This window comes from Chenopodium quinoa, unplaced genomic scaffold (assembly GCF_001683475.1).
Source record: "Chenopodium quinoa cultivar QQ74 unplaced genomic scaffold, ASM168347v1, whole genome shotgun sequence".
In the NCBI taxonomy this organism is placed as follows: Eukaryota; Viridiplantae; Streptophyta; class Magnoliopsida; order Caryophyllales; family Amaranthaceae; genus Chenopodium; species Chenopodium quinoa.
The window spans coordinates 4,794,627-4,866,715 of record NW_018744537.1 but is presented as its reverse complement, the minus strand read 5'-3'; the positions used below and the strand labels follow the sequence as shown (position 1 = coordinate 4,866,715).

At 33.5% G+C, this 72,089-nt stretch overlaps 5 protein-coding genes and 1 long non-coding RNA gene across 11 annotated transcripts; 2 read left to right on the top strand and 4 right to left on the bottom strand.

Moving 5' to 3' along the window:
• Positions 1–566: 566 nt before the first annotated feature.
• On the bottom strand, positions 567–3,343 carry LOC110698790 (BURP domain-containing protein 5-like). Its single transcript, XM_021876311.1, has 5 exons — positions 3,048–3,343; positions 2,409–2,532; positions 2,233–2,296; positions 1,157–1,582; positions 567–1,049 (listed from the first exon to the last, which is right to left on the bottom strand). Exons 1-5 carry the CDS (start codon positions 3,090–3,092, stop codon positions 749–751), a joined length of 960 nt encoding a protein of 319 aa, XP_021732003.1. The 5' UTR covers positions 3,093–3,343; the 3' UTR covers positions 567–748.
• Positions 3,344–22,144: 18,801 nt separating this feature from the next.
• On the bottom strand, positions 22,145–23,832 carry LOC110698788 (DNA-directed RNA polymerase II subunit RPB1-like). Its single transcript, XM_021876309.1, has one exon. The coding sequence runs from the start codon at positions 22,986–22,988 to the stop codon at positions 22,296–22,298; it is 693 nt and encodes a 230-aa protein (XP_021732001.1). The 5' UTR covers positions 22,989–23,832; the 3' UTR covers positions 22,145–22,295.
• A 90-nt stretch (positions 23,833–23,922) lies between these two features.
• LOC110698789 (protein CURVATURE THYLAKOID 1C, chloroplastic-like) lies at positions 23,923–29,284 on the bottom strand. The gene is made up of 7 exons (XM_021876310.1): positions 29,123–29,284; positions 28,904–29,021; positions 27,389–27,483; positions 27,044–27,130; positions 25,204–25,266; positions 24,304–24,341; positions 23,923–24,199 (listed from the first exon to the last, which is right to left on the bottom strand). Exons 2-7 carry the CDS (start codon positions 29,001–29,003, stop codon positions 24,145–24,147), a joined length of 438 nt encoding a protein of 145 aa, XP_021732002.1. The 5' UTR covers positions 29,004–29,021; positions 29,123–29,284; the 3' UTR covers positions 23,923–24,144.
• A 6,413-nt stretch (positions 29,285–35,697) lies between these two features.
• LOC110698848 lies at positions 35,698–36,319 on the top strand. Its single transcript, XM_021876367.1, has 2 exons — positions 35,698–36,210; positions 36,302–36,319. The coding sequence occupies exons 1-2, from the start codon at positions 35,698–35,700 to the stop codon at positions 36,317–36,319; spliced, it is 531 nt and encodes a 176-aa protein (XP_021732059.1).
• Positions 36,320–45,694: 9,375 nt separating this feature from the next.
• Positions 45,695–53,416, top strand: LOC110698787. Of its 6 annotated transcripts, XR_002506796.1 has the most exons (5): positions 45,708–46,061; positions 46,348–47,582; positions 50,105–50,193; positions 52,763–52,809; positions 53,044–53,416. It is a non-coding gene; the product is annotated as an uncharacterized LOC110698787 (long non-coding RNA). The 6 variants fall into 6 exon arrangements; XR_002506794.1 differs by having other exon boundaries at positions 45,697–46,061; positions 46,348–50,193; XR_002506797.1 differs by lacking the exon at positions 50,105–50,193 and having other exon boundaries at positions 45,709–46,061.
• An 8,561-nt stretch (positions 53,417–61,977) lies between these two features.
• LOC110698847 lies at positions 61,978–63,075 on the bottom strand. Its single transcript, XM_021876366.1, has one exon. It carries the CDS (start codon positions 63,073–63,075, stop codon positions 61,978–61,980), a length of 1,098 nt encoding a protein of 365 aa, XP_021732058.1.
• Positions 63,076–72,089: the final 9,014 nt, after the last annotated feature.

Here is a 72,089-nt window from a genome sequence, read left to right as displayed (position 1 = left end):
TGTTAATCAATTTTTTTAACTTCCTTCATGCTTCAGTAATCAGTAGTACCTTTGTGAGGATTACTATTTTGATACGGCTGCAACTGCAATGAATGCCATAACGAGAACCATCTGCATGGAACAACAGTTTCAGCTGATATAAAACTTTCATACTGTATTTATTGAGGGCGCCCCCATTACTCACTGTGAGAAACGTTTTTGTTTCTCACAGTGGCAGTTTCGTAAATAAAATGTACCACTTTAGTCACGGTGGTACATTTTATTTACAAAATGGATGATAAAATTGTACCTCTTTAGTCACGGTGGTACATTTTATTTACGAAACTGCCACTGTGAGAAACAAAAACGTTTCTCACAGTGAGTAACAGAGATTTACTGGTATTTAAATTGATCGAAGTGAAGTTACTCTCAGGTAGCATTCACCACAAATTCTCTAGAGACTATGCTAGAATATCGACTTAGCTGATTTTCCTGAGATACTCATAGATAGCCTACCTGTTCTTTCTAAACGAAAGTGGCTTACTGTTTTAAATCCCGTGCAAAAACTTGAAAGCTAAAACAGGTGATGCATTGCATAGTATCAAAGTCAGTTGTTCAGTATAAATCAAGGTAGAACATTACAATTTACTACAAGGTTTTTGGACTTTTTATAAGTGGTACAATCCAATTCGTGGTATATAGCCCATTGCATAACATGAAATAGTGAAATACACATTCATATCTACTACTTTAGGTAGGTATCACCGTATCAGTTGTTCTTTATGAAGATAACATTATCGGCAAGGAGGAAATGACACACAGTTTGTCCAGGTTTGAGCGCAAGAACCTCAAAGGCACCGTACAACGGACTCCAATCGGAGGTGTCATGGTGGCAACCCACAAGAGCGTCGACCTTTAGGTTATCATTGTCAAGGCTTTGGAGTTGAACATGATAAGCCGTCCCCCCTACAAGGTGGTGGCACATGAATGCACCATATGGGAAAGCTGCCTTGTGGCAACTTATTGTATCCTTTCCTTCCCCGGCAATCTTAACTTTATTTATGCGATACCTATTATAGTGACAAAATTAAGAATTCAATCATTTAACTGGTCCATACATAATAAAACACTTAATATGAGACAGAAGGAGTATAATATATGACGTATGTATATATACCTGTTGCTACCCTCCATGGGAGGGGTGACAATAACACTAAGCACTTGAAGATCCTTACTAGCAACCAAAGGATTGAACTCAGAAGATACATAGTCAACCATATCTTCCATTGAAGGTGCACAAAAGTGTTGACTAAACCTTAAAGGATCTTCACAACGAGTCAAAGTTGACTTCATCATTTGAGCTTCTTTGGAATTGGGGTCTATAGAAAAGGCAGCAAGTATTTGGGAAAAGTGTTGAGAATTGAAAGGAACTTTGGTTTGGACTTCATTTCTTGACATGAAAGATGGGCCAAGGTCCGATGGGCCTAGGTATTGCAATTGATGGATTGTGCCTGGTTTTAGTAGGTCCTCTTGACGGATGAACATAGAGGTAAATATTTTGTTCTTACGTTGTGCTCCCGTAGTTTCAAACTCGTAGTCATACCTATAAGGAAAAATTTAAAAATGAGTGCTTTATTATTACAATTACGTAACAAGATTCGATTTGAGGGTTTGAGTATCGATCCACAGCTTCCTTCAATAAAACCGAAAGTTCACTTTAAACATATTATGCCATAACTAGCTAGTATAACTTTTCATTACAAAACAAGAATAAATAAGGTCTGCTTTTGTCTACCTTATTTTTGTTGAATTGAAATTATTTTGCTAAACTTAAATTAATTTTACTGAATTAAAATTATTTTTACTGATTAAAACTTATTTTTGCTGATTCACTATTTTTGTTAAACTGAACTTATTTTTACTCGAAATTTATTATTACTAAATTGATTTTTTTTTTCTGAATATTATTATTTTATAATGAAGAAAACAAAACTAAAAATTAGTACAAAATGATAAAACAAGGGTCAAAGCAAATTCCCATATCTAGACTAATTTAAATAAAAATAAAAAATCACATGGCATAGGGTTATTTTATTACAAGTAACAACAAAGTTTAATACTCCCTAGTGATATTTGTGTAAATTAATCATTTTTTTTTAATAATACATGGTGATATTTTTAGCGTTATTATTATTATTATTGAGAATGAGGTCAAAGTATAGAGTATAATAAAATAAAGGAGTTAAATTATACCAACTGTAGAGGGCCATGGTCGCGTCCCTGTTAAAACTTGCTTTGGCCTTCGTGTAATCAAATCCTATCAATCAATTAAATAAACAAATTAAACTCAATCGAATAATCTACTTGTGTACATTAGTAAAACGTTAATTAACAAAATTATAATTAAAATTAAATACTTGGTATTATACCTGATGGTTTAGGCAACATAAATTCCAGAAGTGGTGGAATAGCAACATTAGGAAACTTCATATTCCAGTATGTTTTTGCACTTGGAGTAGTAATGGACGTGACAGCAGCAATAGCTACTTGAAGCTGAGAAGTGCGAATTATTATATTAATTATATGGTTACAAATACATAAATTATAAATATAATGAACAAGTATAACATATATAACAAGAACTTAATTAACAACAACAATCTTAATAAGAAATCTAAGCATACTTTATATAATTATTAACTAATATTACTAGCAAAGTTCAATAATAATAAAATAAAATACATTAGATTATTTATCATATTCATTTTAATTTGTCTTTTTAATTAGTCACAGTCTTATCACAATGCTAGTTCAATTTACTTTGAATTCCTTTAACAAGTTTTATGTAACAAAAGTAATACGGAGTACTCAACAAAATGTAGCCATTAATTTCAAATGAGAGAGTACATATACAATGTACATTATTGTATAATTGAATCCGTTATAATTAATTATTCCAGACACGAACTTTAAATAAAAAATAATAATAATAATAATAATAAAATAAAATTAAAAAAAAAAAAAAAAGGAAACTAATAATAAGGACCCATAAGGAAAAGAAGGATTACCGAGACAATGAACATAAGAAAGAAGATGCAGTGATTCATAGCCATTGTGCAGAGTAAATTGCAAACAAATGAGAGAAAATAAGAGTGTTAAGTTTGTGGAGTTTGTATTTCAAGATCTTTGTATTTATAACCAAATTGGTTGTGGGCTAACTTTGGATTTCTTGCGGATAAGTTTATAATACGTTGCTTCTAGGCTCCTTAGACGACCAACTTGCCAAGCAAAGACATAATATTAATAAACAAAAATATTACATATGTACCATATCAAATATAATAATGCTACTGTATTTTTTAGAAATTAAACTCTTTTTTTGTTTTCGTTCATTGAAAACTGAACTAGTATAATATATCTTGCCCTTTATCAAGAATTTAAGATGAATAAAGTTTTCAAGTTAAGAGAGAGCAAATTGAAGTATCCTTTTCTTTCTGTATTACTTTTATTTCTCTATATTAAATGTACATGTGTCAAACGTCAATTGCGACGGCTTATTTTGTCTTCCCTTGGCAAGTGGTAATGGTTAATAGTAAAACTCATGTGAGATTTTACTAGACTCACCTAATGTATAGTGTAGATTTTAATATGATTTCATTAATCAGTTTTTAAAAGGAAATTTTGGAAACAACTACCAATTTAAGGCCCCGTTTTGAAAACAACTAGCTATTAAAAAAAAAATTTAAAACAACTACCACAAAAATATTAAAAGTTAGAGTAGCACTATCACATGTGAAATTGCGGCAAGAATCTCCGGCAACTGGGTCCCACATTCTACATTTCCCTCCAATTTGACCATGTGAAATTACCTTATTACCCCTCTTTTAATTTACACCCAACCACCTTCCCTTCTCCTCAATTAATTCCCGCCTAACTCTCCCCTGTTCTCTGTTCAACCCCCATTGTCAAGGTTTTCTGAAATTCTCAGAGAATATTCGCACTTTCTCACCTCACACTTAGGTCATTGAATTCGCCCCACTATTCCCCACTTTTTTTGTCTTTGTCGCGGTGGTCCAAAGTTGCAACGAAAGTGGAGTTGTCGTTTCTACATTGGGAAAGCTGGAGCTTTAATGGAGAAGGGGACGATGGTGACAGCTGGTGAAGGACAAATTCCACTTAAAGTCAATAAATCAATTCAATTAATAAACCCTAATGTCAATAAATCAATTCAATCTACCCAAAAATTGCTAATTTAGCGAAACCCTAATTTCCCCAATTTTTCCCAATTTCCCCAATTTCGAATCCAAATTAGCATATAAGATTCTCAAATTACTTGAGGTAGCGTTTAAGAAATTATTCCTCTTGCTCAATTTGTGAAAAAAAGGGAGAAAATTTGAGAAATTTTTTGGGAATTTTTGTTCAATTAAAGCTCGAATAGCAGTTATATACAGAGGAGAGAGAAAAAAAAAATTGGAGGGAAATGTAGAATATGGGACCCAGTTGCCGGAGATTCTTGCCGGAATTTCACATGTGGTAGTGCTACTCTAACTTTTAATATTTTTGTGGTAGTTGTTTTAAAAAAAATTTAAAAGGTAGTTGTTTTTAAAACGGGGACTTAAATTGGTAGTTGTTTCCAAAATTTCCCTTTTTAAAATATGTAATTACAAAAGGTATATTTATTCAAAAATATGTATTGAGAATTGTGAAAAAAAAGTTAAGTGAGACACACGACATTAAAGAAAAAAAGGGAATAAAAATTAATTTAATCAATAATTAAAAAAAAAAGGTTTTATAAGTGAATTTAGTTATAATCAATAAAAGTGTTTTAATTCTTGTAAACATTTAAAAACAAGCAAAAAGAAAATATAATAAAAAGAGTCTAAGTAAGTTTTAATCTATTAATATTGCTTAATTCGATGAACATCATTTCTAATTAGTAAAAATAGTTCAAGTTTAATAAGGAGTAAAAATTATGTGAGTAATACGAGATCTTAGTAGCCTGAAAATTCATTATATTATCACCTACAGACCTACTTGTATTAGTTTATAAACCGAGGTATAATATTTAAATGCGTCTAGTGGACGAACCAAGTGACCTTAGAAGATCAAGTGTAAGGTGTAACTGTGTGTGTTTGTGTGACTGAAGTCGTGGTTCCTGATTGTCCCCTCAAATAAACAAAAATTAATAAATAAAAATAACAATAAGCTAAATCGTTCTTAATTATTATTGTGGCATGGTCATTCTTTAATTGGCCCTAAGCTTATAAGGATGTCAGATGGTCAAACTAACTCAGTGGGCTGGTCAATGGTGGCGTACTAGTACTGGTAATAAGGATTACATAGTAATACAATTAACGTAGTACTCCTTCCGTCTCATAATATTTGATATAATTACTATTTTCGTTCGTTTCAAAATATTTGACACGTTACTAAATATAAAATGGGACTACTAATAAGAAAATATTTTCTTTTGTTCTCTTTGTAACCACAAACCCTAAAACCCAATTAAATCCTACATTTTCTCCCTCCTCACTACTCCCACCTCCCCCACTTTTTGTTTTCTTACAATATAAAAATACAAAGAGAATCCTTTATATAATAAACAAATGTTTTACATGGGCCCATTTGTAGTTTTTTAAACTATATGGCCACTCCAATGTCCTAAGTATTATAGGACAGAGAGAGTAGTATTATAGCATGCTTAATGATGGAAAATATTTTCCTTTACAAAACAAGGGAAGTCACATTTTTCTCCCTTATCCTTGCTTCCTTTTTACTTTCATCTCATCCATCCTCTCATTCCACTCCTATTTTTTATTTTTCTTTAACTTTTCTTGTATGCAACCAAACAAAGGAAAACTAATTTGAAATTGTATTTTTCCTTAATTTCCATGAAGACTAATTTTCACTGAAAATATTTTACATCAAACCAAATGGGGCCTAAATGTTTCCAAATCGTTGTACCACATAATATAGGAAATAAAAATACATTATGAAGTACATATAGGGTCGGGTAGAAGACTTTATAGGAAATATAGTAGTATGATCTTGTTGTATTTTTTTTTTTTAAGTTTATCTATTAAAGACGTGTATTAGAAATCATGAAAAAAATAATGAATAGATTGAAAACATATAGGGTCGGGTAGAAGACTTTATAGGTTATTGATAAGTCCTAATTTATACACATTTAGGTGCATATCTACACTCAATTGCTTATAGATTTAGAGGTCTAAGGTGTATTATAACATTAATTATTTGCTTAAGTTATGCTCTACTACTCTCCATTTGTATGTTTTGATGAATTTCAGGTGATCTAGATACAAATGGATTATGGTTGGCTAATCTTGAGTATAATAATCATGGAGTTTGAAGCTATCTTGCTCAAGGATCTTAACTCAAGTCTTCGAGGCGAAATTAGGATAGAATGAAGCAAAGCGTTGATTAAAGACTTGACGAATATGAGTCCCGTCCACTATTTTGATCATAACTTTTGATGTACAAATGATAATGAAGTGATTCTAATTGAATTGGAAATTAGAATTCAAGAGCTTTCCAACGATATATTACATGCCTCAATCAAAGCTTCGGATCTCAAGTTATGACCGTTTTAAGATGAGTTACGCGCGCAGCAGCGAGGCACGTTCATGCCTTGGAGTGGCACGCCCGTGCCTAGGAATTCTTGGATGATCTAGCACGGATTAGTTTCCTAATTCTATCTAAACTCCTAGTTTTATTATAAATACTTCAAGCGCATTTGATATCATTCAAATAAACCATGAATATTGCATAATTGACAAATTCTTTGTCACTTAATTCGATTTCAAAATTTTGGGGGAAAAAAACCCTAATTTTCAAAAACACCAATTACACAAAAAGAAACAAATAATTAAACAACAGCAACGACGAAACTTGGTTCGAAATTGACGAATTGCTTGGTTGATAACTTGAAATTCCAGATTCAGATAGCTTTAGAGGAATTTACCTTAGAACTTTTTTTCCTATTTATCGAAAAAGAAGAATGAGGAGAGAGAAGCAGGGGTTTTAATAAGAGTTAATTGGAGGGAAAAGGGGTGTATTAAGCAATATAAGAGGTCACGTGCCTCGCACACTCGTGGTCAACACCGGAAAAAATAGACTCAACGCCGGAAAGTAGCATTGGGTTGTGTTTGACAAAAAAAAATTTATAATGTGGTCTGAAGTTACAAAAAAAAAATTTAAAGGTTGTTTTAAATAAAGTGGACACTTTAAAAAGTTGTTTCTGACAAATTTTCCCTATTATATTTGATTTGTATTTGATATTTGAATAATCGTAGTTATTTAATCCATCATTCTCTCTTATTTAGTTTTGTCATTGGTAAAAGTTGATTATTAAACAACTTTCTCTCTGTGGGATCAACCCTTACCCTACTACATAATTAGGAGATCTACTTAGGTATTATTTTTGTTAGGTGCGCCACGCGCCTATCAATTATACCTTTCATTGGGCATACTTGATATCTCAATTATGCACCAACAGACAAGCTTAACCGCTTTTGGGCTGAACTTGTACCTTTTCATTAGGCATGAGCGATTAAAGTTTGTTAGAGTACTATTTAGAACCTCTAGTCATGCAGACAATGCAGTTGAGTACGTAATTCATGCAATGCTACGTACTTGTATTATGCATGGTTATATGTATTCAAGGTAACATGAGGCTAGGTTTGGTTTCAAAGTAAACCTAATACTTATACCAACATTAAGGCTCTGTTCACTTCATCTTAAAAATAATATTCAGTAAAAAAAAAAAAAAAATGATCACTTCATTTCTGTAAACAACTACTTTCTGACTCAGGAGGCTTTAAATAGGCATAAAACAATTAAGCTAATGCTAAGCTAAACCTTAGGATCATGACTAGGAATTGAAAGGAAGTAGACTAGTGGAAAATTTAACTTTGTGTAATCTATTTTAATCCACAAAGTAAATAAATCCACTAGGTTGTTGATTATCCGTACATACATGTTTGCTTATAATTAGATGTTCTTAATCTTCTTACTATTTATAGTCTATGTATGGTATGACTTAAGAACATAACTAAGACGTAGAATAGTGGAGAAATTCCCTTTCTATATTTTCATTCCTCAACATTAAAATTAAAAACATGGTAATTATAAAGAAAACATACACTTGGTTGCTAATATTTCATACTAATTTGCTATATAATTAGATGACGTTCTTAAACTCTTCTTACCAGAGTCTATGAATGGTAAGACTTAGGAGCATAACTAAGAAATGTAATAGTGGAGAAATTCATCACCTTCTACATTACTTAGCATGAAAATTAAACACATGCTAATTAACAAATTAAAGTAAACAAACTCACTTTCTAAATTACTATGTAATAGCATTAGGTTGTTCTTAGTCTTCTTATCATGTACACAACGTTTTCTAAACACTTAGTTCAAAGTCTAATTTAGAGAGAGAGGGAGGAAAAAAAAAAACCTTCTCTAAATTATTCAATTCCTTCAAAAGTTATGGGGCCGTTTGGTTTGCACGGGGTAAACGGAATGGAATGAACAAAGGGAATGAAATGGAATAGAATGAAAATACCTCAAATGTAGTATGTTGTTTGGTTGTAAAAAAACAATGGGAATCACTAGATTCACCACCACCACACCCACACACCCTCACCGCGTTTTCGAAGGTTGTGGTGGCTGGACGGAACCCTAACCCCCATCCCTACCCCTCGCTGCCCATCCCTAACCCCTTGCCGCTCAGACCTTACCCCTCCAACTACACTGTGGTCGACTTAGGAAGGGTTTCTAGGGTCGGGGTGGCATTTTCGAGGAGAGGGGGTGGCGTTTTCAAGGGCTATGCGTGGCTATGGGGAAGGTTTTCCGGGGAGGGAAGGTAGTTTCAGGGGGCGGCGAAGGGTTGGGGAGGGGCGGTGATTGGTGCGACGTGGGGATGGCCGGGATTAGGGAATTTTTTCGAAGGAGTTGAGGGGATGGTTGGCGAGGGGTGGTGGAGTTGAGGGGATGGCCGGCGAGGGGTGGGGGAGGTGCGGCGAAGGGTAGGCGGTGGTGCGGTGGTGCAGTTTTCTGGTGATGTGGGTAGGTAGGAGGGTGGTGGTATGGTGGTGTGGTGGTGGCCAAGGAATGGAATGGAAATACCTTGGGGGGGTGGGGAATGAAGTTGGAGGGATTTGGGGGAATGAAGGGGGAAAGGGGAAATGGAAAAGTGGCCTAATAAACAACAACAAAGGGAATGATTCCCATCGATTCCCATTCCCTTTGTTAAATACCCCCAACCAAACGGCCCCTCACTTCTTTCAATTCTAAATCCTCCAAATTATTTTCTTGAAAAAAAAATAATAATCTCCAAATTATCAAATATGATATTTATTTCTAAACATTTTAGATCCATTTTCATATTTATCACCTTCCAATACGTATTACGCATAAATGGGCTCATGTCAACCGGCCAGCCGTTTTTCTTTGCCCAACCACTAGACCACTTCGGTACCGAGAACATGATTATGTAGAATCATGTTCAACCAAAGGTACTATTTTGACCCGACTAATTGGCTCGTCCCATATTCAAAAAACCCTCTCATAGTTTACTTTGGAGGTGACAGTCCATTAATTGGTTATATTTTACGTAAGACATTGGAGTTATAGAAGACAAAAAAAATATTTCGTATTAATTTAAACTGAATTTTAATATGGAAAAGACAATATGCGTTAAAAATATATATACACATCATATATAATATAATATGATATATAATATATAATATATTATATAATAAGAATTTATTTTTAAATTTTTAAGCTATTATGAAAGTGTAATTAAATAAATTTCTAATAATTTAAAATAATTAATCTATTTAAATTTGCTTAAGAATTACTCCGTAATTTAAATTAATTATTTGAACCCACTCTTTGAAAAACTAACTTCGCCACTTGTTACATACGTATATTAATAAATATCAAACACTAAATAAGAAAAGAAGTTCATCTATATCATATTTTTGAAATTGTAGACTTGTAGCGAGTTCATTTTTCGGCTAGTTGTGGGAAATAACACAATGTTCCAACCAGAACCTTTCAACTTAACAAAAACAATTGACTACTACAATTTCAAATACCACATTATTCCTCCACGCCTTCATTGGGTGTCCACCTACTTTGGTATATATATATATATTATACGAAGTATTTTACATTTCTATAAATTAAATTCATGATTATTCTTTTCATTATATTACTTTTCATCCTTTATCCCTTAATTACAACAGGACATGCATTCAACGAACTCTCAAACACTTTGGGAGTAATACAATAATTTCAAATGGGTTTATGGACCCATTTAGTCATTTCGGGTAATTTTATCTTAATTTTACTTGTAATTATATGTTCATTTTTTTTTTTTTTACAAGATGTTCAATTTAATTCATAAATATTGATCATAACTTGGAATTAACCTATAACTTTTTTTAATAGGGTATTAAAAGATATATCAAAATTTGTGGTGGCTATAACAACAGAAAAATGTATATTCAGCATACGTTTAATTTTAATTTGATGATATGGATTATAAGAAACAAGTGTTCTAGGCTTATCAAGTGAATGTTCCAGTAGTATTTTTTCTATATTTTTTTTTATTTAATCCGAGGGTCAAAATGCTTAGATTTAGAAGATGAACTCGATGATGATCCAAAGTGGTTGAAATACCAAAGGAATAAGGAAATGAAGATACTTTAAAATTGGATTAAAAATAGCTATTCTTAGTCTAATAGTCCCCTATTAGGCTTGTGTAATTCAGTTGTTGTGTGGTAGTAATAAAAATAAATATAATGGTACTCCATATACAAGTATTTTACTTCTATGAATTAAAAATAAAAAATAAAAAAAAACCAACGTCAATGCAAAAATTTACTATCTAATAATAGAGGAACAATAACACTTTGTAAATTGTGATATACTCCCGTATATTGTATAATCAATTCAACCAAGTTGGAGCCAAATCAGAAAGCCCAAATGTATTGCAGTGTAAAAATGGGCCTCAAGCTCATTTCCAATGTAATTGGGCCTCCAATGATGCCGTATGTTTTACTCTTTTATACAATGTAAAACATATAAATAGCTGATTAATAAGTCATGAATCTCATGATCATGAACGATGAATAATGAATGCATCAAGTTCTAAAAATATATCGTATTCCACTTTTATATGTTACAAGTCCTTACAACTAACCAGAGCAAGTCGGAGAATCATAAATAGTGGTAAAGAAAAAAAAAAAAAAAATCAAAAATCAAACTAGAAAGGTTAATCTGTGAGAAACCGAAATATCACATTTTCCTAAATATTTTGTCAAAAAGATGAAAGATCACATTATTTAATATAAAGTCTAAAGGTTAAATTTTTTGTCACTACTAACAATTTTCAAGAAATATATACTTGTACTATATACATGTCAAACTTTTACTCCATTAAAATACTCACTGTTTCAAAACTTTTTGACATAGGTACCATTTTATATACTCCCTCCGTCCTTCTATTAGAGACCCATTTTTAATATTTATTACTCACATAATAAAGAGTTGACCCATTTCTAATATTCATTACTCACATAATAAAGAGAAATGAGTCTCTAATAAAAGGATGGAGGGAGTATTTCCTCTGTTCTAACTAACAAATGAAGACGATTCTAACAACTCTTTTTTGAGCATACTATGAAAATAAAAATTATAACAAGACTCTAATAATATTGCAGTAAATAAAAATTATAAATAGTTGATATTATGAAAATACAAATGAAGATTATTCTAACAAGATTGTTGTTGTTGTTATTATAAATTTTTTGAAACAAGTAGAAGGGAATAATCCACTCTATGCTTTAATGGTTAAATTTGATTTGAATTAGTGTTTGAGTAAAAAGTCAATCTAACATTTCTATCGAGATGTAAAGAGTACACAACAAGTTGTGCTATGCCCTCCTTCCTTCGGTCGCGCCTTATTTAAAAAAGTGTATATACTAATTGTTAGTCAAAGATCTTATTCGATGAATTAACGCTAGCTAGCTTAATTTATTAATTGGATGAATATTTGCAATTCTTATTGTGGCAAAACAATTGAAATCTTTTAAACTTCTTCAATTTGAGTTACCTAGATGGGGATTGTGTTCTTCATTACCTTGCAATAGTACTCTAGTTTGATGTTGAACAAATGTAAGCTTGCTAATTAATGAGAAATGTTGATCTTATCCCTCAAATATTTTTATACTAATCTTATCCATCAAACATAGTAATTAAATTAATGCATTGTTGAAGAGTCATGCGACATCTACAATATAAATCAAAACTAGTAAATACGACTTAAATGGATTAAATAACATTCTAATTAAGAAATAAGAGGGGGGAAATACAGGATAGTTCGAGTAGCTAGTTAATCATAAGTAGAATCCTAAGTCTCATATATATTTGGTGGGAATTAGATTAGAGAGTGAAATTTTTTTTTTCTTAGAATATTTGGCATCTATATTTCTACTGTTTTACCACCTATAGGGAGCCTATGGACAGGTAATAAATAGTGGGGTTTCTCTAATCCAAAAAGACAATATTACCTCCAATATTATTTTTTTTTTTTTTTTGACAAAAGCAAATGATATTAATAAAATCAGAGTTTACAACATACGAAATGAAATCTAAACCTTACTATATGGCTTTTAACATTTAAGCCATTCCAACTTTCGACACTAAAAACCAAGATACAAAACTGGAGTTGGCCGGAAAAGTTGCACATTAAGACCTCTTTATAGGCCAAAGAGCGGATACCTACTTCAAAACACAAAGAGAGCAGAGGGTATCGAAACTGTTTGATCATGGCTAGTTTAACTATACCTAGTGGGATCAACTTATCACCACATAAGGTCTTCAAACCGATCACATGGACATGTGACCTATCATTCCTAAGCTGTTCTTGTTTGCAAGAAAGCTTTAACAACGTCGAGACTCGTGAAACCCCAAAACAAAGTTTGGGCGCCTGCTTCGGATAGAAAACATCAAGAGTAATGATCACAATGATCACTCCAATGAAAAGAGCAGAATTACAACCATAGTCATTCCACCATAAAACACACCACACCCTAGCCATGACCAACTTCTCATTCGTCCCCCATACAACGGTAACCTTAGTTACCTCTCTCGACACAACAACACCAAATCCCTTAACAAGGTATCCAAACTCCCTCCTCACACAACTATCCAATAAACTATAGCCAAAACAACTAGAAAACCAGCACAATAACCAAGACAGGCTCAAATAAACCATACATGACTTTAAAAAATAAAGCAAACTCTGAATAGCAACAAAAACATACATACTTAAATTCAACGACCAAATCAAAGAGCCCCTTTCGAACCTTAAATCCGAAATCATAAAAGCAAAGAACCTCAAAACCCTAACCCTAACTTCACCGTTTCCGTCACGAAACACTCTTGACGGCGGCGTTAGGCCTAGCCTCCAGCGCAAGGACCCACGAAACCCTAACCCTAACTTTACCGTTTCCGTCACGGTCAAAATTACCAATGACCTTTATGACGGCGGCGTTAGGCTTAGTCCTTAGACCGCTTGTTTCGCCGGCGAAATCCTTTGAAAGTGAACCTTCCACTCTAAGGTGGGTAAACGGGGGCTACTCTAAATCTTCAAGCCGGATAAAGGGTCACAACCCCTTCAAGACCGAAAATAAGAGGATAGCAGAGAAGGGAAAATGGCGACGGCTCGGAGTTTGAAGCCGCCCCACTGCCGAACGAAACGGGGAAACGAGAAGGAAGAAGAGGAGGTGGAGAAGAGGAGGAGGACGGAGCCTCACCGCTGCAGCGCCGGACCTCCGATCCGGAGACGAAGTAGAAGAAGAGGGGGAACGAGAAGGGAGAAGATGAGGACGGAGCCTCGCCGAAAAGGCAAATAAAAAAAAGAGAGAAGGGAGGAAACTCGCCGGAGAAACGGCTGCGGCGCCGGATCTCCGGCGAGCACCTAGGTTTCCGACAATAAGCTTGTTTAGAGGAGGAGAGAGAACAGAGAGTTTTTGGGTAGAGAGAGAGACTGAATTGTTTTGCCCATCTTTTATATACTCATTACCTCCAATATAATGACACATATTATTCTCTATTACATGCATGTAATATACAATGATAAAAGCGTAACTAGTAAATTATTCCCACATATCATATGTGGGATTTAAAATTTTCTAATCTTACATCCACTAGTTAATATATATGTTCAACAAGGGATTGAGAATATATAATGGATTATGAATGGAATTCTCATTCCCACATTCTAAATGCACTATAAATTACTTCCCTTATCTTTTAATAAATTATTTGTAATTTATGTATATAAAGAGAAAGTATTTATACACAAATCTTTTAAATATGATATATTCATTGGCGGATCTTGGCCGAAAATATAAAAGGGGTAGGGATATGAATATTTTACTACTCACTCAAAACTAATCACTATATCCCAATATTTTATAAGTAAAAATAATGTTTTAAGTTTATTAAGTAATTAATTATAATAATTTATCGGGGGTCAGGCCCCAAATGACCTCGGTAGAAGGTCCCCTCTGAAAATATCCACACCTAGCTTTTGAGTACTAAAAAACACAATAATAAATTGATAATTTGTCACAAATCTATATACTTTGTAATAATTCCATCAAAAAAAAAAATATACTTTGTAATTCATATCAAATTCAAATTAAAAGTATTTTCATTATTCACTTAAAGAAATTATACAAGTTTGCACCAAAAAAAAAAAGGAAAAATTGTCAGGAATAATACGACCTTTGCCCGATCTTCCAAAAATAAAACGACCTTTTGATTACTCTCCAATAAGACGACTTTTGACACTGATCTTTCATAAATAGGATGTAACTGGTTGGTAACTTGTTAAAAATGTTAGTATGATACGTGTCACTTTGTAATTGGTAGGTTGATATTTTATTTTTTTCAATTTTCTTATTAATAAAAATGATTTTAATTTTTTTTTTAAGAAAACAAAATTCCCCTAAACACCCTAATTCCGACACCAGCAACCCCACCCCACCAACCACCAGCCGGGCCGAAAGCTCTTCATCGGTCGCTCTGCCCCACCAACCTGAATCTTATTATTTCTCCGGCGATGCATTTTATTAACACAAAGATTATTTCAACAGGTGGTAAGAGATCATTTTTACACAAAGATTGTTTTAACCAGCCCGAACTGATCTAGCGAGGGTCAAGATTGGGTTGAGGGTCGAAGTGGGCAAGGATGCGCATCTTGGCGAGGGTCGGGGGTCGGAGAGGGGGAGGATTTCGCGGACTTAGGGGTCGAAGATGAGGAGCGTTGGGTTATCTAGCGAGGATCGGGGTTTCGCGTTGGGAAAGAGAGGGTTGGGGGAGGTTTGTCGCGCTGTAAGGGGAAGAAAGGGAGGGTTGGCGGAGGTTGGCCAGGGGTACGGTTGTCGGTGAAGATGTTCCGGGGAGTGGGGTGCTGTGCTAAATAGGGGATGAGGGTTGGGGGAAGAAGTTTTATTTTTTTAAAATCAGGTTTTTTAATAAATTAATATATTTTTGGATAATTTCTAAATTACCATCCATAAAATACACTGTTTTAAAAATAACCACTTGTTTAATTTTTATTTTTATTTTATCACCCCTTAAATTAAATAACCACTCAAATTTCCACCTTTTTCAAGTTTCCGGTGAAGTTTCCAACTGTGGGCCTCACTTAACGGCTATTTTGACCCTTTTGACTGATTCCCCCCCCCCTCGATTTTTTCCCCCTACCTTCTTCCACCTTCTTGAACCTTCAATCCTCCCAAATTCCTAATTTAAATTCGTATGTCATCAAAAATTGAAAGTTCAATACCTTAATTCCCTATCAATGGCGACCAGATCCTCCACCACTCGTCAATGACTTTCACCATCTTCATTCTCCAGTTCTCCTTCTTCCCCTTTCTCTCTCCTCCCGCCCATCAATGGCGACCAGATCCTCCACCACTCTTCGCCTCCTCTCCCGCCTTCTCCACACTCACCCCTCTTCCGCACCTCCAGCCACCAATTACAACAATTAATTACCACCGCAACAACCCAGCAGCCCCGCAACAGCAGCCGTGCCGCAACAACCCTCACCATAAGTTCACAACCATCGCAGTGAACTTACCACACCAACTCCCACTAGCACCTGCCAACACGAACCACTGCATCTTAAAATAGGAACCCTAATTTAAGAAAACCCCCAATTCAATTGAAGCATGAACCCTAAATCGACCCTTATTCTTTCTTCTTAATTTATTTTTGGGGCTGATTTGTGGGTGTGAATTGATGTTTTAGCTGTTCGATATGGAGGTCCGGCGGCCTGCAAGTGGCTTGCAGTGATGGTGCCTTGATGAGGCGCTGCGTGTAAGGTGATGGCGCGTTGATTATGGTGGCTGTCCAGGAAATTGGTGGGTGGTGTTGCCGGTGGGGAATTGTAGGTGAAGAAGAAGAGGAAGTATTTGGAAGTGAGCTTGAAATGGAAGGCAGGAAGAAGATGGAGAGAGAAAAAATCGGGGTGAGAGAGAGGGAAATCGAGAAAATAGAAGAAAAAAAAGGAAGGAAATAAAAAAAGTGGGGTCCACTGTCGGAAACTTCACCGGAAATTTGAAAAAGGTGGTAATCTGAGCGGTTATTTAATTTAAGGGGTGGTAAAATAAAAATAAAAATTAAACGGGTGGTTATTTTTTAAAACATTGTATTTTATGGGTGGTGATTTAGAAATTATCCTATTTTTTTTTTAAAAAAAAAGAAATATGTAAAAATTAGAATTACAAATTCTAACCAATCATCATGTGACACATGTCCTCCCATAACCTATTAAACAAGTTCTCGGAATTTTTTTTATCACTATCTATGGAAGATCAGTGTTAAAGGTCGTTTTATTGAGAATAATCAAAAGCTCGTTTTATTTATGAAAGATCGGGCAAATGTCATATTATTCATGACAATTTTTCCAAAAAGAAATTATACAAGCTTTATTATTTATGGAAGACCGGGCAAATTTCTTCAAATGTCATATAAAAAGGAATTTCATATACCATACTCCTTCATTCACAATTTATTATTTTATGGTATTGCCAATTTCTAGTTAGTTTGTACATGCTCAAAGCAACGACTTTTGAACAAGCTTCAAAACATTAGACAAATTACCTTTAAAACAATTTAATTATTTCTTGAATCATCAATAATGGATTTGATGTTTACACAATATAATCATACAATACCAATTTATAAATGGCCTTATATTTGAACAAATTTGTTAACAAGGGTCTACAATACAATTAAAATGACAAAATTCGCCTAGAGTTTAAGCTATTATTAATTAGCCTACCATCACACAAAATGGCGTTAAATATCAAATACATTAAGGGGTGTAGGGTACGTAAGAAGGGGAGTATGCCAACGAGTGATCGTCCACAGAAGAGGAGCACGAAGGAGAGTAGACAGGAGAAGGAGGAGGCGAGCACGATGGCAAATCACAACGAGGCTGAGACGGCTCCTCAGCGTGAATGGGAGAAGGCGCCGGTGGTGGTACGAAGACAGGGGATGGTAAGGAGTACTTAGGAGACCACGGTGAATACGCGGCATTATGATCAGGTGAAGAATTAGTACAATGTGGATAATAGTAAGTACCACAGTAATTGGGAGATACCGAAGAGTAAAATGGAGACGAAGGAGAGTAAACTCGGAGTTCAGCTGGTGGTGGTAGTGATATTGTAGGGTGATGATCATTAGGCGGGGTAGAAATTAAGGCATTTTGGTAAGTTGGATTTTGGGAGGGTAATTGGCGGTGGTAAATATTGTGTGATTTTTGAGGTAATGCCCAGGGCTTGTGAGGGCGAAAAGGCGGTAGATGGTGGTAGTGTGACGGTGTGGATAGTAGCGGTGGATGTCGCGAGGATGGAGGAGGATAGTAATGGTGGTAGTGGTGGTTGTTTTTAAGGTAGTAGTAGGGTTGAGAAGGCTTCATGAGTAATATGAGTGTGATTTAGTTTTTTAAGTTTTTTTTATTAAGGCTTAAAAATGAGGGAAAACTTACACCCCTTTGTATATTTATAGACGAGGGAAGGGAGGGGACTAGGGGAGAGCGTTGTGGCGGTTTAATGTTGGGCCCATTGGGCTTATGCCTTATGGGCTTGAGGTGAATTTGATACGCAAAACGTAATTTTTTTTTCCACCAAAGCCCAATAATTAATTTAACTCTCATGTAAATTAGGGCTGAAAAATTTCCTTCATATTTTATTACTTGCTCCAATTGCATTATTTATTTAACTTACTTTGATTAATGTTTGTAATTTATACATAGGCAAAAAAAAATATAATTTTGTGGGTACTTGTAGAAATCATCTCAATGAATCGATTGTTAATTTTCAATTATTATAATTTATAATTATCATATCATATGACTAATATATAAAGCTAAACTTTTAGCCAGGTCACGAGATTATTTTTTAATTATCTTAAATCTATATCATATCATATCATTAATAAATAAAGTCGATCTCGCAGCCAGGCCACGAGACAGCGACACTTGACAATCCAGTTTTTTTGCCAAGCGTCGCGCCACGTTGGCGACAAATAGGTATTATTGTGACACATATGATGCTAAGTAAGCGAAGATTGGATAGACTTTTAAAGATAAAAATGTTTTATAGTGTTTTATTATCGCTATACTTCTAATATTTCATATATACAAAATTAATCATAAATTTTAAGAAATATCTTATAACTCGGTATTTATTCCATCACAAAATTCGTTTTAAAAAGTTCTTTAAAATAAGATCCATTTATAATGTAGTTAATTTATTTACAAAAATAATAGAGAATTAATGAAAATAAGTTTTAATCTAGAAAAATAATTTTATTTTGAATAAAAATAATTTCAGTTCAGTAAAAATAATCTCAATTCAATAAAATATATTTTCACTTCAGTATGTCTAAATATCCTGCATTATTAAAAGGGATTATATGACCGTATTTAACATTCAATCCAAAAAGTGTATCCTACACTTTTATCAACCATCTGGGTATCGCCCGGGCACAAAACTAGTCACTAATAAATAAAGCCGGCCTCGCAGCCAGGCTACGAGACAGCGACACTTGGCATTCCAGTTTTTTGCCAAGTATCGCGCCACGTATGAGATAAATATGTATTATCATGACACATATGATGCTAATTAAGCGATTTTTGGATAGGTCTTTTAGAATAAAATTGTTGTATAGATCGATAGAATTCTAATATTTCATATATACAAAATTAATCATAACTTTTAATAAATATCATATAACTCAAATCTATTTCCATCATCAAATTCGTTAAAAAGTTCTTTAAAATAAAATCCATTTATAATATATTTAATTACAAACTTTTATACGTAGCTCCAACTACTACAAGATTTACTTCGTTAGTGCTAAAGGGGTTACTTGGTCGGTGTTATAGTGGTTACTCAATCAGTGTTATATATAAGGGTTACTTAGTCAATGTTAGAGGTTACTTAGTCAGTGCTAGAGGATACTCGGTCAGTTTTATAGGGGTATCTTTGTCCGGCCAGATGGTGTGGCTAGCCGCATACAAAATGCAGTGTTATTTAAGATATTAAAAAAAAGGATAATTAGTAAAATAAGTTTTAATTAGTTAAAATAATTTTAGTTTGATAAAAATAATTTCAGTTTAGTGAAAATAATTTAAGTTCAATAAAAATAATTTCAAGTCAATAATAACATATATTTCGTATATATCTATTTACAAACAAAACTATAAAAGTACACTATTATATAAATATAAGCCATATAATATCGTATGTCTAAATATCCTACATTATCAGAACGAATTATTTGACCGTATTTAACATTCGATTAAAAATATTATCAACCATCTGGGCATCGCCCGGGCACAAAACTATTTCCATCATCAAATTCGTTTTAAAAAGTGTTTTAAAATAAGATCCATTTATAATATATTTAATCACAAACTTTTATATGTAGCTGACTAGACCGTGTCACCATCTATTACAAGAGTTATTTCGTCATTGCTATAGGGGTTACTTGGTCAGTGTTATAGTGGTTACTCAATCAGTGTTATAGCTAGATAGAGGATACTTAGTCAGTGTTAGAGTTTGTTCAATTAGTATTACAGAGGTTACTCTGTCAATTTTTATTGAGGTGTTAGTTAATTTATTTTAAAAAAATTAGAGAATCAGTAAAAAAAAAAAAAAAGTTTAGTTTGGTAAAAATACTTTCATTTCAGTGAAAATATTTTAAGTTCAATAAAAATACTTTCAAGTCAATAATAACATATATATCTATTTACACACAAAACTACAAAAAGTACACCAGTATATAAATATAAGCCATATGATATCGTATGTCTAAATATCCTACATTATCAGAACGAATTAGTTGACCGTATTTAACATTCAAGTAAAAATGTTATTTTAAAATTTTATCAACCATCTGGACAACGTCCGGGCACAAAACTAGTAACATATATATAAAGCTAAACTTTTAGCCAGACCACGAGATATCAATACTTGGCATTCCAACTTTTCGCCAAGTGTCGCGCTACGTAGGCTACAATTAATTATTAATATGACACGTAGGATTTATTTGAATATATTTTTTGTAGAATAGGATAAAAAAGTTATTTTAGAGTTTTATTTTCAATAAAATTTGAATAGATTTAGTATGATAAAAAAATTATTTTAGAGTTTATTTTCAATAAAACTTTGATTTAGAATTTTATTTTCAATAAAATACCAATATTTTTATACAAAATGGCTGATCCAAAGGGGTACAAAAGGAAAAAATAAAAAAAAAATCAAAGAGACATGTTATTATATAACCGTTCCCTTAAGTCTTAACATGCAACCAGCCTTTCCCTAGATGTTCAGAGAAAATGAAAGGAGATTACAGTTTTAGACAACCGTTCTTTTTAGTTGTACATTATTACTTCTAATTTTTTTTAGATTGTCAAGTGATAATTAATCCATAAAATACCCATAAACAGACAAGTATGATTGTCAAGTGGTTATTGATCCATGAGTAGAAAATTCAAATAACATACTAGTATATATATTAGATAAAAAGTTTTATTTTAAAATTCAATAAACAACCCAGGCATCGCACGGGGAAGTGTCACGCCATTTAGGCAACAATTAATTATTAGTATGACACATGTTGGATAGATTTTATAAGATAAAAAAGTTAGTTTAGAGTTTTATTTTCAATAAAATTTGGGTAGATTTTTAGGATAAAATTGCTATTTAGAGTTTTATTTTTGATAAAATACCAATATTTAATATGTACAAATTAAATTATAACCCTATTATAAAAAATAAATTATAAATTTCAATAGTTATTATTTTAATAATTTACTATTTTTATATCATAATATTCGTGATAAAAAGTACTTCAAAATAATTCCATTTATGTATACAATAAAAATTATAACCCACAACTTTATGAGCGATAGTACTATAATTTTTTATATTACAAGTATGATTGTCAAGTGATTATTAACTCATGAGTAGAAAATCTAAAACTCCGGAAGTCGAAGACTTACTTTCGAACTGAGAGTACAGTTTTAAATAAATTCTAGGAGTACTCAAATTATTAAATGGCAATGTAACCGTAAATAAATTACTCATCCGATTATAAACATTTAAAACAACAAATGTTTCAAACGCGAATAGATTTAGACATTAGTGATAATGCCTTTGAGAAAATATTTATTACTTAATAATTATTTTATAAGTAGCCAATTAAGGATTTTTTAAAACATAAGGATAGACAAGTATTTGTGGAGGGAACCCGAGACATCGCCCGGGGTACATACTAGTTGATAATTAAAGATATTACTAATCAAAAATCTGTATCGACATACGTGCCCACAGGGAGCTCAAGGTGTCTACTTGAATTGTTCTTGCAACGAAATTCAAAGCTTGAGTTTCAAAAATCAACCTCAATCTAAGTACATAATATACGCTTGTATATATTTTTTTTTTTTACAAACAATCTGAATTCATAAACAAGCTAATAAGAATGTAAAAGATAGAATTTGTCTTGGAATTAACGAACAAAGTAACAAAAAAGCTAAGCAACATTGTTCAATATTTCCGGTCAACATTAAAATGAATGTCAAACGAAACTTTATAACTCATAATAATATATCAAGATACAGAAATTTCTACCAACATTATTGCTTTTACAGTAACAATATCTAATCAATTATTAACACTAAACTTCCATAAAAATCAAAGGTACCTTGCTTGTTTTTCTCTTCTTGATCTACACCAAAAAGGTGGGTCTCCTCGTCTCTTACACCGCGAACAAACTGGTGAAGATGGAGTATATTCAGGAGATATCAGCGTGTAAACAGGAGATGACGGGGTATATTCGGATGACTTTGGTGTGTATTCAGGAGATGACGGGGTGTACTCGGGTGATTTAGGTGAATACTCAAGAGAAGATACCCATGATGGTGTATACTCGGGTATCTTGGACGAATAATTAGGAGACGACGGGGTGTATTCAGGTGACTTTGGTGTGTATTCAGGGGAGGATGGAGTGTATTCGGGTGACTTTGGTGTGTATTCAGGTGATGACGGAGTGTATTCGGGTGACTTAGGTGTATATCCAGGAGATGATGGTGTGAATTTGGTTGTGTTGAGAGTGTATTTAGGAGACGATGGGGTATATTCGGGTGACTTTGGTGTGTATTCAGGAGACGACGGGGTGTATTCGGGTGACTTTGGTGTGTATTCAGGAGATGACGGGGTGTATTCGGGTGACTTTCGTGTGTATTCAGGAGACGACGGGGTGTATTCAGGTGACTCCGGTGTGTATACAGGAGACGACGGGGTGTACTCGGGTGACACCGTTGAGTACGATGAGAATCTTGAATATGGGGAGTATGAAGGAGAAGAATTGGAAGCTGTTGACTCCATTATTGTTGTTGAAAAATAATCAAGCAAGGTTGTTGAATTGCTTGTATCTGGAAAAACTAATAAAGGGCACTATTTTGTAGAGAATAACGAAGGTTTAATTTCTGTTTAAGGAAAAACAAATCGATCGCAATAATTTGTGGAGTATATAGAATTTGCATTAGTTGTGGTTACTTGTATCTTGCATATTAAGTAACATTTGATACTTAACCTAATATGGATTGGATATGGTACCCTTTTAGACCTTTTTTCAAGACATACTCTTTTTTTTTTTTTTTTTTTTTTTTTTTTACATCAGTTCAAAAATAATAATAAAATGAAGATAAAGAAATTATTATCATATCGATATATAATCATAAAAGTATATTACATTGTTTAAAAATATCCAAACAGATGTGCCCTAAGTGCAGATATTTTTTTATGATTGTTATTTGCAAATCTATCTATAAAATTAATTTGTGTCAAAAAAAATTTATAAAATTAATACTCCGTATTATAAGTTACTTATTTTTTGTAGATATAAATTACTCTTCACAAGAAATTACCCTGTAAAAATCAATCATACATTCATACTGCATAATTGCAATCCTACCCCTTTTTATAAAGTTCATTTCTTAAAAATATAAATACTCTGTAATTCATCCTTCGTAATAATTTTTTTTAATCGATTATAGTAACCCAAACCAGGTTATAGGTTACCCAAAATTAGTTAAAAATTAGTTCGTATATTACAATTGAACATTGTTTAATAAGAGTACCATTTATCGGGTGTACGGTGTACCCAAAAGATTTTGTACTTATGATTGTTTCGTTAATCTAGAACCCCAAACTGGACCATGGCTCCTACAAAGCCCGTCTAGTAGAAATTCATCATGTTTGTTTTTTTTTTTTTTTTTTTGGGTGCAAGGAAATTCATCATGCTTTGATTATACTGTAATTTAAGGGGGATAATTTAGTACTTTTTGATTGAAGATGCAGGTTACAAAGAAGAAACTTAGGCAAGTACTACTATGCTATAACATGATATCATGTCACTAAGTAAAATATGCTATACAAATAAAGGGTTTAATTTTGGTCGTTCGATTCCCAGAGCTGATGTATCATCCAGCAAAAACCGAGACAAACGCATCAATACCTAATCAACAGATGATGGTGTCGTTCACTGGCCCAAGATGTTTGATACCGACTTGTTGATGTTCCTAAACAGCTCCTCTCTATGATAACGCAAGGCCCCCAATAAAATTTCAAAATTAGACAGACTTGATGAAAAGAAATCAGGCAATAGATAAAGAAAGGATGAAGAGAAACTTTTACTCACCTGTCAGGCTTGAACAAGAGATACCGATAAATAAACCACTGGAAACAAAAAAAATATTACATATGAAGTTATATATCGGAAACCAATTTGGATCAAACTAACATTAAACAAGAAGAAGAATAAGGTCAGAGGTTTTTAGTAAATACATGATGACTAATCAGGAGAGTCTCTTCATCATAAGACTAGAAGGTCAGGTAAATTATTGAGGTTTCAACTTTTAAGCATGAAAATGAAGTGTGAAACAACATACGGGTTGCTGCTATACATGGCCTTTATCCAATTACCTTATGTATAGTTCACGTCTCTTAACGAAAAGGATGTGATTAGAAGGATTGGCCATCATTTAGAACAACATTCAATGTAAAGAAAGTTTTAGAGATTTTACTGTGGGAGGACAAACAAATCTACCCAGCTTCTCAAATCACATAAGTATATGATTCTATAGACCTACAAACTCAGCCACCAACTTCTTTTAATTACTTGCGCAAATGAGAACTGATGTATCTCACCTAACAGCAAAATTCATCCAACAATAAAGCATTGAAGGGGAAGCTTTGCCTTCTGTTTTGAAAGTCTTTTGGTTAAGCAAACATATGAATAGTAACAAGTAGTCATGAGCTCATGACTGTTAAAATAAGAAACCAGAATCATAATTTAAGGTCCAATGTCCACATTTCCTCTCCTGACACCCCCCCCCCTCCCAGGGCTTCTAGTTTCTGTGATATCATTCAGTCCTGACACAACAGCTTAGCAGTCTAGCTACCACCAATATGAGTCTCATAAAGATTAATCAATCACCAGATAGAAGGTTGAAGTTAGATAACAGATTGATATAAATATTACAGAGTAGTCATTGCCAACACTTGCAAGTTTTAAGCAAGCATAGTAGGATATACTTACCGAAGAGAACAATATCCCAACAAATTCCAAGAAACCTGGAATCAAAGGAAGCTTGTCGACTGCCTGTTCATAAAACAGATATAACAGAGTCAAAAGAAGGGAAATCCGAAAATCTTCTTAGCCATAATTCAAAGCCAAAAAGATGACTGGTTATCTATATAGAATTGCAAATCACAAGTTCACAACTACAGAACAGTTACAAAATGACATGAATGCCAAGAAAGTGAGAGAATTGCAAAAACGAATCAAAAACCCAGATTCCAAGAAGTGTTGAGCAAGACTAGATAAATATGACCAAATTGTACAAAAGTTATATAACTCAAAAACAATCAACATCCATAAAATTTAGGACAATTTTCCATGTCTCCATGATGACAATGAGATTTAGAATATTCTCAAATAAACCCAGTAATCACGTATGGTAATAGAGGTTATTGTATTTTGCCAATACACAAAGTAATACTAATGCCATTAAATAAAATTAGAAAAAAAAAAAAAAAAAAATCCCATTTCCCTCCTCATTCTACATCTGTCTTTCACGGTTCTGATTCATCCCAAGCTACGCCTTCTTCTCCCCTCTCCATACCTCTCCATTATCTCTCCCTCATTACCATTCCTTCTTCCTCTCTCTTTCTCGTCATCTCCAAGATAACCACAATATGCATTATAGCCAGAAGGAGACCCTAAAATCATTGTGAGCAAATTTCATCCAAGCAAATGAAAGGTTTCCAGTAAGATGCTTAGCTTTTTGAAAGAAACAGCTTTTAACATCCAAGTCAGTATCATGAATGCAACACTTTGAGAGCTTGACCAATGTAATGCCTGATTTATCAACAGTATTCATGATGAACATTATTGAATGTTTTCTTTAGCTTGTTTTACAATTTTGAAGAGAGAAAGCTTGTCAAAAGCTTGTATAATCTTTTATTATTGCTGCTACCCAAAAATTAATCACGATTATCTTCTTGTTCCACTAATCCTTATCTTCCCACTTTAAATACTGCCGACTTATGGCATTCTATAACAGAATAATACAAGATAGATGTTTTATTAACTGAAAATTTGTGCAGAAATTGAAAGAAAGAAGATGAAAATTTGCATTTAAATCTGGAAATAACAGGTAATACAAGCTTTCAAGAGGCTTGTTCATCATGGTTTTTCTCTCATTAGTCTTCACTTTATATAGCCTACTTATGTCTTAACTATCACAATTTGAAAGAAAGAAGAAGATGAAAATTTGCAATAAAAACTGGAAATAACAGTTGATATAAGGTTTTGAGAGGCTTGTTCATCATGGTCTTTCTTCCATCGTCTTCTCTTTATATAGTCTTCTTATATCTAAATACCAGACTAGCTTTTCCTAAAAGCTTATTATAACTGATTAAGTATTGCATTGCCTGCACTACCCCTTTCCCTTAAGCTAGTTCATTACAAAATGTTAGCTTATGTAAGAAAATATCAATCAAATTACAATGGTAAAATAATCTCCGGGCTTCTCTATACTTCCCCCTTCATGTTTTGTTGGAAAAAAATCTATACTATCTATGGACATCTCCAGAGGTTCTGTTTACAATACTTCTATTTTTCAAAAAATTTCCCCTGTTGCCCATAATTGGGAATTGTTTGTCAAAAACCAACAGATAGATTATCAGAGCATTAACTAATTTAAGGTATTGTCAGAATGGTAAAGTCCTAGTCAGAGCAAAATAAAAGAGAGCAAGTACAATATAGAGTATACAGATCTTCTCAGTACAATCCTTAAGTATAGTTCTTAAATATACCCACGCACTACCATGCTTTAAGCTCACATAATGCAAAATAAAAAGTCCATAGCACTTACCGCAATGACATTTAGTGAGGCCCAAAATGCAATAACGGCTGTCAACCCCAAACCAATAACAGCAATTCGATCTTCAGGGCTATCCCACTGCATCAACAATAGTCCAAAAAGTTACACATTTGAATGCCAAAAATAAAGGGAGAAGAAGTTAGAAATTTGGTATTGATTATAACTAGTTAATTGTGCTAGATGGACCAGCCGACCAACACAAAAGCAATTTTTAACTTTGAAGTTTCAATTCTACTCGCATTATTTTAGGAAGGTATCTCTTGAGAAGGTAAATACTACATGACCATCAAAGTGGACGCAAAACAGAAGGTAGGGAGGGTGCAAGAGGATGCTCACAAGATTCTGAACTGATTCGACAACATTCAAAGACGTTGAAGAATCAGAACTGTCACTTGTTGCTTTCACAACAACTGCCACACGGCCTCGTCTTTCTGAAAAGAAGCACCCATCAAGATAAGCAAGAAAATTCAAATTTACATGATTTTAAAACATAAAAATTAGAAGCGATGTACATAAACTACAGTACATGAACATGATATATGAAACACGAACTGAGCTTGAGAAAGGATTCCCATTGGGTTTTGGGGGGGGGGGGGGGGGGTGGGGTGTGGTTGGGGGTTGGTCCAGGTTTCTTAAGCCATTTCTAACCAGTTGTGAATAGTTTCTGGTGTATTAACATAATAGACATAAATGCAATTGAAATCCATTAATGGAAAGTCTACATTACAAACAAACAATTCCAGTTGAACATTTTTTTCCTTTCTGCAAGTGTATCTTCATGCACTCCTCCCTAACCCCAGCAAGTCTAGAAATGGACCACTCATCTCTTCACTTAGATCACCTATTTCTAGAAGACATGTATCCAAAAGGCAACAACTGGTTTTCTATTGAAGCTTCCAAACTGTCTTACCCTAATATTACCATTGACTTTAATCTCTTATGGATGATAAACACCAGAGGTACCAAGAGATAACAGTTAGTTATTACTCTGCCTTATTACATTTTGGCCAATATACACTCTCATGATATGCACCAACAATAATAAAGGCATTTAAGATGAATCCTCATCCCTTAACACACTTTATGTATCAAGATACATAAATTGAAAATTGAGACAAGGCATATGGTGTCAAGCCTAGAAATGGGCTTCTAAGAAAGCTTTTCCTAGTTCCTATACCTTATCACTGACTATTCATCGGCCAATTTAGTTAGCCATGGTGGTCAACTTCTCTTTCTGATCTGCTATTTCTGACTTTGTTACTGTGGTGCCTTCAATGCCAGTAAATGAAATTTTAACAGCATACTTATAAGTTTTGTGAGCTGGAATTTAGGAATGTCTGAGAATAGTATCTAATTATGACTTCATCAAAATTTGTGTATTTAGACAATAGAAACAGCAACTATAGGTTGGGTTTCAGCCCCCACAGTCTGTAGTCAGACGATATATTATATTAGGTGTTTGCTATCCTGTTAAGGTTGTCTACAATTGAGTTATGAGATCTGTTGATTTCCCTCTCTGCTTATAGTCACTTCATCAACCCAATAGCAGCTTAAGTCTTAAGATGCATTACAATCAATTTCATAATACTACCACCGTTCCAAATTTAGTTATCACATTACTAGTTTGAATTACACCATCAACGTGACAATTAATCCGAACCCAAATAGTAACTCACAAACAATCAGTTAGAGTATAAACTTTCCAAATCAGAAAACAAAATGAACATTCATCAACTCCCAGGTGTCAGTAATAACACATAATCCAAAAACAACTACATTCATAGAATAAATTTCAGACAATGATTAACAAATTACAGCTTAATAAAAGACAGTAAACAAGAAGAAAATCACCTGGGAATGCACAAACTGGAAAGTTTGAAGTGGGTTTCAAAGAGGGTTTTACCCCATTCATCAAAATGGGAAGAGAAAGATTTGCAATTATAGAAGCCATAATCACAATTCCACAAGCCTGTAAAAATTAAAGGAGTTACAAACTTTAGATAAAATTCTACAAGTTATACAATTGAAAAACGAGAGAGAAATTATGTGAGATGAAGAAGACGAATTTGCCTTTGTTGTTTTTCAGTAGAGTGAAGTTGAGAAGAGAGATTGTAAGCCGGAGGTGGGAATGACCGGAGACAGTATAGAGTGGAAGAAGACAGGTTGAAGAATTTCAAAGTGTTTGAGTGGCTCATATTCAACACACCTCACCACATAACTCAATAGTCAAGACCCACAAAATCTTTTTCACTATTGTAGTGGTAAGTGCTAACACAGTAACACTACTAGCAGTTATACCCTAAAAAATTTGTATTGTTCGAACCGCTAATAATACCGCAAAAATCATTAGTAATTTTACCCTATTTTATCATATATGGTGTAAATTTTAGGATATTTATTTATAACTTTGTCATAAACTAGTGTGCCAACACTGCCAAGGTTACTCAATATGAGTTACAAAATGTGTTACTCAAGTGGCATTGTTGTAATTCTTCAGTTTTTTTTTTTTTTTTTTTGGAATAGTCTTTTGGTTTTTCTTGGACATACATCACGTCGTCTTCTTCCTTCTTTCTTCTTTCTCCCTTCTTCCTTCTTCATATCTCAACAAGAATAGCGGATACGATTCATTAGCACATCAAATAGTAAACCCAACACCATAACAAACCTCAAACCCAACACCACAATGTCGACGGCAAAACAATGAAAACCCTGAGAAAAATGTACAAATAAAGGGTATGGTTATCCCGAAAGGGAAGGTATTTATCATTTGCTTTTGAATTTTCCATCCTCCATTGATTTCCTCAAGTTCCATTGTTACAGAATTGAGGATTCCTCAACTTCCATTGTTGAGAAGAGAGCGTGGTTTACCGTGGCATAATTGTCCTCCGATTTGCGCGAACGTTTTTCCCCTCAACGAAACCCCCCTCTACTTCACAATCTGTGGCTACACAAAAGTGAAATCCCCTTTAGCTGACAAATCCATAACAAAGCCTAAGCATTCTACGTATTGATGTTTCCTCAAACGTTAACTCCCCCAAACTGCCATTTTCATTAGGGGTGAGCATGGTCGGGTACCTGTACCGTTAACGTTATCGGTTTAGGTACCCAATAACCAATAACACTAAATATGATATCCATTAACCGAATCGATAAGTTCGGGTAGGATTTTCGGATCGGTTATAGGGTACCCAATATGCTATCTAATAATGAAAATTTAGACTTTATAATCTAGTTATTATGATATCATTCAACACTAATTAACAATAATACCACATGATCATGACCAAATTACTAATAATATTACTAACCATTTAAATTATGAGTGATTATGAAGTAAAGTAAGAGTTTAGATTTTGGATAGATAGATTTAAGTAGGAAAAAAAAATGAAAAAATTGCTTATCGGATCAGATCGGGTAACTGTTAATTTTAAAATGATACCTAATAATTGTACCCGATAACAAATTATCGGATAGGGTACCCAAACCGTTATGGTTATCTGAACAGGTACCCTAATTTTCGGTTCTATTACAGTTCGGGTTTTCGATTTTTCGGATAATTTTGTTAGCCTTAATTTTCATGACTTTTACCAAACTACGATTTCGTAATAATCACAACACTTTCCTCTTACATTCGTTTCGTAATATTTGCAACGGTTCCTTATTTATTAAGGACCCACTACTATTTTATAATAAGTCTTGTATAAGGCAGATTGACGTTAATTTTATTGAAAGACGGTAAATCTAAGAGTAAATTTAACAATTTTTATGGTAACCAATTGTTTTTCTAAGAGTAAATTTATGTTTAAAAAAATGGCTTTTTATTTTTTTTTTATTATTTTTTTTTATGAACTGGAAACTTTATACCATAACTTTCAGGGGAATTTTAACCCGTCTTACAATAACTTAATGAAAGTTCGCACTATACTATACTTTATACTCCGCATTATAAAATTCCCATATTGTCAAACCCTATATTTCTAAAACTTTGTGCAATACTTGATACTGCGATTATTACAAAACTAGTTGTTTCCCCATGCTGTGCATGGACTCATAGTAGTAAGGCTTGTAAATAAGTAAAAGTTAATTAAAATGAAGTTAGTTTAAATGAAATGACTTATATAATTTTTTTTTAAACAAAATTGAATTTATTTAATGTCTACCTTTAAAACTCTATTGTTTCCATCATCAAAAAAAAAAAAAAAAAAAAAACCTCTATTGTTAGATATATAATTTAAAATATTTTTATAAATTATTGTAAGTTTTTATTCATTAACTTTTTTATCATGTTATTTTTTACAGAAATAAGGAAAAATTAAAATGTTTTTGCTGTGAATGTGACACGTGTACTTTAGGGATAACTCCGTTGATTACTTAAGTGTGTGTGTGTGTATATATGTATATATATATATATATATATATATATATATATATATATATATATATATATATATATATATATATATATATATATATACGGATTTTTCACCAAATACCACTGAGTTAAAGCTTAATTCACCATATACCATAGAAAACTTTCTAATACACCGTATAACCTTCAGTTTAACTAAAATGTCACAACATGCCATTAATGACTAACGGACGTTAACACCGTTAGTCATTAAGGCTAATAAGGCCACGTGGCAACATATGATTGGTTCCCTTTTAAATTACTTAATTTTAAAATAATTATATAATTTTAATTAAAAAAAAGAAAAAAAAAAAGAAAAAAACCCAGCCACCCACGTCCCTCCAGCTAGCCACCACCATCCCTCCAGCCACCCACGTCCCTCCACCCAGCCAGCCACCATCGGTCGGCGAAAAACTCGACCATAACCCTTGCGTTGGCGCCGAATTCCGACCACAACCCCCACACTGACCTGAAATTCGACGAGAACACCCCTGTCGGGCCGCCGTACTCCCTTTCTCTTGAACCACCAGCGAAATCCTAGAAGAACAATCGAACCACCGGTCACAAAACAGCCCATCTCCCTCGAAGAACCCTTCGCTAACCATCGGTCAGCGCCCAAACCCCCCTCCCCCGCGCCGACGAATCAATTTCGCCCGTATTGGTGCCATTTCCACCCCAAACTAAACCACCACGTATGTCGAAATCCTAAAACCAAAATCTAGGGTTTCGATTTTGGTGTTTTAGGGTTTCGGGGTGGTGGTTTTCGGCAAGTTAGGCGGCGGCGACGTGTGGGAGTGGATTTAGGCTGCCGCACGAAGGTGGTGGCTGGAGATTTCGGGAGGGAAAGGGGAATTCGTAGGTGGTGCTTGGGAATTCGAGAGGGATAGGGATACTCGCAGGTGGTGGCTGGGAATTCCGGAGGGAAAGGTGGCTGGGGTCAGGAATTTCACCAGCGGGGAGGGGGGACGATCGCCGGCCAGCTGGGGGTAGGGTCAGGGCTAGGCTGGTGGCGGCGATGGCTAAGGTGGTGGTGTTTTTTTTAAAAAAAATTTAAAATAATTTCTCTAAAATTAGTTAATTAAATAAAGAATATTATTAAGAACCAATTATAAGCTGCCATGTGGCACAATTAACGTTAATGACTAACTGAGTTAACGGAAAGGGCAAGTTGTGAAATTTTCGTAAAACTGAAGGTTATATGGTGTATTAGAAAGTTTTCTATGGTATATGGTGAATTAAGCTTTAACTCAGTGGTATATGGTGAAAAATCCGATATATATATATATATATAATTTAAAATATTTATATATTTATATATAATTTAAAATATTTTTTATAAATTATTGTAAGTTTTTATTAAATTAAAATGTTTTACTTAAGTGTATATATATATATATATATATATATATATATATATATATATGGGAGGGTTCCGCTGAAAACAGGGCATATGGTGAAAACTAAAAACAACAAATCTCAACCGTTGATGATTAATGAGATAATCTCACGGTTGAAATACAACCCAGAAATTTCAGCTTTTTCTCTCCTACAGCTAACCTTTTTCCCCCAATTTTTGTTACGAAAAATTCCTTGATTAATTATCAAAATTTCCATGAAAAGTTTTCAATTAAGAATCACGAATTGCTAGATCAAATTGACGAATCTATTCTGAGGTATTTTTTTTTCATCCAATTCGTTTCACTATCAATGTTGCTGAAATCACTATCTATGTATCATGTTTGATTTTTATTCGTTTTTCATGAATTTAAGTTTATATTATGTTGATTTTTTCATATAAATATGCTATTTTGATATTATTTCCTTGATTGTTCTAGTTACAAGTTTCAATCATTTCATCTGTGAAGGTTTTTATTGTTGCACATAAGGTGTTTGTGATTTTGCTTGAATGACTTTATTTGCTCTGTTTTTTAGTTTCAAATTTAGTTTCAATCTCATCAACAATGTAGCCTTCGTAGTTTGCATGTACCACACTTCCTTTGTCTATCCTTAAAGCATTGAAACAACAGGAGGAGTTATTGATTTCATTTAAGTATATACTTTAACTTATGATGCTTACTTCTTATTTACTTACTGGCAATCCTAATCCTTTCATTTTTTTTTCTATGCTCTTTTTTCGTTTTTGTAACGATTCAACCAATATAATTTGCAATATAAATATTTTTTTTTGTATTGAAGTTTTTTTTTTCTTGGATATATGATATTAGACACTAGGAGAAATTGTTGCACATAAGGTATTTGTGTATTTGCTTAATGACTAACACCTTGCTCAATACCATATAGTAACTCTTTTTTATGATACCATAACCATATATTGTAGACTGTTTTGTTGGTGCTCAGTTAGTTGCACCATGGAATGGATCATATTTATTTTATTATAGTACCCATTTTAAAACATATTATTTGATATTATATGCAAATAATGCAAGAGGAATCAGAAGAAGGTAGTTGCTCAAATACATCTACAACTACCAATGTTGCTGAAAACTTGCCGTCACTAAAGGGCCCAAGTGTGTGTTACACTCCTAGAGGAACAAAAGAGTTTATACCGTGTTGTCCCCCTGAGCTAAAGCCTACACTAGGTATGCTTTTTGATTCCTTACTTAAAGGTGTTGATTTTTATAAGCGATATGCTAGATTTGGTGGGTTTGTGGTAAGACTAGGTACTGAAAAGAGAATTAAAGATAGTAATAAAGTATACTTGAAATATTTATATTGTAATAAACAAGGGTTTACGAAGGATGGTGAAACTAAAGCAAAAGTTTCTAAGAAAGATGAAAAGCCTAAAGCTAAAAAAAGAACTATAAATCGTGTTGGATGTAATGCAATGATTGGGTTTAGAGAACGTTCAGACGGAAATGGATGGTTTATGTCTTTCATGAATCTCATAGCCACAATCTTGCTTCTCCCAACACAATGAATTTTTTGGCAAATGTTGGAAACCTTAAATTTGGCCAGAAAAAATTCATTTTTGACAACTCTAGATTGAACATTGGTCCAAACAAGTCTTATAAGTTGATGAAAGAACATCTTGGTAGCTATGATAATATAGGTGCAACATTGAATGATTTCAAGAACTTTAATTGAGATTTGAAAGCTTACATACAAGAGAAAGATGCTTCGATGTTTATAAACAATTTGAAAGATAAAGCTGAAAACAGTGAAGGTGCCTTTTTCAATGAGCATTGTATGGATGAACATCTACGCTTGACAAGAGTATTTTAGGCAGATGCAATTAGTAGAAAAAGTTATTCGTTGTTCAGTGATATGATTACATCTGATACAACATTTGACACCAACAAATACTCTATGGTTTTTGCCCCATTTACGGGTCTTGATCACCATGGTAAGTGTGTAACTTTTGGGATAGGCTAACTTGCAAAGGAGGATATTGAATCCTTTGAATGGTTATTTGAAACTTTCTTAAAGGCGATGAATAACTGTCAGCCTACCTGTATCATGACAGATCAAGACCCTGCAATGAAAGTGGCAATTGAAAAAAGTTCTTGATAAGGCAAAACATAGGTTATGTATGTGGCACATTATGAAAAAAGTGCCACAAAAGGTAGGGCCCAAATTATGCTTAGAAACTGACTTTCTTCATAAACTGAACTCTGTTGTGTGGAATAGAGACCTTGAACCAGAAGAATTTGAAATTGGTTGGCAGTCTGTGATGTCTGAATTTGATTTAGTGAATGAAGATTGGTTTAAAAATATGTATAATATAAGGAATATGTGGATTCCTTCCTACATTCGTGACCTTTTTATGGGTAGGGTTTTAAGGTCAACTCAAAGATCAGAGAGTGAAAATAGCTTTTTCACTAATTTCACCAATCAACATTTGTTATTGGTTGAGTTGTGGTTTCGCTATGAATTTGCAATCGATGCTCAAAGGCACACACAAGACAAGTTGAATGCTACTTCAAAAACTACACATCCCCAACTTGTCACCCCCCTGCACTTGGAAAAGCATGTTGCATTAGTTTACACTCATAATGTATTTTACATATTCCAAAAGGAGTTCAAGCATGCTTTGTACAATTATGGTATAAGTAGTGTTACCATCAAAGAAGAAGAAGGGATTGAGCAATATAGAATTGTTGACAACACAAGGAAAAAAAGCTATCATGTCACATATGTTTTGTGTTCTAATGATGCTTCATGCTCTTGTAAAATGTTTGAATCTGTTGGAATATAATGTCGTCACATTCTCTTTGTCATGAAAGGAAAGTTCTTATTTGAGATTCCAAGGCAATATGTTTTGCATTGTTGGACTAAAGAAGCTATGAAGAAACCAATTTTTGGCTTAAACAACTTGTTTGATGGGGCAGAGAAGGATAAGAAGCAAAAGCTAGTTGGTGATTTATGGTACAAGTTTTTTTCATGTGTAAGTCTTTGTGAGGAAAAAGTTGAATACCTTGAGTCATTGTTGTCTAAGCTAATATCTTTTGAAAATGAGATGAAAGACTTAGATTCTATAAGTCCAGTTGATAAACGTGAGGCAAAAAATAAACACATCGAATTATTTGTTGGATCTAATGACATAGTTGTTGATATTCTTCCTCCAAACAAGTCTTCCAACAAAGGTAGTGGTAGTGGGAAAAGGAAAAAATCCGACAAAGAGATAGCTATTGAGGAAAGCCAAAGGAAAGATAGACTTTGTAGAACTTGTGGTCAGAGAACAAACCATGATAGTCGGAATTGTCCGCAAAAAAATTCCAACTTGAATGAGGTATTTTGTTAGGAAAAAATAAATAAATTTTGTACTATGTTTACTTCCCACTAGATTTTCTCTTTATATATGTTCATGTACATGATTTCAGGATTTTAAAAAAGAGTAGAAAGGCTGCAAAACGACTTCATATTTACAAGAAGCAACATTAGCTACTGACGGCCTAGTGCTGAAATAGAGGAGATGAGAGGAGAGAAAGAACATAGTGCTATAGTGCCCTTTTTATTGATACAGTGACTGTTATTATTTCACATATATTAAACATGGACCTTTTATTGTTAAAATTTTATTGATAGGGTGACCTTTTATTATTAAACTTTTTATTGACCTTTATATTGTTATGTTGATGTAGTGACATATTGGCATATGATAACTTCAATTTATATTATAACATGTGTTTTTAATGTCATAGTGACTTTTTTTCATCGTATTGGAACCTTATTCCGTGGTAACCTTTTTAGTGATATAATGACCTTTATTATGATATAGCAACCGTTATAAAAAAATACTCACATTTTAACAATTCTTCTAACCCACATCGATTAAGCCAATAAAAAGTTAGGGAAGGAGGGGCTCGTTCTTTTAATTGATATACTAATTGAATAGCTTAAGAATAGATTAATATATATACGACACTTTTACCTTACATAGTGACCTTTTATTTAGATAGAGACAAATTATTATAGAAATCTTTTTAATCACATAGTAACGCTCTTGCATCTCATAGTGATCCTTTTGCATCGCATAGTAATTGGAAATTTTTACCTCATATAATGTCATTTTACTTACATAGTGACTATAAAAAGTCATATAATATCCTTTTTCAAGTTTTTTTTTTCTTTTTTAAGAGATAAAAAAAAAGTTAGGCATTTTTAGGTACATATTTATCATAGGTCCTTGAAAACTTGTCACATATGTGTACAAAATAGAATAATGAATATGGTGATAACTTTGCATTATAACTTAATTATATATAACACATTGAACTAATAACATTTTAAATACATAGTGACTTTATAATATAGAAACCTTTTAAATAACAAAGATACCTTTTTAAATACATAGTGACCTTATAATATAGAAACCTTTTAAATAACATAGATACCTTTTTAAATAACATAGATACCATTTTTTATAACATAGGCGCCCAATTTATAACTAATATATATTTCACTAAACTTCTTGAATGTCAATTAAGGATTACATATCAAAATAACTACCAATACCACCAATTCAAAAGCTTTGTATGAACTGGAATCATATCATATTGTTCTACATTAACACTTATACAAATTCGTTAGATTATCCATTTGTTGATGCAAACTACATCATTACATTAGATTTCCTACTTTTGTGCAAAAAAATTCTGAGCAAAAAACTTCATCCACATATTTGTTAGCCTGCCTATACTTTCTTTTCCTTTTTACCTTGCTTTGTTTTCTTCTTCATCCCATTAAAAACATCTTTTGCAACTTGACTCCTTATTAATCTGAATTCATATAGCTTTTTAAGAACTTCATCTCTGACAATGTTCATATCAGACAATACCAGAGTAGCAGCAATCTGAGCTCTCAATGCCGGTCTAGTTGAAACCTAATATATTAATTTAAGCAAAAATTAGAATAAAAAAGCTAGTTAAATTTCATGGAGGAAATAGTTAATATAATAAAAATTGAGAGCCAAATAAAAAAAATGAGACGAGATAACCATTTTCAAAACATTGCAGTTGAACTCATCAGCTCTATCAAAGTAAAGCATGCTGACCATAGTATATATGCCACTATCATTATTCTTCTGTTTTCCAGACTTCCAATTTAGAGAAGGTGACTCCAAAGTATACTCAACCATGTTCTTCACTGAGTCATTACTTTGAGGAAGGCGTTGATCAAGAAAAGTACTCAGCATATCACTCTAGGCAAAATATAATAATACTTCAGGTTCCATGCAGCATATCCTAAAAATGATTGTCAACATTTGCAATGTATTACCAACTCAAAATTTGCAATATCAAAATCATTGCAAGGAATGAACAACCATCATGACCAAATGTCAAATAGCTTGTCAATGTCTTGTGTGTTACTATCTTTGTTTGCAACTTCCAGTAAAAAAGCCCAAAAAAGATCAAACATTAATAAATATTAAAACATATAGAAGGTAGAGTTATTATCTTTAAATGTGATTACTTGAATTACATAGTGACTGTTTTCATTACATAGTGAAATTAATTTATGAATCATAGTGACTGTTTTCATTACATAGTGAAATTAATTTATGAATTTTTTATAATGAACAACTACCTTTATAATAATATAGTAGCTAAATAGCCGAAAGATACTTACACTTTGAGGGACACCAAAATATAGTTTTTGAGGGCCATGTGCACTACTCTTCTGGTTTTCATTAAGCAACAAAGCCCAACAATCAATAATACCAGAAGATATAGCAATAGTCGGTTCACCTAATGAAAGGAATTCATTCCTTGTAATCTCAAATGGGATGCCAAAACATACCAACAACTCACTGTACAAGGGAATAAAAAGACACATGTATATTAGCATAGTCACTTATTATTAAAATTTGAAAAATAAATAACAAAAAGAACAATGACATGACTTACTTAAGATCGAAACCATGGTAATCACTAATGCAATAGTCAACAAGTTCCTGGACAACTACATCCAAAACCTTCATATCCTTATTACTTTCATATATTGAGTTACATATGTAACTTTATCACCAAAGAGACTAACATCCATAGCAGGGGAACATTTAGATTTTCCATTACTCAAAACATGCTCAAAACCTATCCTTGGAACTTCACCAACTACAACATTAATCTCTTTTGCAGGTGCACCATTATCATCAATATCAGCATCATCCAAACCATTAGGCACTTTGCTTACCCAACTTACAAGAGACACAATCTCATCAACAATTTCATGAACACGAGGATCCATAAAGAATAAATCAGTTTGGGAGATTGGAGGTGTCAAAGTGGAAGCATCATTAAGTTTACGAGTCTGAAATAAGACTTTCAACTCATCCATGTAGAAGTTTGATACCACTTCCAAATCTCTTTTCATGAGCAAAAACTTCTCATAAACTTCCTGTGAAAAAAAAAATGTAGCACTTAGATTTAGTAAAATAATTTGTGACAAAAAAACAAAAAAAAACACAGAATTAAAGGGTAAAAACTTACATCAATAGCGCTTGGACGGATTTCCTCATTAGACCTTGAACTAGCAGGTAGCTCAAACTAAATAACACCCTTAACATTGCTACGAACACCTTCATAAACAATAGATTCTTTTTCAGGAGCTTCCTTGAATTGATTATTAACAACTTGTCCATCCTCAAATTGAAACTTCTCACTCACTGGATATGTATCAAACTCAAGAATGCCACACCCAAAACCCTTAGACAACTTTTCTTTTGTAATTCTATCTCTTATATTCACATCAATCCAATGTTGAATTAAAGGTATTGTAGAATTTAACACAACATTCCTAAACCTCAATCGATGAAAATAGATAATCTCTAACATCAAAACACAACCACAAAACTATTCTATATTTCCTTCTTTGTAGCTCTTCACAGGTTCACAAAGTCTATCTAAGACATATTTTGACCAATCATAAGTTCTTATTTGATTAACATCAACCAAACATTTTACAATTCTCAAATCCACAGTTCTGTTGGACGTAGGTGCTAAAAAACTTGAAAAAGCATGCATGATAAAAAGTTGTCTGAATTCTTCCCTGCCATCTATTAGTAAAGGGATCTTAGATTCCAAAAAACCCAAAGGAATCTGATCATTCTCACCCATAAAACCAAAATGAGACCTCCATTTAACCTTTAAATCATAATCAGGGTTGATGACATTAGCACAACGAGAAATTTCTTCAACTTTCTTAGATGTTTTGCAAGGAAGGCAAAAAACATCATGCACATCAAATTCAGTCACGACAAAATCCTTTTTACTATCAGTAGTAATCATGCAACTACCATGATCAAAACAATCTACCAACCATGATAGCATATTAGTTGCAGTTCGTTTCACCTTCAAAGATAACAAACCTCCAAAGCCAAATTTAATCATCTCTACTAAATGAAATGGCCTACAACGTGTTTTAAATCCTCGTTGCACCCTGTAATAAGACATACGATAAGATAAACAATTAGTATCATAGAAAGAATCACATTAAGAAAATAACAAAGATACCTAATAACAGGTTAATAAAAAAAGAAAAAAAAAGGAGGAGAAAATAAGAAACCAAAGTATTTATTAATAAAATTACCAAGTCTAGAAGGTATAACAAAAGAAGTAAAAATGAATGCATGTCACTAGTATTATATTTAAATATACTATATAACAATAATATTAATAAAACATAACATCTAAAGACTATTTTTACGTAGTTGCTTCTTTTTATAACATAATGACCTTTTTTTTTGAAACAAAACTTCAAAAAAAAAAAAAAATCACTTACATATGTACATCACCATCTATGATTACAGATTCTTGCCCATGAATCACAATTTCCTTATCCTTATTTGCCTTCACTTTCTTCACTTTACGACCTTCATTTTTATCCAACTTTCTCTTCTTAGCTGACAAAACAATAGCATGTGAAGAACAAGACTCATTCCCCTTCTTAGTGATAGTTTTCTTTTTCAATCCTTTTTTTTGGCATCCCTGGCATCTTACTAATCCAAGCATCTTTATCAATTTCAACATCTTTGACAGTCTCTATTTTTTTCCCTTTATCTCTGTTAGTATCATCATCAATCATTTTGCTTCCACCATCAATATGTTCTTCATCTTCATCATCGAGATTGATACATGCAAAACAAATAATTTAAATAAGAATAAGCATACCAAAAACACTCAAGCATATAATTATATATACACTTATCTTCATTTTTATCTAGCAAATAATTATAATATAGCAATATAATAACTTAAATAATAATCATTGTCATTATCTAGTGACCTTTTTCAGTTACATAGGGAACTAATAATATAATAACTTTTATATTGATATAGGGACCTACATTCTATAGTATTAGGAGTCTATCATAACAGAGGCAACTAGCTATATTAACAGGTGTTACTAGTTAACTCCAATACATTAACATCATATAATTCAAAAAATTGAATATTAAGGTATAATAATCAAAAAATCAAACATTCATCATACCTCCTATATCTTGCAAATTAACTCCTGTTGAGCTATGAAGGCCTCTCCTTTTTTTAAAAGTCGCACCACCTCTAGTTCTCACCATATGAATACAATCTAATCCAAATCGAATAAAAATGAACAAAAAGTGAGAAAATCATTCAGAATTATTACGAATATAATATATACAATGACCAACCCATAGTACAATTGTTGAGCAAAGCCATAACAATTCAGAATTATTGTACCTATAACACGTAAATTAGAAATTATAACAATTCAGAATTATTCAGAATTAGAATAATATAGTAACCTTTATAATGACATAGGGACCTACAATCTATAATTAATTTTTATACAAGGGTGAATGATTTATGATCATCACTAAAAATTATAAGCTAGGGACAAGAACAAGCCTCAAACTAATAAGCCAATAGGATCTGGTTCTCATTTCGTGTCCATGACATGAGGGTCTCAATTGCTAAACCCTTCGACAAACATTCTATAAATGGTCTTGAAAGCATTGTACAACCTCAACAACTCTAGTATATTAAAACCCCACAGGGGCCTACTCAATAACCTATAGATATTACTACGTGCCAGACCAAAAGGAGCAAAAGGAATACATACATACAATCTCCCAAAGGACAAATAAAACAAATCACAAGAATAGCCTCCATATTCTTCATCAGAAAAATATATATGCACCATCTTTGAGATCCCACTACATAGACACTCAGACTATATATAATATCCTAACAGTCTTTTCTTCCATATCTTCCTGGTAATCTGATTTTGACAGTCTTTTGAAAATTAAAATATGGGTAGTTCAAGGGGTAAGTATGAGATTTCAGCTGAGCTTGCAATTAAGAGGGAGATAGCATATCACGAACATTTGGAGTTAATGCAGCTGATCAAAAGCACTGAAGCCAAACAAGTCCCTGCACCTTCTAATGTAAGAAACCTATGTTTCATATACTTCATGTTAGTTGTATTGGTTATTCCATTACATAATTCTGCCAAATCTGACATGTTACTTTGCATGATTATACTAATTACATAAATGATTAACAGCTTGTCTATGCATGTAATCCTTGCAGCCAAGTTCAATGCCAGCTTCAAGGCCAACTTCAGAGACAATTCAGACAAGGCCAAGCCAAATTCCAAACCCGAGGCCCAAACTAAGTGAGAATTCATCACCTAATCCAACTCGAAAGACAGGCTCTTCATTTTCAAATCCACTAAAAACACTTCGAATTACTCAAAATTCGCCTAAATTAAACGTAATTCCTTTTTTTCGATTCAATGAAATTAAGGAAGAAACTAAAGTTAATCGATTAGTAAAACAGGAAATCGAACTAAATTGAACAAAATCGAACAGAAAATCGCAAATTCAAACAAAATCGAACAAAATTGATGAAAAAAAAGTCGAAAAAATTGATGAGCAAAAGTCGCAAAATCTCACTGGAAATTGAGAAAATCAAATCAAAGTTCCAGCAAATTCCACAATATACAATAACATAACAACAACACGGATTAGAAACTAAACATTAAAGAAGCCCTAACATCAGACATGCACCGAAAACCTAATTTTCGAGATATCAAAAAACCAAAAAAATTAAAAAAATCAAATCGAACCTCCAAAAATACCTTAGCCGCTTCTCCTGAAACTCGAATCCACCAAACTCGCCGCCTTCCTCCTTCCGCCGCATTTAGAGAGAGAATGAAGAAAGAGAAACACACAGTAGAGAGAGAAAACAGAGAAGCTAGTTGAAGAGAGAAAAAGTACGAAAGAAAAGAGAGAAGAGAGTGGAGAGAGAAAATAACCTGTGAAAATTAAAGAGGAGAGAGAAATTCAGATATGTCTGAAAATAAGAGGAAACAAATCTCAGCCATACGATTTGATGAACGGCTCAGATTAAAAGTTTTCAGTTTTCAGTTTAACACTTGTTTTTACATGATCCTATATATATATATATATATATATATATATATATATAATAATAATAATAATAATAATAATAATATATATATATATTATTATTATATTATATAAGATTGTTAACAACAATGCCAAATACCAACAAAAAAAAAACACAAGCAATTTATGGGTAACTTTGTTATCCTTCTCAAACACAATCAACAATTGTATTTAAGCTTCCAAACCACATGTACAAACAATCTTAATAAGCTCACAAGCTCTCTAGTATTTGCACTCACAAGCTACTGACTATAACTACTCACTCTCTTATGTTTTCTGTCAAAACCTTAGAGTAAGTACGTTTTTTCTCTCTCTTCTGCTTGTGCTACTTCTACAAAAAACATGCTATGACTTATATAACACACTACCTATTACTTGCCTTATTCTACAAGCTTTGATAGTTGGGAAGATATTACAATATCTTCTACTTAAACAAAACAAAAACCACGTGAGCAACACCCTTCAAGTGTTGGTAGTGGGTCTTGAACTCGCTCTACAAATCTCCCCCTCAAGACCACTACCCCGAACACCTTGAATCCACTCTTCTCTATGATGATTTACAGTGCAAATCATTCATGAATTACACCCTCTTTGATGACTTCTTTACTTCAACTTCATGGTTGGACTTAGCCTTCCCATTCCACTCTTGCAATTCATACAAGTTCCTTCTATTTCGTGAACCTCTCATGACCACCAAATTCCCTCTACAAATCTTCATTTGTCCATCAATTGCTTTGATGGAACAACCTCTTGCCTCAAGCCTACCAAGTGAGATCAAGTTCCTACCAACCTTAGGAGCATACCTCACACCTCCAAGCTTTCTTTTGAGACCATCATGTGTCACAACCTCCACTTCTCCAATGCCTTCAACTTGCACCTTCTCTTCATTTGGAAGCACCAAAACATTTTCACAAGCTTTAAAATTCTTGAACTTCTTCTTGTCATAGCACACATGGTATGAGCAACCCGTATCCATGATATGATCCACTTGCCTCCATTACTACTTCCCTCTTCTTCGAACAAGAAGATTTGGTCATCATCTTTCTCATCACTATGAGAAAAAGATGCCTCCCCCTCCTTTTCGGTCTCCTTCATCGTCAAGGATTTCAATTTCTTGAGGTCTTCTTTCATGGCCTTGCAAGAGTATTGAATGTGGCCCTTCTTGTGACAATAGTAACACTCCAAGTCACTATAGTCTTTCCTTGGTTGAGACTTCGACCTTTCTCGTTGGCCATCCTTTTTCCTCTCTTGAGTTCTTCCCCGATAAGAACCTTCCGCAACTAGCCCATACTCCGATGACTTCTTCTCACCATCAATTTTGGTCATTAACCTCTCATTTTCTCTTAACACTGCCAAAGCTTGATCAAGAGTAATCTCACTTCTTCCAACTACCATAGTTTGAACAATTGTTCTATACTCTTTAGGAAGAGATGCTAACAACAAAAATGCTTGCTCTTGATCCAAAATCTTTTCATCGGCATTCAACAATTGACAAACTAATTGATTAAACATATTAATGTGATCTTGCATACTTGTATTATCCTCCTTCATGAGTTGATACAACTGCCACCTTAGACAAAGTTTGTTTGTCAAGGACTTCGAAGCATACACCGCTTGTTGCTTCAATTCTCCAACAACGCCTTAGGATTCGTCTCGCTAAGGTAGTTGTACTTGATTTCCGACGCAATCGCAAGTCGGATTGTACTCACTGCCTTCTTCTTCTTTGATGTCCATTTAACATCCTCCATGTTAGTGGGCTTCTCTTCTTCAAGAGCATCATCAAGACCTTGTTGCACCAAACAAGTCTTCAACTGAACTTTTTCACACTTGAAAGTTCATCTTTCCATCAAACAAAGGAATTGAATACTTTGACAAATCACCCATTTTTCAATACCCAAGCTTACCACAACTTTCCCACACCTTTTCTACCTCAACGAATATGTCTTTGGCCTTCAAATTACCCCCGAAACGACCTCCGCTCTGACACTAATTTGTTAAGAATTCGGGTTCGAAATCAAGCAAAAAACAAACAACAATGCCAAAGAACAACAAAAAACAACACAAGCAATTTATGGGTAACTTTGTTACCCTTTTCAAACACAATCAACAATTGTATTTAGCCTTCCAAACCACATGTACAAACACTCTTAATAAGCTCACAAGATCTCTAGTATTCGCACTCACAAGCTACTGACTATAACTACTCACTCTCTTATGTTTTCTCTCAAAACCTTAGAGTAAGTACCTTTTTTCTACTTGTGCTACTTCTACAAAAAAAACATGCTATGACTTATATAACACACTACCTATTACTTGCCTTATTCTACAAGCTTTGACAGATGGGAAGATATTTCCACTTAAACAAAACATAAACCACGTGAACAACACCCTTCAAGTGTTGGTAGTGGGTCTTGAACTCTACAAAGATAGATGGAGGGAGTATGAATGTGAAAACCTAGTGCAACATTTGAGTAATTGTTAATTTTAACTTTTAAGGGCGGAAGATTCTGTTAAGAAAACGGAGGGAATAGGTTTTATTGGAACAATTAGAAGTACAGTACTTTTATTATCATCAATATGATCATTTACATAAGTTTGAAAACACATTGATGGAGCTGTCTCGTCGCCGACGAACATCGCCAGCCAATTTTGGGCGATGCAATGCAGCTTCCGACAATCTTCGAACATTGGTAACCTTCTTCTTCATCTTGATTTTACCTCAATTTAGCTAATTCGAAATTGCATATTAACTTTTTTTCTATTTAGTACTGTAAAACTGATTTAATTTAGAAATTAGGGTTCTTTTGCTTTAAACAAAGAATTTATTTGCTTACACGATCTTTCTTATCGAATTCCAGTTTTCATTTCACTGAGCATTATGTTTTTCGAATCCAGTAGTTTAATTTTGTTGATATATATTAAAACCCTAAACAATTTACCTTTTTTTTTTTTTTTTTGGCTTTTGTCTTGTATTAGGTTCAAGTTGTGGATTGAATGCTTGTATTTGGTCCAGTGAAACGACATTTTACGATTTTGAGTATTGCCATTGTGATTAATTGGTTATTGGATTAATCTGATATTGTTTGTGTAATCATCATTACGGTCGGTTTATGGAGTTCTTGATCGAGTTTTATTGATGATGGAGATATTCATATATGTTTATACAGAACCGAGGATTATTGGCCGTTGTGTGTAGTTGCTTGAATGCCAATATGCCATTGGATTTTAACTACAATGTGGCTGTACTGGGTTTAGTTTCCTTGATTAATTTGTTGGCATGATAAGCAGAATTATGTCGTGGTTAAGAATTGACAGGTTGAGGTGCTTAACTATCAGAAAGTATTGCTCTGGGTGAATGCAGGGGCTAAAGGGGATATATGAAGTAGAGTAGCAACTGGTGGTTAGACTGTTGTGATTTTCTCTTTTTGGGTTACTTAATTTCCTCCTTAAAGTGAGATCTTTGTGATGGAGAAAATACTCAAATCCTAAAATCAATTCTCAGAATTTTTAAATTTAAATGAAGGATTTTCTTTCCACTGCTGTTTGGATTGAACGAAGTTCTGCTGCAGCTATCCCATTTCAAGATTCTCGTTTTAAAATCCTTTCAGTATTGTTGTTTTATAGACGTTTTGTTAAGGTGGACAGTTGTGATGAGTTCCCTGGACATGTTGTTTATTGCCAAGCTCTTCAGATGAACGGATGGAATATGTTATTTGCCTGCTAGTTCATCCTATGCCTTTGAGGACCTAAGATTATATCTCATTATTCAAACATGCTCTATCAACAAATCTACTGGAAGTAGTAACTCTATTGTAGTGCTAGACTGCTATTTCTCTGAGAGGATGCGTTGACATCAGTACAGTGCTTATAAGATGACCAGCAGCCACGCCTTTTGTTGGTATTGGGAGTCTTTAAAGTTTCGATTTCAAATGGATGGTAGCAACTTTGTTTAAGGCTATTGATCTGGCTTGGTGAATTTGGGCTGTCAATAGCTGCCTTTATTGGTGGCTACCTGATAAATTGTTGAAATTTTCATGTTGAGAAGCAATGGTATCCTGCAGGTGCTTGATCTTGTTTGAGTTTAAAACTGAATAAGCGACAAGGGTATATACCAGTGCTTGTAATTTTGAGAAATTTTAGCATCAATGACGAGGAGAATTGACCTTGCAATCCTCTCATGATTGTTATGCTTACCAGCGTCATCGGTGCAGGTAATCTCAGTCCCATGGAGAATTATTCTAGTTCTCAGCTCTCTACTGTATTGACTTTAATGTCAGAATTTATAATTATACTTTCGTATTTTTCCTGTTCTTGGCGTGGTTCAAATTTTGTTAGGAAATAACTCTTGTTGTGAAAATTGCAGTATTTATTGCAAACTTGTTAACACCTTTTCTATCTTAACCCTTACAACAATTTCTGTGCAGTACTCATCAGACAGAAACTTCGTCATCTATTTATAGTTTTGCCTGTTTATAATGAAAATAGCTAAACTCTCATGCTAGGTAGTGCTTAGTAGCCTATTTTGTTTTCTCTGACTTGTTATTATTAATGTCTTAGCTCACACTCTTCACAGACAGACCACATTTTTTGACAGGATTTTCTGATAATAGGAATCTTTTTGTTACTGAACAATCGTCGTCTGTTATGTTTTTATGCTGCTTCATGCAGTGTTATTGTGATGAAGAAAGAACCTATTTAGACTTTGATTACACTAATTAAAATGCTTAATTAAATCTTTAACTTTGTCAGAATTTTCTTCCTGTGTTGGAATTCTTTCTTTTTTCTAAATGATCAAATTTGATATCACTGGTGTTAGTCAAAATTACAGTAGGACTGTGATTAGACAAATTTGGTGCAAAATAGTGTGCCATTTGAAATTTTCGTACATTTTGTTACTACATAGAAACATTTCAAACTATGGCGAGTTGGTGAATGTTTTATGCGTTGACGTGTCCCCTCTGGGAATGTGAATGGATTAACAAACGACTATTAGTTTTGGACAATGGAAATTAAGTGTATTTTAGAGATATAAGTATGAGACTCTGTAATCTGACATCCTACAATATGATGGTTGGTTTCTACTAAATTTTGCCTCCAAGCTGTCTAGCAATCTAGACTGCAATTCCTTGACCCAAAAACTTGTTCATATGATTGCATGTTACCTATATTCGAATCTCCCATGCTGATGGTCAGTGGATGCTCATGCTTGTTCACACGAGCTTTGGCTATTCTGATTTGTGTCTTGACTGATCATTTATAATTTAAGTTTCTAAATTATCAGGATTATCACTGGACACTCAATATCTATAGCTTCTATTATTTCTCCTCCTAGACTATAAATTTTAGAATATTTGACATCTTTTCTCATAGTACCCTTACACCTCTTCTGTTTCTTAGGTATGTACTCCCCAAAGATATATGTGAATAGCCCATGTGTTAGTTTTGAGCACTTAGGATTTTAGGAGTAAGAATTGTGACATCTTGAGATACAAAACAGGTGGTTGTATTATGCTCTTCATTCGGTAGTTATGGGGAAAATACGCAATATATTGCAACTGCAATTATTTTGTGCATCTATTTTCTTCTTTGACTTTCAAATGTATCGAATTTTTCTAATCATACATGTTTAATATCAAAACCTATGTTACCCAGACCTAATATGATGTTGTGGCCTATAAAGAGTGTGAAAGGAGCCTTTGGGTTTAGGCCTCTAACTACGCTTTACTAGAGTAGATAAAGAGGAAGTTAGCTAGAACCAGTGTGGCCTGGAACTGATCACTATTATGGAATGTAGAATACCAGCTAGGTCAAGTAACTAAGCAAACCAACTACTACTAAATTCTTGAAGAAAACCAAATTTGGCTGCCTAGTGGCCCTAGTCTGATTTGTATCAGTGCTGATCCGCGATTCAGATCAATGAATCAAGTTCAGAATTGCGGATAAGCAAATTTGGCAACCCCTAGGATTGTCCCGGGATATTAGTTACGTCAATCTAGCTAGACAGCGAGCAGCCTCATGACAGTCACCAAAGCAAAAAGAGAAAGACAAGGAATCAAAATTCCTTGGGGCTAAGGCACCTTCAAAAATAAGTTGGTAGCTTAGTCGCCCCCATGCCTACATTGCTCTTTCAAGGCTTGAATCACAATCTGTGTATCACCCTCCACTTCTACCTTTCTCCAGTCCATGAGTGATCTTTAGCCAAAGTTTCACCCAACTCAGGTCCAATTACGATAAACAAATTTGTTACCTGATTTTACAGTATAGTTCAATAGGAATTATTTATTTTTATACTGGGAACTGAGAACATATATCTTTGAACTCTTTATAGTTTGTAAAAAAATAAGGTCACTGATAAGCTCATAGAAATGTTTTCACTGTGGAAATGTTGGTACCAGCTTTCAGAAATTGGGTAGTTCATCAATTTGATCTATGCATTTCCAGTTTTCCAGAACCCCAATATTAGCATTTTAAATTGGTGAAAATTTAGTTTCAGATATTGCTGGTTTTTAATTGCTTAATACGGAATATTAGTTTCTGTACCTAAAGCTAACCAAAACAATATGCAACTTTGTTCAAGCAGTTACATGTTTCAAAATATATAAGCTTTAGCTGGCTGCCTGACAGTATTAGTCTAAATGGCAAAACTTTACCTGCCTCTTTTTTTTTTTTTTTTTTTTTGTTGGTGTGTGTGTGCTGAATTGTGCTAGTTGATACCTTTCATTACCATGTACAGATATTAGGTTCTTGGCTAAAATTACAGCATATTCAATGTGCCAGAGTGCCAGACAGAGCTTGAATTTTTAATTCCCGTGCTTGTAAAAGGTTTGTCTTGTTCATAATTTTAATTGAACTTAAAATGTTTACTACTACTATTTCACATGCACCAACACAAGGGCACAATGAATAGGATTCTCATTCATGCTTAAACAGGCAAATTTTTATTGTATGCTAAAATTACCTTTGTCGTGTTTGTTTTTCACAAAAGATGGCTTGTGAGATGCCACGTTTGTTTTTCACGAAAGATGGCTTGTGAGAGAAACCTAACTAATGGCTGGGCCACTAGCTCTCCACTGTCAGGCTGTGATTCAAGTTTTGACCATTTGAACATTAAATTGTCTTTGGTTTCCATACGTGTAAAGATATGCATCTCATCCGTTTTCTATCCCATTGCTCTGATAAAATCCTTAAATTCTATAACTATTGCTCATAATCCTGGGAAAATGTAGCAAATAGTGAAGGAAATTGCATGTGTTTTCTGTTGTGCAAGATGTCTTTTTGCAGCATTTGGTATATTCATTTCGTGCGTAATATCTTGACTAGCACTAATGCTTGCAATCAGAAATTGGCATTTGATTATGGTTGCATACGAAATATGGGCCTTCAGCAACTGGTATCTTTAGGCCCACCCTCTAATGTTTCCTAGCTGCTGGATGCTATAAATTGAAGCTCCCACTATAATATTCAGTGTTCTGTAGTGTACATACTGCATTTTACATGTTTGTATACAATTTATTGCTTAGTGAGATTACTGAGATACACTTTACATGTTTGTATAGTAATAATTACTTTGTAATCTAATAAGTTCTGGTATTGGGATTGGGTTATGATTAGGAGTTATTCATTGGAATATTGACTGAATTGGACTGTTAGTTGGGACTGGTAGATGATCTTTGCCTACTTGATCTTTATTAATTATGAGCATCATGAAAACTAAAAGCATCATCACTGCTGTGGAAACTCATATTCCCACAATGGAAAGATGAGATAAAAATTTGAATTTGGCAAAAGATCGAAGGGCGTTTCGTGTCCGAAACTATTACTTGTTTTGCTACACTTTCTGCGGAACACGGAATTTGCACTTTGAGCTTAATCTTAATAGATGTTGATTGTGATAAAAATTGTCACCTTAATTAGCTTACTTTACCGTAGTACAAGCATCAATACTTTCTTAAACCATTGTTTCTTTCACTGTCTTACGTTTTCTATTTTTCTGGTGTCATGCTCTCAACGTTTATGTTTACATTCACCCTTTCTGAATTACATTAACATAACAACTTTTTTCCTTTCTTTGTCTCTGTTGCTCTTTGCTCACAAGTATTGTGTAATTTGTGTTGATGTTTGATTGGTATCGTTGCATATGCAAACTTGATGAGTATATTCGGAGTTAAAGTAATTGTGTAGGTGAATAAGTGTAATTTTGTTCAGATGAGATCTCTTTTAGGTACCTGTTGTGCTGCATATACTTGACCTAAGGCTTCTTATATATCAATATTTCCTTAGTATCCTTACCTGTCTTTAGCAAATATTCATATTGCTTTTTCACCATGTTGATAGATACCACCTTTTGAAACCTTATATAATTCTTGTTAGGTTGGGGACTATATCAAACTTATAGGTTTTTATGCTATTAGTGTCAAGAGAAAGGGACTAAAAATGTTCGAGTTTATATAATTGGCTGTGGAAGGTAAGTGGTGGGTTTGTGTTTTCCTTCCTAATCATTTTAACATTAGGATATGTTTTCTTGATTGGGAAAGGAAAATTTATACGTCTATTTCCGTTCCTTTCCCTCTCTCCATATCTGTTTACACACTGTTAGTCTAGGATTATGGAGAATACCACGGAAATTGTTCTGGCTGTGGCGAATGGATATGCAATGCCATTAATTAGTATCAATGTTATTTAGACCTTAATAACGTGTCGTAATGATCTAATGGACGGATGAAGTTTTGGTCCAGGACCATCCAATAATTATTCAAGGAATAGGTTTTTTTGTGGCAGGGAGGAGGGTTGTTACTATTAGTTTCAATTAATATGAAGGGACAAATATAGGTTGAAGAATTTATTTCCTTTGAAACTTGAGCTATTGTGGCCTGTGATTGCATTCATGAATGAGTGACATATATATGCAAGGACAATCATCAAAGCCATTGTTCCTATAAGCCCTTTTTCTTTTGTTAAATTGTGGTCACATTGTTTGTCTTTTATTTGCAGGGTCCCTAAATATCTCTTGCACATTCATAATCATCATTTTTATCATCTAAAGGCATATAATTAAGTTTGGTACGTGGGTAGTTTTTCATCTGCTTGTCCAAAACAACCATCATATCTTATTTTCAAGACATCAACTAATGACTGTTTGTTGAACCTCAATAACAAAGTTAGATTGTTTCTTGAAAGGAAAAGGAACTTAGGAAATTTATTAAATATATGATCTTGCCAGTATCTTCATTAACTGCTTATAAGAATTACCGTCACGGCACTCATAATTAGTCCCAATTATTGTCATTAATTTTTTTTTGCTGGCTTCACTTATTGTCAAAACTGTGAGATCACCCCATTAATCTCAAGCACAGTTGCAAACATGATAATGGTCATGTAACCACTTTTGCAGGTAATGTTGCTGCGTTTGGGGATGTCATAGTGTCATACATAGTCGCGGTAAGATCGAAAACCTTGATTATATCCATGTAACCACTTTCCCAGGCAATGTTGCTAGGTTTGGGGCTGTCGTACACAGCCGCGCTAAGATAAAAAACCTTTACAATAAGACGGCAGTCGGTTGATGCCTGTTGCCATATTAATAATGCTTATTAGTTATTACAAATTGATATCTTGAGCATATGCTAATTGACCTTTTGTAATGTTTGGTACATTATGTTTCAAATTTGTTAGGTTTATCATTATGAGGAAGACTAAGGAGGAAGATGGTGAAAGGCTGAAAGCAAACAGAGACAGTTGGAAAGGAAGAGAGAGAAAGAAATAAGAATGTGCACCAACTTCTTTTTCCATTAGATTAACATAAATCATATATGGCGGTGGTTACACTGATCATATTTTTGTACTTTGATAATTACAATAGTTTTTGTATTAAATCAGATATTGATGATTTAATGTGATGGAGCTTTCGTTAGTTTATGTAATGTACTACTGAGTTCTGTGTACAATAAATATTGAAGGCGTGGGTCATACTCATTTGTCTGCCTCTTTTTTAGTTTTTCTACATTTCATAAATAAATTTACAACCACCTATTATTATTTCTCATTCTCCTCGTGGGTTTTGTTTTTTATTATTATGAATTTGATGTCTTTATCCCCCTCCAAAAAAATTGTATGATGCCTAATATGTTAACGTGGATAACTATGGACAGGCCGAATTTAGGGTTTGGACTAATTATACCTTAAGTTCTTATTTGAATTACCGTCATTATTCAGAATAAGTTATTGTATGCTCACATTACTTGTTCAAATTACATTACTACATAACTAGTTTAAATTACAGTATTGCAATAGGACATGTAATTAATGTGTGACCAGATGGCTTTGATTAGGTAGACTTTAGGGTTTGGATTACTTATATCTTAAGTTAACTTCTTAGAAAATTACAATCATTATCTAAAATAAATTAGTTATTGCATACTTATAATATTACTAATTCAGATTACGTTATTGAAATAAGACGAGTAATTGAAATGTGATGGGACGATGGAATTCGATATTAATTTCCATTAAGTCGAATGGAATATGACATTTTTTGATGTGTTTTCTAAAATTTGCAATATATAACAAGATTCTAAGAAGAAAAAGAAAGAGGTGGGGTGGGGTGGGGAGATGAGCGGGAAAGATCAAATGTATGACACGATGTTTAGTCATTATGATGGTAGACAATCCTTAAGAAAAGCATCTCTTACCCTCCAAAACAATAAGAAAAAAGAAAAGCATTTTCTACTCAAATAAATATTAGCACTAAACTACTACGAGTACTTGTTATTTTGTTGAAATTAATTAAATTGGCTACAACGTTACTCAATGAACTAGTGTACTATGTTGTCCATGTAAACCTTTAAGAAGTAAGCTCTATACTCTTCATGAGTTGAAAATAAATTTGAGAATTTAATTAGAGGAGGTCTATAGTTAATTAATTAAATTCATTCACATTTGAGTGATGAGTCATTCATGGCTGGATCATAATCAGATTTTTTATCAATGATTCTCTATTTCTCTTCACTTCATCTCATATTGCTTGCAACGAATCCTCCCTTTTTAAGAGTCAGGAGTCCTCTCTCACCAGTCTCAGTCAATTACATAACACTAGCTTTTGTATAAACATGGAATACTACACTTAAAACAAATATTCTAAATTAAATTAATTTTTAAAATAATATAATCAATAATATGTATTTTTTTTTCCCAATAAAAAGTGTGTGATATATTCTTGAGTTTATTTTAAATTATATTTTCAAAAAATTGAATTTTATAACTTCTCCTACTCTTTTTTTTTTAAAACCACTTTTACTACTCTTATTAATGTGTCAAGCATATATATTGATGTTCAAAGTGTAAGGATGGAGCTTCATTGAGACTCATAGGGGCTTAGATCCCCTTGAGTACAAAAGAATATGTTGCCTGAAATATTTATACTACGTATAAAAAATTGTGTAACAATGGTTAAGTATTTATATTTTAAATTATAAGGTCGATGAAGTTAAGGTTGAAATCTTGTTCCCCTCTATTTTTAGTCCAAGATGCGCCACTTTTTAAAGATATGCATTGACAAGCATGTTTGATTAATATATGAGATAAGTAAAAGAAAGTTTTCCTTCATTTCTTAATACATCAAACAAGTTTCCTTTATTATTTACTGTCATTAAAAGTCAATTTGTTGCATGTGTTGAAAAACGAAAAAAGTATGTTACTGTACAATGATAAATAAATCAATTACCTAATTTGCACGTAAACTTTGTAAACTCTTGATTTAATGGGTATCAAGTAATGTTAATTAATGCTTACATGTTAGAACAAGTAAACTAGTACAGTTTGCAATAAATCTACACAAAAACTTTATTTCTTGCCCTATCTTTTTCCTTTTACATACAAAGGTCAATAACGATTCCTTTTACTTGTGTGACGACATGAAAAAAAGGAGGTTGAAAGATTGTACAACTAGTATGAACTATGAAGTATCTCAGTTTCATTTCTTTAGATTTACTAAAATAGACGTCAAATGCACATTTCATCACTTGGATACTTTATACGAAAACACCAATTTAGTGAAAGTAGTTCATGTTTTTTTGGTCACTCACTTTTTTCATCTTTTCTTGTTTGTAATCTTTGCTCTTTCTTTCGTGGTCTTTCTGGTCGTTTTCTACTTTTCCACCAAGTCCCTTTTGCACAAGTCAAAGGATTGTAATACAAGACAACTAGAGATAAGTTTGTACTTCGTAGCTAATTAACTAATTGATCGTGATATAGGTTAATTAATTTAATTAAGAGCACTATCAATAAGTCTATCTTCGGAAATAAATTATGCAACCGTGTTTTAATTTTCCTAGCTAAATCGATGGGTGGATATTGAATAAACACACCACATATTTTGGTCCTATGGTTAATATCTCCTTTGTAAATGATTAACTAGATATGTTTAGTCCGCGGTGTTACTTTAGTTTCTTTGTTCTATATTGTTTTTAGTCTGATTGAGCCACAAGGGCAATACAAATTACTCGGGGATAGGAAGATTTGAACCAACGATCTATATTGTACACTGCACGAATCATCAATTTTAACCACTAGGTCAAAATCTCATTTGGTATTTTCTTTGTCTTACTTTGCTTAACAAATTAGATGTAAAAGAAGACATGTTGCATGGCATGGGAGGGAAAAGGAATGAACGAAGACTAGTGATCAACAAGAAGATCAATTAATTAAAATGGATTTCTACTTTCGACATGGTTGTTATGCTCATATGCCATGTGATCATTACAGCTTATCATCTACCATTCATAACAACCAAATTGATAGTAGGAATTAGTACTAACTATTACTAATATTAAGGAAAGATTCTTTTTAGCATTGTATTGGCAATTTGTACTAGTATTCATATCTCTAAGTATCTCTAACTGTCTAACATGTAAACATCTTCATGTTCCTAATTCTAGTAAATTTGTTCATTCGATAAAGAATACTTCATTATTCTTTGAAGGGTTGAAGATAATTATATTATTGATCAAGTTTGGACTTTATCTTGCTTCTTCCTATAAATTAAATATTTTTAATAATAATATTATGATTTTTTTTTTTAATTTTTTTTTCAGTATAGCGTAAGTTAGGGAATTATTCCCTTAATAAGATTAAAGCCTCAAAAAAAATAAAAAAATAAAAAAATAACAAACACCTCTCCTCTCCTCTCCTCTTCTCTCCTCCTCTGTTCTAGGATTTCTTCAAATTCTTGGCCATTTAGGTCGGAAATAGTCTAATTTCTTCGTATGGTGGAGTCGTTAGTTTTTGTTAGTTTTGTTATTTGTTATTTGTTTTTGTTTAGGGTTTCTTTTTGTGTGTTAGGGTTTATTAAAAAGGTAATCATCTTTTTCCCTATTATCAGTTCGTTGGTAAAGAGTTGTCCGGGATCGCAACGATTGTCAAATCTTCAAAAGCGTTCAAGTGAATCAGATGAAAATCATCCTTACGCCTACAACAAATCGTTAAACTGTCTCTCCGAAAAGGTTGTATATTCCAGCGATGTGTGCGAGAGATGTACCACATTGCAAGATCTATTCAACGATCGTAGCTTTGATGAAGGAAACCCTTATATGATTCAATGTTATTTTATGTATTTGTTGATTTAGATTTCATTTATCTGTAGATGTCGTATAGCTTTTGATTAATAAATTGATTTGTTTCAAAAAAAAAAAAGATTAAAGCCTAATTTATCAAAAGAAATACAAAAGAAAATATTATCAATAAAAAAGATTGATATCTTGGTAAACTTGCAAGAAGTGATCTAAAGAGGCAGCATATAGTATGCTTACCATCATTTTTTTTTTTAAATTTACCGCAAGGGTAGCGTCCGCGGTTACAACCTCAACTGTACTAGGTGGTTGCATCCGCGTCAAAGCCTCCATGTAGTTAAGAGGATGCTGCCCTTGCGGCGGAGATTAAAAAATTAGACCACATACTCCTAATCAAAATTATTGTCTTAAGTAAATTATTATTGGCACACACATATATAGTTCAAACTATTCTAACATTAGGAACAAATAATTAACCTACAAAGCTATATATAAATGTTTATCTTATTGTACAAGATATATAACCACAGCATATTTGACTGCTATATGTTGCTTCTATTCTGTGATTGGTCTAATTCCTTCTCTGGTCCCTATAGTGATTTATTGCTAATACAACAATTGGATCTAGACCTAATTTTCAGGCATGTATTTCGTGGGCTTATTATAACCATTTCTATAGGTTTGTTGGTTCATAATCTTTGGGAAGAATTATAACAAGTACATGAGAAAAAGCAACTAATTAAATTTTTGAGGGACCAACTTAAAATAAAAAATAGCAAGATATTATAAAATTGAAAATAAAATATACGGAGTACTATGGTAATATATACTTGTATTGAGCATATGACTTGCTTATAATAGTAGCATATTTAACATACTTGCTCCTGTTAAAGAATTTACCGATAGAAAAGTTTTGATTAATAAAAGGAGTAAAAGAGTGAAAGAAGATGGGTGAAATTGTTGTAGTGTTATCATTGTATTCTTACTTCTATGGCATTGTATTTATAGCCATGAGTTACACTAATAATACAATAATTACTCACATAGAGCCATATGAGTTCACAAGTGTTTGGACCTATATGAGCATTGTGTAATCAAATCAATAATTGGCATTCACTTATTAGACTTATCTTCTAACACTCCCCCTTGAATGCCACTAAAGATCTTGTTAGGCAAAACTTTATGGGACAAGACCCATAGCCAAAAGAGTACACCAATATTATTGTATTATATGCTTTGGTATACTGCCTCGTTAAAAACCTTGTCAGGAAAAACCCGGTGGGATAAAAACCTGATCGAAGGGAAAAAGAGTGCAGTACATATAATACTCCCCCTGATCTCAGCATAGTTCACGAAGATGTCGCATTCCGATTTTGTGAACTAACTGTTCAAATTTCTTCGAAGGAAGTGATTTGGTGAAAAGGTCGGCAAGATTTTCACAAGACTGAATTTGCTGGATATTTATTTCCTCGTCCTTTTGCAGATCATGTGTGAAGAACAGTTTTGGGGCAATATGTTTCGTTTTATCTCCTTTAATATATCCTTCAGTTACTTGAGCGATACATGCTGTATTGTCTTCAAAGATGATGGTTGGGTCTTCTGTTATTGCGTTCATTCCACACTCCTTTTGGATATTACTGATCATCGACCTCAGCCACACACATTCCCGTCCTGCTTCATAGAGGGCTATCAACTCTGCATGATTTGATGATGTCGCGGTCAATGTCTGCTTTGTTGATTTCCATGATATTGCAGTGCCGCCATAAGTGAATACATATCCATTTTGTGACTTGGCATTTTGAGGATCTGATAAGTATCCAGCGTCTGCATACCCAATGAGAGCAGCATCTTGTTTTGGTTGGTAATATAAACCAAGGTCTTGTGTCCCTCGTAGGTACCGGAGTAAGTGTCGAACTCCCTTCCAATGCCTATATGTTGGTGCATTGCTGTGCCTGGCTAACAAATTCACAGAGAAAGCTATGTCGGGTCTAGTATTGTTAGCTAAGTACATTAAGGCTCCAATTGCACTTAAGTATGGTACTTCTGGACCCAGAATCTCTTCATTTTCTTCTCGGGGTCTGAATGGATCATTTTTCATATTCAAAGAACGAACAACCATTGGGAAGTTGGTTGGGGTTGCTTTGTCCATGAAGAAACGTTTCAAAACTCTTTCTGTATAATTTGATTGATGGACAAAAATGCCATGACTCAAGTGCTCAATTTGTAGTCCAAGGCAAAATTTAGTTTTCCCAAGGTCTTTCATCTCAAATTCTTTCATCAAGTATTTTGCAGTTTTCTCGAGTTCATTTGGGGTTCCGATGATATTTAAATCATCAACATAAACTGCAATGATAGCGAATCCTGATTGTGATCGCTTTATGAAAACACAGGGACTAACTTGGTTGTTTTTGAATCCTTCTCTCATAAGGTATTCACTCAGACGGTTGTACCACATCCTTCCAGATTGTTTCAATCCATAAAGTGACCTTTTTAGTTTTATGGAAAGCAGTTGTCTAGGCTTGTGGTTTTCTGGTAGTTTTAGTCCTTCGGGGACTTTCATGTAAATGTCCGTATCGAGTGACCCATACAAATACGCAGTCACTACATCCATTAATCGCATTTGCAGTCCTTTTGTGACTGTCAAACTTACCAGAAATCTTAATGTAGTTGCATCAACCACTGGAGAATATGTTTCTTCATAATCAATCCCTGGAATTTGAGAAAATCCTTGGGCTACAAGTCTTGCCTTGTATCTAACTATTTCATTTTTCTCATTACGTTTTCTTACAAATACCCATTTGTATCCAACGGGTTTTACACCTGCCGGTGTAAGGGTTATTTTCCCAAAAACTTCTCGTTTTTCAAGTGACTTTAACTCAGCCAGCATTGCCTCCTTCCACTTTGGCCAATCACTCCTACGTCGACATTCTTCTACAGTTCTTGGTTCAACATCATTTTCATCAGACACGATGTCGATTGCGATGGAATTTGCAAATGTTTCATTAACGATAACATCTTTCCTATTCCACTGAGTCTTTGTAGAGACGTAATTCATTGAAATTTCATTGTTATCGATGTTTTGAACATCTTGTTCATTCCCCGTAGGGTTGTCTTCTTGTTCGTCCCCTTTTGGATTATCATCATTTTCTTTACTTTCATCCACATTTGGTCTTTCTTGACCTTCTGACGGGGGAACATTATTAGTCTCATTTTCTATTCCATCCAATCTTTTTAGTTTCCTTGGCTTAGAATCTTTTGAACCAAGTGGTCTTCCACGCTTTCTGCGTGCCTGAGATTCATTTTCTATGGCCTTATTACCAGTTGGGATTTCAATACGTGCAGGGGCATTTTCTGCTGGTATATGTGATTTTGTCACCTTCTTTGTGTCTACAAATGCATCGGGCAATTGATTTGCGACACTTTGTAAATGAACAATTTTCTTAACTTCTTGTTCACACATATTTGTTCGTGGGTCTAACATCAACAGTTGTGTTGCATTCCAAATGAGTTCAATTTCTTTCTTATGTGGGTCCACTTTCTCTCCCCCTAAGGCTGGGAATACTGTTTCATTAAAGTGACAGTCCACAAATCTAGCCGTAAATAAGTCACCAGTCAATGGTTCAAGGTATTTAATTATAGAGGGGGATTCAAACCCGACATAAATTCCCAGCCTTCTTTGTGGACCCATTTTTGTTCGTTGGGGTGGAGCAATGGGAACATATACAGCACAACCAAAGATTTTTAGATGTGAGATACTTGGTTCTCGACCACAAACAAGTTGTAGTGGTGAGAATTTATGATAAGCTGTAGGTCTCAATCTAATTAGCGCTGCTGCATGTATTATAGCATGTCCCCAAGCAGATGATGGCAATCTTGACCTCATTAATAATGGTCTTGCAATCAATTGTAATCTCTTAATTAGTGATTCAGCTAGGCCATTTTGTGTATGAACATGAGCTACTGGGTGTTCAACATCAATTCCAATCGACATACAATAATCATTAAATGTTTGGGATGTAAATTCCCCAGCATTGTCAAGTCTTATTTTCTTTATTGTATGATCTGGGAATTGTGCTCTTAATTTGATGATTTGGGCAAGTAATTTTGCTAAGGCAACATTTCTACTTGAAAGTAGACTAACATGTGACCATCGTGTAGAGGCATCAATTAAAACCATGAAATATCGAAATGGTCCACATGCTGGATTAATTGGCCCACATATATCTCCCTGAATTCTTTCCAAGAATTTTGGAGATTCAGTAGCAATTTTGTTCATAGATGGCCTTATTATTAATTTGCCAAGTGAACATGCAGAGCATGTTAATTCATCTGATCGGGGAATTTTGACATTTCTTATTGAATGTCCAACTGAATGTGCTATTATTCTTTGCATCATCCCAGTTGCTGGATGTCCCAAACGATCATGCCATAAAATAATCAAATGTTTGTCATCTAACTTCTGGTTAGATATCATATTGATTTCCACGGGTCGTATGTTTATACGGTATAACCCCGAAGAGTATGCTGGCAATTTCTCATATATATGTTTCTTGCCATGTTTTTCTGCCGTGAGGCATATATACTCTTTTTGATCTGTCGTCATTGTTTCTAGATGATAGCCATTTTGGCGTACATCTTTAAAGCTTATGAGATTTCTTCGAGATTTACTCGAATATAAAGCATTATTGATTATTAATTTTGTTCCATTTGGAAGCATTATACAAGCCTTTCCAGATCCTTCAATTAATTTAGCTGACCCGGAAATGGTGTTTACATTTGCTTGAAACAACTTTAGTTGTGAAAAATATTTTCTATCTTTTAAGATAGTATGTGTTGTTCCACTGTCCAAAAGGCATTGATATTCGGAACTAACTTCAGGTAGATCCATATCTTCATAAAATAAATTTAAGATTAGTTTAGAATAATATCATACAAACGTTTATTGATGATAAAGATTTAAAGTACATGACTAGAAATTTAAAAATACAGGGAACTAAGAAAATACATTAAAACATAGCATATGTTACATTAGTAGATGGGGAACCTAAGCATTGTTGTTTTCTCCAAGAATGAAATCATTCCCAGTTTCAGCATTGTCCATGAAGAAATCGGACACATCAAGGGTAGGACATGGAGCATTTTCTTCATTAACATAATTTGCTTCTGCATTTTTCTCTTTGCCTTTTACAGAAGCCTGGTAAAGGTCTACCAAATGTTTGGCCGTACGACAGGTACGTCCCCAATGTCCTGTCATGCCACATCTGTAACATGTGTCTTTTCCTTTTGAAAGAGTTTGTTTGTGGCTTCCAGATGACTGTCCTTTCTGTTTTTCAAAATTTTTGAAATTACTGTTTCTTTGAAAATTGTTTCTACCACGTCCTCGGCCTCGTCCGCGATAATTTCCACGGCCTTTTCCACGGCCATTGTAATTTCCACGTCCACCTCTTCTTGTAGCATTTGACTCGGGTGGATAGGAATTTGTTGCATTTGCCTCATGATGAGTGGCCAAAGACCCAGTTGGTCTCAGGTTATGATTTTTCAACAAAAGTTCACTATTTTGTTCCGCAACAAGCAATACACTCATTAATTCATTGAACTTTTTAAAACCTCTTTCACGATATTGTTCTTGCAACAGTATGTTACTTGCATGAAAGGTAGTGAGTGTTTTTTCAATCATCTGTTCATCCGAAACTGGATGATCACAATATCTCAATATAGACACTATCTCATGTATGGTTGAATTATAATCAATTACAGATTTGAAATCCTGGAACCGTAAATTTGTCCAGTCAAATAATGCCTTAGGAAGGAGCACCCTTTTGTGGTGTCCAAATCTTTCATTAAGGCAATCCCATAATTCTTTGGGATCTTCAACCATCATGTACTCAGTTTTAAGGCCTTCATGTAAATGATGCCTTAACAACACTAAGGCTTTTGCCTTATCTTGTTCAGTAACAGGTTTTGCAACAGTCATTGCAGAAGTGGTAGTATCAGTTGTTTGACCAGAGGGACTTTTATTTTCTTTAACAGTGTGCTCCAAGCCTTGAGCTTTCAAATTCATCATTGCGTCCACTTTCCATTCCAGAAATTTCTTTCCAGATAAATCTAAGATGCTGAACTGTCTTTTCATAAGGTCTCCCATTTTAGCTACAACAAATTTCGTGATAATTAGTTTATAATAACAAATTATATGTACAACTCACATGTTTAGTTCTTCCATATTTATAATTAAGTTAATAAGACACGTGATAATTAAATTTGATAATAATAAACCATAAATAATATAGTCTTTTCTCCCCCTTGGTTTATTATTGTGAGTAATTATATGATTAGACAAAAATTAATCATGTTAGTTGCAAAAAAAACAGCAAAACGACAACAATGACAGTAGTAACAATAATTATAATGATAACGGTAATATTATACAATGATGATTAATAACAACAAACATACATAATAAAACAAAAACAAGCTTTTAATATACTAAAACGACAAAATAAGTGAGTTTTACTTATACATAATGACAAAAATTAATATTGCTACTAATAAAATTACAAGCGCCGTAATTAGAAGGAAATATTGTTTTATCTTCATTAAATCTTCCTCAAAAGTGAAGTTGTGGGTGTTTTGGGTGTTTTGGTTGCCGTCGTCGGGGAACATATCGGAGAAGAAGGGGGTGAATTTTTTTTTTTTTTTTTTTTTTTTTTTAGGTGATTTTTGGATAAAAAGTGGGAAAGGATAAGGGATTTGTGGTGAAATTGGGGGAAAAATCCGTCTTTTATAGAGGTAGGTTTATCCGTTACTGTTCTGTACAACTGTAAAAATATCATATAATAGTCTAACGTACTGGCATAAAATTATGGTCCATATATATATATTTATAATTGTAAAAGGTTATCACACTGGGAATGCAAGCCATAGTGGTCCGAGAGCCCTAATATCTATAAAAGATCATGGGTTCGAAAACGGAAAGAAACACAAAAAGTATGTAAAAGTAAGAAAAATAATAAGTGTAAAAGGCTGCATCTTTTTGTTAATCTAGTTAATAATAATATGCATGCAAAGCTACTACTTAGCAATTATAATAACTAAGATAAAAATTTACGTAAAATGAGTATGTAATATCAACATGGATCAAACAAAGAAACATCAACATGAATAAACAAAAGATGATAGTAGTAAATTCACAAGTAAGAGAACTTTCACCGTTGTTTTTGAGGTATATATAGTAAATGTTTGAGTTTCTGTTATAGAGGATCCCAAATATGGGCAACTATAGAGCATACTCCTCGAAACATTTAGAAGTAGATAGTATTATTTGTTATAAATTTTTAGAAGTAGGTATAAATATACCTGACTGAAAACTGGTGCTGATAACGTGTTAAAGAATTTACCGATAGAAAAGTTTTGATTAATAAAAGGAGTAAAAGAGTGAAAGAAGATGGGTGAAATTGTTGTAGTGTTATCATTGTATTCTTACTTCTATGGCATTGTATTTATAGCCATGAGTTACACTAATAATACAATAATTACTCACATAGAGCCATATGAGTTCACAAGTGTTTGGACCTATATGAGCATTGTGTAATCAAATCAATAATTGGCATTCACTTATTAGACTTATCTTCTAACAGCTCCATTTTATTTATTTATTTATTTTATTTTTTTTTATGTTTTTGTTCAAAATCTTGCTACTACTATTCACAATTTTAGAAAAGTATCTATATATTTCTAAAATATAAGAAAAAACATAGTCATGCATGACATTATTTGATTCGTCTTAATAAATATTTTAACAATGTCAAACAAAGTTAAATGTTTATAACTCTTGCTAATGTATAATTAAAGACAATTATGTTAAAAAAGTGCATTGATAAATGACAACCATGCGTATTTACAATAAGAACATTTTTTTTTAAAAAAAAAACGGATCGAAGGAAGTAGTTTATACGGAGTATTCAATAATACAGAGTACTTATGGAGCTCCATCCGAGTTATACAATTATTGATTATAATAATGTTAAATCAAATAAATTTTATGGTTAAATTTAATGCAATTCGTCCCCTACCAAATTAATTAAACTTTCATAATTACAAAATTAGGTACTCGTATTAATTGTTGGTGCAGTGGTGATTCGGACTGCACTTGATAGGGAGGACCTATATTCGATCCTCCGCAACAACAATTGGGAGGGGACTGAAAATAACCATCAAGAACTGATCCCCGAATCTGGATTAGCCCAAAGGGTGAAACGGATGGAACACCAAAAAAATAATAATTAGGTACTCGTATATGGCTATCTCTTCAGCCTATTTACTTACCTTATTTTTTTCTTAAGGTTCTATAATTTCCACAATTTTATTGACGTCATTTTATAACTGATTAAAAATTATTTGCATTGATATAAAATCGATTTTATGTAAATTTCAACTAGCTTATTTGATTAAAGTATTAGGGGGTGGTACATTGGTAGTAATTTGGTACCTGCCAACACTTAATATCAAATCTTGTCTAGCCCTTGCAACTCTCTTCACACCTAAAAAATACTCTGTAATAATTAATTTATCAACTAGAATAGATTTTTTTTTTGCGAAATAACTACAGTAAATCTTAATTTTACTAATTCTGATCAATTTTTACTGTTTGATACTTATTTTTACACATCATAATTAATTATCTTTAGTGAAAACTCCCTTTGTCTCTTCGAACATTTATTCTTTTTTGTTTGTTTCAACTTATTTTGAACTCTCATGTATCGTACATGGTATGAAATTTTTTCCCAAATTTCAACCACGAACCTTTCCAATTCAATTACTTAAAATTTATGCACTCTATTTTTTTTCCTTTTAAAAAAAAAAAATCCAACATTAGTAACCTCCGAAACTATTCATCAAACCGTTCAATACTCCATAATTCATAATTAATTTTTATTACAATATAAAAAAAAATTAAAAAAAAAAAAAAAAAACACAAACATCTTTTACATTTGAATTTTTTAAGCAAAATTTTATATCATTACATATAATAAATATCTCGTGCATTAGTACATGTAGATTTTATGACGACTCCGTCATAATAATAATAATGGTACATATATGTATACAGTAAAATGATGGTTATGCAGGTCCCCTGGAACACATGAAAAGCTTTGGAGGTAAATTCATTAAATACTTGAGATTCTTTGAGCCCAATTAATGACAAGAAGACACAGTGTCTCATTTTCACCATTTGTGTATTTTAAAAAATTTTTTTTAAAAAAAAAAAAAAAAAAAAAAAAATCATCTTATTGGAGAATGCTTGTTTGTAGCATTAATGGAGTTGAAACTATTTTAAGACTTTAGTTCTGACTTGATGGTTTTTTTTTTTTTTTTTCTTCTTCTTCTTCTTTCTTTTGGCACTTTTTTGTGCTGCTTTTATTTGGCGTTGTTAGCTAGCTTGGCTCGGCTAAAGCCTAAAGCGATTGATTGGCCTTTCGCCTTTTTCTTGTTAAGGTTGCCAATGAAAAACTTGAGGTTTCATCCGTAAAACTAGCAAGATTGTAAGACAATACAGAGTATATATTTTTATTATTATTATTTTTTCTGAATAAATAATATAGAGTATATATTATATGTACAAGAAGTTAAGGAATAATAATAATATTCGTAAAGATTACACCTCTGCTTGGCTTTGGGCAATTCCTATTTCGAGGTTGGGTCAGACGATGAACGAAAAGATTTACCAATGTGTGTTATGCTACTGGTTGGGTGTTCCATTGTTCTCTGTCTCGACGTCATGCTCTGTTTGTTCAAGGGTTTTTTCTGGGGATATTTTCGGTGATCATGCGGTGTTGTGTGCTGGTATGGTGGGTATTAAACATCGGCATAATGTTGTTCGGGATACCGTTGTTGATGTTTGCTATCGATTTGAAATTTCAGCGAGAAAGGAGGTTGACATTGGGTTGTCTGGAGGGAACGACGGGGCCCTCAGACCTGCAGATGTGTTACTTTATTTCTGGGATCGTGGTCGCGATGTCTGTGTTGACTTGACAGGGTTTTCTCTTTTGATACAGTTTGGGCTATCTGACTTTGTTCCTGGACAGGTTGTGGCTGATGCGGCTCATCGGAAGCGATTCAAGTACGAATCAAGCTGTCAGGCGATTGGTTATGGTTTCATTCCCTTCTCATTTTCTCCATTTGGGGAATTAGAGAAGGAGGCTGTTTCATTGCTGAAGTGAGTTCAGAAGATCTCGATGATGCAAGATATTGGGGCCCATGCTGCTGCTCATATATTTACTAGGGTAGGATTTGCTATACTTAGAGGAGTGGGGGCCTAGATTGTATCTCGGCTTCCCACTAATTTTTTGTAAGTTGTATGACTTTGTCTGTTTTTGAGATATAATAATAATAATAATAATAATAATAATAATAATAATAATAATATCTTCACTAGGATAGGATTTGCTATAACTAGAGGAGTGGGGGACCAGAGTGTATCTCGACTTTTCATTAATTTTTTTGTAGGTTGTATGACTTTGTCTGTTTTTGAGAAATAATAATAATAATGTTTATCAAATAATAATAATAATAATACACTACTAGAAAACACTCAATCAACGGCGGAAAAAATCCGTCGGAATTCCGTCGGAAAACATTGTCGGAAGACCCTTTGTAGGTATTTTGCGATATTCCGTTGGAAATTCCGCCGGAAAGGTCGATTTCGACGAAATTTCCGACGGATTTTGTTCTGTCGGCGCTTTTGTTGAATTTCAGCGTAAATCCGTCGCAAGGTTCCGACGGAATTTTCCATCGAAGTGGGATATTTTCCGACGGAAAATTCCGTCGGTGGGGTAGATGTTCCGACGGAATATTCCGTCGGAGGCGGTATTTTCCAACGGAAAATTCCATCTGAAAGTTAAAAAAAAAAAAAAAAAAAGCCCCACCCCACCCCCAACACCAGCCCACCCCCTGCCCCCTTACCCTCAACCTCAGACCACCACCCACAATACCCCCACAACCCAGATCCCCACCACCAGCCCACCCCCTACCCCCTTACCCCTACCCAGCCCCACCACCACCAGCCCACCCCAGCCCACCACCAGCCCCCTACCCTCCTAACTTACCCAGATCCCCACCCCCCACCCACACCCACACCCAAACCACCCCTCCTGTCCAGACCACCCACACCCAGCCCCACCCTCACGCACACCCACCCACACCCAGCCCCACGCTCACCAACCCACCACCCCACTAATAACCCCAGACCCACCAACCCACCACTAACCCATACCACATACCCACCACCCCACCAATAACCCTGACCCACAACTAACCCACCCAGACCCACCACCACCCTACCTAACCATAACCCACACCACAGAACCACCCTAGCTAACCCAGACGGCAAAAATTAAAAAAAAAAAACGAAAAGTATTGAAAAAAAAATACAGATCCGAAAAAAAATTGAAAAAAAAAATCGTATTTTATACAAATTAGAGCAGACGAACGAATACAAATCTGAACGAAAATTATATTCAAACCAGATCTATGCAAGTTAATAATACAAAAAACAGAATACAAATCGGAAATCTACAAAAACGAATAAAATTCCTCTGACGAACGAACATGTTGTTGATGGCTCGAATTTTGGCTGGAATTGCTGAGATTTGGCTCGAGTTGCTCAGATTTTCGCTCGAAGTTGCTTGAACTAGCATGAGAGGAGGAAGATCGAATTAAAAATATTGATTTTTTTGTGATTTTCGTTGATGGAAAAAGAAGGGGAAAGAGAAGAGGAAAGAGAGGCGCACAGGAGAGAGAAAGAGAAATGAAAGAGAAATGAGGGAGGCGCACAGGAGAGAGAAAGAGAAATGAAAGAGAAATGAGGGAGGCGCACAGGAGAGAGAAAGAGAAATGAAAGAGGAGAAAGAGAAATGAGGGAGGAGAGAGGCGCTATGGGTTTTTTTTTAGGGTTTTTTTTTTTTTTTTTTTTTTTATTATTAGTGTTTGTTAGGTTTTTTTTTTTATTATGTAAATATTTTCCGACGGAAAATTCCGTCTGAAACTTCCGACGGATTTAATTTCCGTCGGAAAATAGATGTTCCGACGGAATATTCCGTCGGAAATCTCCGAGGGATTTTATTTCCGTCGAAACATTATTGTTCCGACGGAATAATCCCTCGGAAATTTCCGACGGATTTTATTTCCGTCGAAACATTACTGTTCCGACGGAATATTCCGTCGGAAAACCCATAAATTCCAACGGATTTGTATTCCGTAGGAAATCCGTCGTAAATTTCCGACAGATTTTAATTCCATCGGAACTTTCCGACGGATTTCATGTCCGTCGGAACTCGTTCGTCGTAAATTGGCCTATTTCTAGTAGTGATAATAATAATAATAATAATAATTTAATAGTAATAGTAAAAATAATCCTTGCTTGTTTTGTAATAACCATAAAAATTTTGTTATGTTCGTTTTATAATATTTGCAACACTTTTTTATTTTGAAAAATATTCACCGCTGTTTTTTTTTCCTCTCTCTTATCAACTCCGTTTAAACTAGTTTTTTTTTTTTTTTTACTACGTACTCCCTCCGTCCCTTATTTACATGCCTATTTCTCTTTATTATGTTAGTAATAAATGTTAAAAATAGGCACGAAAATAAGGGACGGAGGGAGTATTATTTTTCTCTCCTACTAACAAACTATAAATATATCTATACTAAATGTAGTTTAATTTACATTAAAAATCTCTCCTATTAGGCTATTATTATGCTTAATCCCTAAAAAAATATTAAAAAAAATATTAAAAAAAAAAAAAAAACAAAACAAAACTATTTTTGGGTTTCAACCAACTACTTAAACCCATTAATTATACTCTATTATTCCTTATCCTATCGTTAAATACTTAAATCTAAGGGGTGCCATTGGTATATTTGTCAATTCAATGTTAAGCTCTAATTTCTAAGTGTCTATCGGTACAGGGTTGTACACTTGGAAAAGTTGTCGTACGTATTTAATTTGTTTTATGAAGAACAATCAAACTTATTATCTTTGCAACTTTACATCAATGGTTCTTTGCCAATGGCTTATATACTTCTTTCGCAAGATTGGTCGAAACACCCTGAAGTATGGCTTAGGTGTACTGAGCACTCTGAACTTTGCGTAGTAGCTAAAACACCACTAACTATAGTGTTAGGTGCGACACGTGCCTTAAATGAAAATTTTCAGCCACTTATTTCACCGGAGGAAGTGAATATTCACTCTCCAAAACAGTTTAATGAAATGGTGAACAATTCCCATCCACTTCCCACGCTCGGATTCACCTCCTTCGGTGAAATAAGCGGCCGGAATTTTTCATTTAAGGCACGCGTCGCACCTTACATCATAGTTGGTGGTGTTTTGGCTATTACGCAAAGTTCAGGGTGCTCAGTGCACCTAAGCCATACTTCAGAGTGTTGCGACCAATTTTGTCTTCTTTGAATGGATAAAGTCCACTGTTTTTCTTTAAAAAAAAAAAAAGAACGATGTACAAATATCAAAAAACTATTCAAAAGTAGATTAATATCGATGTTATTAGTACAATATGATTGTAAATGTTGAATGACTTTTATTCGAGCTAATAACTCCTTTATTTCATTAGAAAAAGAATGTTGAAATAAGTTAATAAGAAAATAAATAAATACGAAAAATGAGTAAAAATCATGAAAACAAAGGTACTCCGTAATATGTTTTCTTAGGCCCTATTCTTTAAAGCTGCTCTACTCTGCTGAAATCTGCTCTGCTCTCCTGTCCTACTCTGCTTTGGTCTGCCACTCTACTCTACTCTGCTTTGGTCTGCCCTGTCCTGGTCTACTCTACTCAGCTTAGTAATAATATTAATAATTAATAAAATTATTAATTATAAAATTAATAATAAATAAAATAATATGATAAAATTAATATTAAATAAATAATAATTAGTAAAAATAATAAGTAATAAATAATAAAATTAATAAATAATAATTAATAAGTTATAAATAATACTCCCTCCGTCCCCGAAAGAACGACCCTTTTGGGTTGATTTCGTGGGTATTAAGAAAGTTAAATTGGAAGTACAAGTGTATGAGGAAGTTAAGAAAAATATATTGAAAAGAGAATTTTATATTGGAATTGCAAAAAAGTAGAGAGAGAAAGTAATAAAAGTATATAGAAAAAGCAAAATTTGCATGGGGAAGCTAATTTTGCACAAATATTATTGCAAATTAGTGGGTATTAAAATGCAAATGGGATGAACATTTTGGGACTAAAATTAGGCCAAAAGGGTCAAACTTTTGGGGACGGAGGGAGTAATTAATAAGTAATAAATAATAATTAATAAATAGTAATTAATCATTATCATTAGTTGTTAATAATTAATCATTAATAAATAGTTATTAATAATTAATAATTATTAATTAATTAATAATTAATAATTAATAATCTGCTCTGCTTTACTTTTCTCTGCTGAAATCTAATGTGCTCTGCTGACACCTGCTCTGCTTTGCTGAAACCTCTGCCTAGAAGCTCAAAAGAACAAAGCCTTACTAATGTTACTCCCTCCGTTTTTTTTATAGGCTAGAGATAGGATTGCGCGGAATTTTAAGTGGTTTAATAAAATAAGATGTTAGTGGGGTAAATAAGGTTATTATTTTATTAAAAAGTAAAGTGGTGTGAGAGGGAGTGGGGAATATTGGAGGAGTGAGAAATGATAAAGTAAGAAAGAATGGGAACATTAGTGGGTAAAGATATATTATTAAATTGTAATAATTTCAAAAAATAGAACTTTAACTTATAAAAAAAAACGAACGAAAATATTAACTCTAACTTATAAAAAAATCGGAAGAAGTACTATTTTAAGTACTAACCAACTTATATAATTATTTCATCTTTGATTTTATGGTTTCCCGGAACATGATTGTGTCAATTGTCAAATATTGAAATATTAAACAAGTGTAGTCCAAATCCATTGGTACTCCTTCATCTAAAAGACTAAAATAATGGACACAAAACCAAGCCGACACAAGTCAACAACTCAACATTAACCGGAAATTGAAGTGAACTCAATAACAATTTTTATTTATTTTTAAGGAATATGAAGTGAAGAACATAAACAGTTAAAACAAATGACTTTTATATACAAACAAACAATCATATAATAA

What these genes read in the sequence shown, in the direction of transcription:
- LOC110698790 (XM_021876311.1), bottom strand. Translation starts at nt 3,092, where the DNA reads ATGGCTATGAATCACTGCATCTTCTTTCTTATGTTCATTGTCTCG. An exon ending in ACCATGGCCCTCTACAGTTG is followed by an intron (nt 1,583 to 2,232) that starts GTATAATTTAAC and finishes TTTTCCTTATAG; the next exon opens with GTATGACTACGAGTTTGAAA. An exon ending in CCCATGGAGGGTAGCAACAG is followed by an intron (nt 1,050 to 1,156) that starts GTATATATACAT and finishes TCACTATAATAG; the next exon opens with GTATCGCATAAATAAAGTTA.
- LOC110698788 (XM_021876309.1), bottom strand. Translation starts at nt 22,988, where the DNA reads ATGGAGTCAACAGCTTCCAATTCTTCTCCTTCATACTCCCCATATTCA.
- LOC110698789 (XM_021876310.1), bottom strand. Translation starts at nt 29,003, where the DNA reads ATGGCTTCTATAATTGCAAATCTTTCTCTTCCCATTTTGATGAATGGG. An exon ending in CCTCACTAAATGTCATTGCG is followed by an intron (nt 25,267 to 27,043) that starts GTAAGTGCTATG and finishes TTTTATGAACAG; the next exon opens with GCAGTCGACAAGCTTCCTTT. An exon ending in CTCTTGTTCAAGCCTGACAG is followed by an intron (nt 24,200 to 24,303) that starts GTGAGTAAAAGT and finishes GCGTTATCATAG; the next exon opens with AGAGGAGCTGTTTAGGAACA.
- LOC110698848 (XM_021876367.1), top strand. Translation starts at nt 35,698, where the DNA reads ATGAAAGGAAAGTTCTTATTTGAGATTCCAAGGCAATATGTTTTGCAT.
- LOC110698847 (XM_021876366.1), bottom strand. Translation starts at nt 63,075, where the DNA reads ATGGGAGACCTTATGAAAAGACAGTTCAGCATCTTAGATTTATCTGGA.